The sequence below is a fragment of the Gymnodraco acuticeps genome, unplaced genomic scaffold (assembly GCF_902827175.1).
Source record: "Gymnodraco acuticeps unplaced genomic scaffold, fGymAcu1.1, whole genome shotgun sequence".
Taxonomy (NCBI): domain Eukaryota; kingdom Metazoa; phylum Chordata; class Actinopteri; order Perciformes; family Bathydraconidae; genus Gymnodraco; species Gymnodraco acuticeps.
In genome coordinates, this window is record NW_022989768.1 from 3,553,203 (window position 1) to 3,625,291 (window position 72,089).

Sequence of the window (72,089 nt, forward strand, 5' to 3'; positions counted from 1 at the left end):
ATGTACTATTAATTTGCATGAAGACATATGCAGTTCATGTGTGAACATTAGATTGTCCCTATTCACTTCGATACAAAAAGCGAAGAGACCTACCTTTGAAATGACACTCATGTTTTGCATTCATTATCAGGCTGCTGCAACCTCAAAAAGCACAGAGGATGTCAAGGAACAAAAGAAAGTAGAGACAGAAGTGGATTGTTTCTGTATCTGTAGCCCACATATACATTTTATTTGACACATTTGCCATTTAAATGCTCATAATTGTTAGCAGATTTAGACTTATACCTTTTGTCTCCTGCAGCAGAAAGGTGAATAATCTCAGCAGTTCAAGTTTAGCCATTCATCACGGCTTTATTTATTATAGGCACACATCTCAAGAGGCTTGAGGACAGAGAGAGAAGGGGCGTGACTTCCAACGGTCTTATACCCCAGGTAGTGACATCACAATCATGTGGTACAGCCCTAACCAATGAACAGTTAGTAGTCGCAGCTACTTACATAAACAATATACGGTACACAGTAATACATGGAGTCATACACTATACATGTCTGTATGTTATATCTCAACACTCCCACCTATGAATTATGTGCTTACTGTTTACCTGTTCATATCTAATCAACAAAACAAAAACATGGTACAAATGATTTAAATGTGGGCTTCTTCAACACATTTTAAACACCAAACATGATCCCTTCAAATTTCCTCAGCTTCAGTTTGGATACAGGCTTGGTCATCACATCTGCAACCATTTCGTCTGTAGGACAATAAACCAGTGTCATCTTTCCCTGCCTTATGGTGGACCTTATGAAGTGGTATTTAATATCCACGTGTTTACACCTTTGTCTACACACAGGATTTTTAGCAAGGGCTATTGTCCCCCAATTGTCCTCGTTTACAACTGTTTTCTTATACACATATGTGTCTATCCCTTCCAGTAGCTGCTCCAAGTAAATACACTCCTGTATTGTTAGAGCCATATACTCAGCTTCACATGTGGAAAGCGCTATTGTAGGCTGTTTCTTGGTTCTCCAAGCGATTAGTGAGCTGTCCTTACTCATGCTCACACAATACCCTGTCATACTGCGTCTATCTGTTTTATCTGCAGCCCAATCAGCGTCACTATAAGCCTGTAGGCCTAGTTTCTCGCTGCTCTTTTTGAAACAAAGCTGTTTGTCTGCAGTACCCCCGAGATAATGCAAAACGTGTTTTACTGTAACCCAATGTTCATCTGTCGGTTCAGAAAAATATTGTGATAACTTGCTTACCACGAAACATAGGTCTGGACGTGTACAGGTAGTCAAATAAATTAGGCTGCCAACAGCCTCTCTGTATTTCTTCACATCCACCATTTTAGGTGCATCTTCAGTGAAATCTAACTTGTGGTCACAAGGTGTGTCCCTTACCCTACACTCCTGCATGTCAAAACGTTCCAGTATCTTTTCCACGTTTCTCTTTTGTGATACTTTCACACAGCCGTCAGACTGACTGAAATCCATGCCCAGAAAATGATTTAATCTCCCTAAATCCTTCATTTTAAATGTTGTGGAAAGCATGTTTTTCCCTTTCTCTAAAATCTTGGTGTTGCTGGCTGCGATGATAAGATCATCGACCCAGATAGCAATTATTACTTTCCCCTCTTTAGACTCCTTTGAGTACACGCAGTGGTCTGCCGGGTTCTGTGTAAAATTGTCATCTGTTAAGCATTCATGCAACATCGTATTCCAATTTCGCCCTGACTGCTTCAGGCCGTAAATTGACTTCTCTAGCTTACACACTAGCTTTTCTCCCTCTTTTACATAACCCTCAGGTTGTTCCATGTAAATGTCGTGATCGATGGGTGCATGCAGGTAGGCCGTCTTTACATCCATCTGGTGTAAAATCAAATCCTCTTGTGCTGCCTTCTGCATTAATACACGTACACTTGTCAGGTTGGCTGTAGGTGAGAACGTCTCCCCGTAATCTATCCCCGCCCTCTGACTGTATCCTTTTGCTACGAACCTAGCTTTGTACTTGTCGTGTCCGTCAACGTCTCCCTTAACTGAATAGACCCATTTACCTCCCACTGTTTTCCTGAGTATAATCTCTAAAGTACTCTGGGGGTTTGCGCTCCCTACTGGGATATCTCCCACTGTCTGAGGCATGTGACGCCACCCTAGGGTGCTGTTCGCCATCATCCTCTGGTGCTGACTGTGGAGCGTTAATTTGTACATCTTTGCTCAGTACACTAGGCTGTGGGGCCTTTACTCCCTCTTCAGTCTTCCTCCGAATCCTGTTCTAACTACTGTGTCTGAGTCTCGCCATCACAAGTTGTGCTGGTGATAAACTTTACTAGTCAGTAAAAAGTTAGTGCACCTTCTCTTTGTCGGGGTAGTAAACTAGATAGGCGGGGCTTGTCATGCCCTACAAAACGTCCTTTATCACACCTAGTATCTAATTTCCCCCTGTCCTGCTGGTACGCATAGCACACTGCTCCAAACGTATGCATCCTCATTAAGTTACACTTCTTCCCTGTCAGTGCTGAATATGGCGTAGTGCCCGTGGGCTTATTAAAACACCGGTTTCTGCTATGTGCTGCTTCCTGAATGGCATAGTGCCACAGGTTTTTAGGCAGATCACTGTCAATAAGCATACATCTGGCCATTTCAAAAAGAGTGCACCCTTCTCTTTCAGCTGTCCCGTTTTGATGTGGGGAATAAGGACAAGACGTCTCATGTCTGATCTTGTTCTTTCTCAATAGTGTCTGAAACTCCTTACTAGTGAACTCAGTCCCATTATCTGATCTAATGCATTTCACCATCCCATAGGGAGCTACATCTGCCAGATACTTCTCAGTGGCTTGAACTGCGTCACTCTTCACTTTCAGGAAATAAACAAACACTGCCCCTGTACACACATCTGTAAATGAGTGCATATAGTTGAAGCCATTTATGGACTCGTTATTAACTGGACCAGCTAGATCAGTGTTCACCAACTCAAGTGGTGTGTTTGCTTTATCGGTCGGATTTCTGTTTCTCGTTTGGGTAAACTTTCCCTCTATGCATAGTTACTGTACAATCTTTATCAGGCTTACTCTTTGTACCCTTAATATGCATACCAACAGTTACATCCTTCAGCTTTAACACATCCTTATAATTACAGTGACCCATAATCTCATGCCACGTTTGGATATCATGGCTGACATGACACTTATCTTCAACATCACACTCTGTTTGCAAATAGTACATTTTCTTACATACATAAATGTCAAACTTGGTACCATCCGGTAACATCAGAGCATCTTTACCTTCGTCGAAGAAAACCTTGGCTCCGTTAGCTGTAGCAGACTTCACGGAAAATAGTTCTTGGGGGTACGATGGGATGTATAGCGCTTTCTTCAGAGTCACTTTACACCGTCGTCCCTCGCTGTCTATCAGACACATCTCTGCTTCTCCTCTGCCTTGCGCCACTCCGAAGGTGCGCCTCCCGTCTGCCAATTCCATGCTGTGTCTCTCCGGCTTGAAGGAGCCGTAATGATCTGCTCAGCTCGGATAATGTACTCTGTTACCGTCTCATTATCAGCTTTCTTCAGCGCAGTCATTGTAGCAGAGCCATATAATAGAAGAGTTACGACATCTCCGTTCACTCCAATGGACCATTTTTTACAGCAATGGCGGATCGTGGAGCCTCTCAATAGTTCCCTATTGAGAGGATCTGCGGCTAGCAGTTTATGGTTGCAGCATAATAGACCGTTCGTGATGGACTTTTGAAGGTAAGAAGACGTTTAAAGATTTATATTGCAGATATTATCAGAACATCTGAATCAAATTAACTACACGTGTATTAAAGGATGTTAGTGGATTATCCCTTCAATCAGTATATTTAACGTTTACAGATAACAGATTAGGCTAGAATGCCGGATAAAGTTAGCAACACATGTTAACCACGAACAGCCTATTAATCCGTTCTCCTAATGTTATTTCCGCCAACGTTGTGGAATTAGAGAAAAGGGGCTTCTTAGCGTGCTTTTATCCGGGGTGGAGGGAGTTACATATTAGTTAATTATAACATTGGGGCGTGTGATTGTAGTGGGTGGAGGTGGTGAAATGAGGATATCCATCTTGGAGTTCAAGCTAGTATAATATAGTTAACGTTACACAATAATAAGGAAGAGAGCTATTTTTGTGATACATCGCTATTGATATGGATTTAGAGTGGATATTTGAGACTTCCAAACAGTAAACTAAAACATAACTTATGGGCGAGTGTTTTTAGCAGAGTCATATTATGTCTTTGTGATTCTGTTGATTATTACCTGTCTGTATTATGTTGCAGCTCAGCTGATTTTGGATTGATGGCAAAGGGAGGGGGACTTAAGTGAGAGTGAAAACTCTCATGAACTCAAAGATCTAAAACATTTTCTATATACAAAATAACCATTTCTCTCAAATTGTGTTCACAAATCTGAAAAAAATCTGTGATAGTGAGCACTTCTCCTTTGCCGAGATAATCCATCCCACCTCACAGGTGTGGCATATCAAGATGCTGATTAGACAGCATGATTATTGCACAGGTGTGCCTTAGGCTGGCCACAATAAAAGGCCACTCTGAAACGTGCATTTTTGCTTTAATGGGGGGGGGTCTGGGGGGGTCCGAAAACCAGTCAGTATCTGGTGTGAGGGGTAGGATTAGGGTTAGGGGTAGGGTAATGTTGTGAATCGAGTGGCCTGTGTTCGTCGTCCATAACATACGCCTGCCCATACCATAACCCCACCACCACCATGGGCCACTCAATTCACAACATTACCCTAACCCTACCCCTACCCCTCACACCAGATACTGACTGGTTTTCGGACCCCCCCAATAAAGCAAAAATGCACGTTTCAGAGTGGCCTTTTATTGTGGCCAGCCTAAGGCACACCTGTGCAATAATCATGCTGTCTAATCAGCATCTTGATATGCCACACCTGTGAGGTGGGATGGATTATCTCGGCAAAAGAGAAGTGCTCACTATCACAGATTTTTTCAGATTTGTGAACAATATTTGAGAGAAATGGTTATTTTGCGTATATAGAAAATGTTTTAGATCTTTGAGTTCATCTCATGAAAAATGGGAGCAAAAACAAAAGTGTTGCGTTTATATTTTTGTTCAGTGTAGGTCAGCAATTTCCCATCCTATAGGTTGCTAGATGTATCTAACCCTTTCTCCTGTCTCCCTCTTTCAGCACAAGAACCCCAGGGGGATTCAATGGAGCCTGAAGACCTGCAATGAGACCCTCACCCTGCACCTGAGTCTCAACTCCCAGAGCTTTGCAAGCCTCTCCCTGTTCCTTATTTTTATTAAACAGACGTTAAGCTTCCCAATGGTGTGGTCTTCGTTTTGTGAAAAATATGATTACCTCACATGTTGTTGCTGTTGTTGTCTTTTGTGATAGTTAAATTGCTCCTGCTGACTTGAGCCAGACATTCTTTCCTCCTCTTTGTGTCAGTGGGGAAACCTTACATTTGTACTCCTTTCTCTGAGCGATTGGAGCATCCCCAGGCAGCACAGCAAACCATGGGGGAGACTATATGCCAGGACAACACGGAGGAAAAGGCAGACAAACTGCATGCATGCTATTCAATGTTTATTGAATTCCATGTATTTGCAATGGATGTTCCTAAAACAACACATTTAACATCATCATCATAATCAGGGGTAGACATTAAGGGTAAAAAGCCACTGGCCCTCCGGGCCGGTGGAATTGTATTATCACTGGCCCCACCATTGTAACCACTGGCCCGGAGCATTCGTCCAAAAAAAATCGACTAATAATGAAGAAAATTAACACATTTGTTGCAATAGTAATTTATGCACTAACTACATTACTACTTGTACTAGAACATTTGAACAATCAGTTCTTCCTCATTTTCCTCAATTGTTTATATTTGGTTTATTAAAATAATGATATTGTGGTCATTGTTAAAAAATGTCTGCTATTATTATGAGTATTATTATTTGTATAATGCACTTTCTGCCTTCCTGTCATTAGGAGTTAGAAATGTAATTGATTAGATTAGAACCTTCATTATCCTAAACTGCTTGGACATTTCCATACAGCCAATACCTTTATATTGTCTACTCTTCACTTACTTGTCAGCATAGGTCGGCATTGATGTACAGAGCCGACAGAAGACCTTGTTTAAATTGGCATCATATTGAGAGGTGCAGCCAGTGATGCGTCCTAAAACCAGGAAGTAAGCTGCTGGTTCCCTCGACAGAAAGCAATGGGATTTCTCCACAGGGTTTTGGAAAATAGCTAGAAATAAGGTCTGTGGAAAACGAACCTGTTTGATAAATGCACGTTTTGTTCAGCCGGATAATCTCCACATGTCTACCCTACTTTTATAATTTTCGAATCATAAATCTAATCGATAGATTATAAAAGGGTTTTAGGAAGCGTTACTGCACCACTAGAAGCCAACTCCATCGATCAAGCTCACTCTCCTTTAACTCCTCCGGTGACTTTCTTTTATTTGAAGATTGTTTTTTACACGGCGCTTGGCCGGTTACCGCTGGTATTAAAAACATTTTGGCGAATGGTTAGGTGGCGCGATAGTCTGTAGTGAAGGAGTGCGCTCCCGCTCACGGGAGCCTGCTCGCGCTGCGCTCTGCAGCAAACAGCCGTTTTCTTTTCACCCAACAACGACAAGCGACTCACGAAACGCTAATAAATTATACGAAACAATTTAACAAAATTGCTAGTCAAAATACCAATACCACAGGACCATTTTTTTTTTAAATAATATTTTTAGTGGCCCGAGTGGGCAAGTGGAAAGTACGTTATGCTGGCCCGGGGTGTCTTAATAGTGCTTCCGGGCCAGCGGGCCATTTATAATGTCGAGCCCTGATAATCATGCTGCTGCTGCTAGTCCTTTGATAGTCACCTGTCCTTTCTGAAAGCCATAAAGAGGACATTAGTCATTTAGATAACTTGTGTCCTCAATTACCATGGGATTACTGAAACTACTATGAATTAGTAGAAAAATAGAACATGGTAGAATTGAATCTAATCTGAATTGTAAAGCATTACTTTAGATCCCCTCCCTCTAAATATATCAATAAACATTAGAAAGTGATGCTCCTGACTACCATACAAGTTTAAGAAGATAATATTGGTTTTAAAGAATTCAAAGCTATAAATAAACAGCAACAGGCTCTTTAACCAAGGCACTGTTAGCCTAACATGTAAACTAGTTGTTCACACTAATCCTAATATTATCACTTAATATTAGCTAATTCTATTTTATTTTTAAAAACATATTGATGTAAATACATACACATATCAATTTGTTGTATAAATATTGCAAATCAAAACCTTTATTCACTATTAATTACCAAAAATCGTAGTTCTATCTCCTGTTATCAATGCATTCACATTGCACACCAACTTCCGGGGAACGATCCTTTTCCAATATAGTGCTCCCTTAATATTCTGAGACTTTCTCGGCCCTTGTCCTTCGTGTCTCTGAGGCGTCAAAAGTTGAACATTGCTCAACTTTTGAAGCCAGCAACGCTCCACGTCACTTCCCAAAATGCAGTTTGGCTAAAAGTGACATCACCCCATTCAAAGTGAATGGGCAGAAGCGTTGGAAGCTTCAACGCACGCCGCTGTGTGGACGGGCCGTTACTCACAATAGGCGTCAGCATTGAGCTTGTCGTCTTGAGCCCTCAGTGCTGCGGTCAGCTCTCCAGCGGGTGCTCGAAGGATGGTCTCCTTCAATTCCACTCTGTGCATGCAACACAGCATCCTCTCTTCCCAGAGCTCATACTCTTCTGCTTTCCCGTCAAACGTGGGCCACTTGCTCTTCCTCGTGGTTCCATTCGCCATGGCTTTTGCGTTTGTAGTTTCAGTAGCTTAGCTTAGGTCCTTGTTAGCTTAGCTTTAGCTTCCCTCGGTTCTCCCGATGCTAAACTAGCTTAACACGTGGCTAACTAGCTACTCCTATGCTAACCGTGCTAACAGGCAATCTTCTCGCCTTGTTATCGCACGTGCGCTTCGAACTGTACAATAATTAATCGCATCTGGGCCCATATCCTGTTAGCAGATTTAGACTTATACCTTTTGTCTCCTGCAGCAGAAAGGTGAATAATCTCAGCAGTTCAAGTTTAGCCATTCATCACGCCGTTTTATTATAGGCACACATCTCAAGAGGCTTGAGGACAGAGAGAGAAGGGGCGTGACTTCCAACGGTCTTATACCCCGGGTAGTGACATCACAATCATGTGGTACAGCCCTAACCAATGAACACAGTTAGTAGTCGCAGCTACTTACATAAACAATATACGGTACACAGTAATACATGGAGTCATACACTATACATGTCTGTATGTTATATCTCAACAATCATCCTCTGAAGTTAATGAGTTACATGCAATAATGGTGTCTGTTGGATCAGACTTGAGGCCTGAATCCAGAGGATTAAACTGAACAAGGGCCACTAAATGCAAACAAACAACAACATATGCAGGCTTTCTTATTGGTCACAAGTGTAATTCCCTCGAAGCACAGGCAGACACAAGTGGCTTTCTCATTACGGGTTTATTCCTCCGAATCCACCGTGAAAACTACACAAACAAACAGTATAAATGACAAACATAGTTTCGTGTTAGACACACAATAACATGCACAGCATGTGAGATAACTAGCAAGGTAATAAACATAAAAGTGATACAAGCATAACAACATACCTCGTTGGGCTGCATGCTCTGTAAACAGAGGGAAGTATTCTTCAGTTCTCTTCACAACTTATATGTATAAGAATACAAAACTAACGGAGCTGTAAGTATCCGTGCATCTTACTCTGAGGGTGCTTCTCATTTCTCGCTCTCTAACTCACGCGAGAACAGCATAACGAGACGTGAGCTTGGACTTCAAAATAAAATACTAAATATTGCACGCATGAAACATTACAACAATAATAGTTAGTACACTTAGAAAATACACATTACAGTTAAATTATGAACATGTAAAGGCTGCACTTACACACAAGGCTACAGTATAGCTGGTACTCAGAACCCTAGGTCATGTCCTCTTATTTTGTCTCAAGTGTTGGCGGTCGTAGCAATATAAAAATAATATTAATCATCATCATCATTATTTAAGACACAATTTATTCGAAATTGAAAATATATATTTGGAATATATTTAGATTTTTTGAACTAAGTTCAAATCAGCTGATAATCTTTCATTAACACATTTTTGTGTCATTGGGTCATTTTCTTATTTTTTAGCAACTTAGTGCTGTCCTATAATTGTTGTCTATAATTATGTTCATTTTATGTACCTAAATGTGTATAATTTTCACTTAATTTGTTTGCCTTGGGTTAGGCCCTGTACATTCTATGCGTAAAATGTGCTTAAATGTGTGACACAGCCCCAGGCCAGCAGAGGGGCCACGGCACCCTGCAGATCCTCCTCTCGGTTTCACTTCAGCTCAAACATTTGATTGTAGTTTGGAAGGGGGCGGAGACCTTCCTGTCCCCTTCAACCAATACGCGGAACTTGTCAGTAATGCAAAGTGTGTGGCAGAAGTGTCGGCTGATAAACTGGCTGTCAATTAGCGGGGAACTTTCACCGGTGAGCAGCTACACACAGCACAAGGTGACTAAATTAGCAGTTTGTGTTTATTTTGTGGGTAAATCCAATTGAATGCAGTTTCCTCATGTTTGTTGACATTAATTAAACCTATTTGATACGTTCGGTGGTGGTTCATGGTGTGGTCGCTGCTTAATTAATGAGTTTAGCTAAATGTGACCTTTTGCCTTTTTCAGTTGTTGAGAAGATAAACGATGGAGTGGCGCCAGCAGACCAGTGTCAGCTGTGCAGACGCCTTCAAAGAGGCTCAACGCTGGATTCAGGTACATGCTTCACTTTCATCTGTGTATTCATTTGGTATGTTTGCTCATTCACTTATCCCTATGCAAACAACCATGCAGATTTGTCCTGTCAGCAGTTAAACCCCAACAAGACAGGAAATGTTTTACAAATTTAAATGGCAGACGTTTCCACCTAAACAGATTGTTTGTATCATAAGTAGCCTACTTAAACTCTCTAGGACAGTTGATGGCTGGATTCCTGTTTAAAACTGCATTTACAAACATATCTTTGAGTTCAAATGCAAAATAGGCCATACCTTGATAAGACTCAGGTAAGAGTTTGCCTCCTGACATAGAAAGCCCTATGAGACAATCTTCTAAAAATGTATTTGACTAGACTCTAGTCAAATCAATTTTTATATGTGCAACCACTCTATGAGTCCTCTAGTCACTAGAGGACTCATAGAGCCTCAGGAAAATGCACATGGAAGGCATGCAAATAATTTATTTATCGATTTTTTTATTTTAAAGAAAAGCAATACACTGTGAGGTTTGTTATTCAGTGTGTCCACTGATATGTGGAGTATGCAGGTTTCTTCATGCACACATTTTGAAGGATGTGGTTTGTATAGCAATGCATTTACTTTCTTGCTATATGTTGCTCATGTCCAAACATTGTTCAAGTTGTTATCTTTAAATCATAAACAATACATTCAACTTGTCAACTGTGGGCACTCAATGTTGACCAACTCTAAATGGGACCATTGATGTCAGTTGTGTCTGAGTGGATCATTATGAGAATTCTGTCCAGAGCCATTTTGGCAGTAAGCCCATGCCAATTTTACCCCTTCTATTTGTGTGTGTGTGTGTGTGTTTGGATAGTAAAGCATGCTGTTTTTAGCAAAATGTTCCTGTAAATGGTGTCATATACTCTCCCTTGTGCCAAACCAATTGGTAAGGTGTTCGCAGTAGCACTGATATTCTGAATGCAGGAGAATAAGCTTCCATGTATTCAAGTGTCCATAAATTATAACTGTTATCATTCAACTCTGTAACACAGTCCAATTTATAATCAGTCCAATTTCTCAACCAGACAAATGTATCTCTAACTGCAATCTTCCTTTAAATGACCTCCGACTGCAACATTGAAAATATTTATAGCAAACTATTTGCTAAATTAAACGCTTTGTCTTTAAAAAATATCCTAATAGGGAAAATATTCTGTAATAATAGGAGCCCTACTGTAGGGCCCATCCTCAAATGTATTTTTTATCAGATCAAAAGTCCAATATCCAAATATTCAGTTTACTTTCTTGTAAGACACAGAAGAACGTCTATAGACGTCATGTCAGAACTACAGATCACATTGATTCAGTACTGAAGCCTGTATTTTAATCTCGGTGTTTGACCCTTTTTGGATTTTAGAATTCCCTTTTTCAAAAGATGAATCTTCAATTCACACCAAAACTGAAAACAATTTAAATCTGTGGATTCACAGGGACAGTTGTTTATTGGAATGACCAATTAAAAGTGTTTGTGCCGTAGAACTGACCAAAGCCTGACCACATTATTGTGTTTTTATGGTGTTAACCTGGGACTGCATTGTCTGTTTCCTCTGAGAATCCTGCGCTCCGTGCCGCTGCCCAGTTCTACTGGAAATGAATTGTTATTGTGGATTCCTGGGGGGACTAATTAGTGAGAAGAATAACCTTTTGGGGCCCTCTGTTAGTTATGTAGCCGAACCTTAATAGCCCCATTTTTATGTCCTCATTACAAAGCTCCCTAGGCCTTGTGCCTGCTTCTGCCATGTAAAATCATTTAGGTTTTGTTGTATTATTTGTTTTGATCAAAAAACTGTAGAAATGCTTGTCCACATACATTATTTTAATAGCCTTAATAGCTGTTTTTCTCTGTAGATATTTTGCGATTACTGCGATGACCTGTTTGCTGGATGAATATTCAGCTGAATCTTAACAGTATCTCACTTAATTTACTTATTCTTTCTTTTTCAGAAACTGGGAAATGCCTGCGCTTTGCACTTAATAATTCCTTTCAACCAGGACCTTGTTCTCCTCAATTCAACCAAAGTTGTTTTGTTTTTTTCACAACAAGCCACTAAACAGTGCATTTAAGCAGGAGTTCATAAAAGGCAAACTGTTTCAATTAAAGTACTTATACATTTCAAAACTGCTTTATACTATGTGTACACCTTGTGTTAATACTAACGCAGTTTTGTGAAGCTAAAGGGACATTTATATTCAAAAACAAATGTTGCACAAACCACTATATTATGCTTTAGTAGAACATGTGTTGATGTGAATGGTGTTTCTCATTTGGTTTGCATTAACGGACCATACACTCTAATATTAATGCAAGTTAATGATGAAAGTTAATGCATTTTACTCATGCTGATGTTTTTTAGGAAGTCACTGGAAAATTGTTTGGTTGCAATGACTTCCGTGCTGCCTTAGAGAACGGAGTCCTGCTTTGCGAGTGAGTAATGATGCACAAAACTTTTACAATGTCATATTTAAAAAAATGTAGGATACAATTTGAGTTTCATATTCATAAAAATGTTCTCTGTAGCTTATTTTGTGCAATGGAACCCAGGTGATACAATTTCATCCCAATTATCTTAAAAAAAAGTTAAGTATATGTGAGCTCTTCCTGTTTTTAATTTGAGTTTTTCCTGGCAGCTTGATTAACCGGTTGAAACCCGGCATCATTAAGAGAGTAAACAGGCTTTCTACTCCCATTGCTGGTCTGGTGAGTATTACATCTTACAGTTATGACCATGTCTCTGTGTGTGCGTGTAAAGGTAGCCTGGTGGTGTGGTGAATGCAGCCTTTACTGTGAAAAGAAGACGACACCTTAGCCAGGAAGTTTTGACGCATTGTGGTTTCCTGTTTAATGCAGCGAGAGACACAGTTGCCACAGTGTGAATGATCCTGAAACAGTATATGTAAAGTTTTTGTTTATTCAGCATAAATAAAAATGCAGATTTTATTTTGGCTTCAGGCTGTTTGCAAAGACTTAGTATAATTGCCTAAACTGCTCAAAGCAAGGGCAGGAAAAGATCAATTGCAACCTCCCATCAGGGGCCAATAAACAGACAGAGCCTGGTGGAGGTGAGACGCACAGAGAGCAGGGAGTCTGCAGTTACTTTACTTTGACAATCTAAAGGACCATAATGGGGATTTTGAATGTCTTAGACCAGGAACCATACTTCAAATATATTTTTCATTACAGCAAGTAGCAATTTAAATATGTACTTATTATACTGCTTGCTGAACTTTGAACCCCTTCATTGAGATTTGTCATTGTCAGAGTATGTCCACAGCCACTTTCTGTATGTCACTATGATTAGTTTTGAAACTGATTAAGAGGAAATGTTACAATAAATGTAGGCTCTCTAAATAAGATGAGGAGGCTTAGTTAGATCACATTTTGGCAGATTGGCAGCCTCTAGTGGCAAGTGGACAAACTGCAATTCAAACGTGTATTTTACTGTTATCAATTATTGATAACACTAATAATCTAGCCCTACTGGTAATTAGGGGTGTAACGGTTCACAAACATTTCTGTTCGGTACGTACCTCGGTTTTTTGGTCACGGTTCGGTTCGGTACGTTTTCGGTACAGCAGAATTTTTTTTCACAAAACAAAACATATATATATATATATTTTTTTATTATTATTAAACTGTGAATAATGTATTCACTCAAATAAATACAAAATATAATAAAATAAACATTAAGGTGCAGCATTTCGATGAACTGAAATAATCTGTATTTGAACTTTACTGTAGGCTACTAGTACTCACAAAACATAAACTATTAGTTTTGGGTTTTTTATTTTTTATTAAACTGTGAATCTTCACTCAAAAAAATACAAAATAAAATAACATTAAGGTGCAGCTTTTCGATGAACTGAAATAATCTGTATTTGAACTGTACTGTACTAGTTCCTAAGCAGCCAGCTTGACATTAGGACTTGCTTGTCATTGTATTTTCATGTTTTTTTAAAGAAAGATGAATTTGTCCACATTGCTTGCCGAAAGGGCAGATCTGCTGGCACTAACAATGTCTCCTGCTGTGGAGAATACCCTCTCGCTAGGGACAGTGGCAGCAGATACAGCCAGGTAGCGCTTTGCTAACATGGCAACATTAGGATATTTGGCGTTTGTAATAGCTTTGGCTCGGTCTGAACTCTCTGCGAGTGGTGGAGGCTTAAATGCTAGTGGGAGTTGGGTTTGCACTTCAGTCTTTTTTCTTTTGGTACCGGTGATATTCACGTTCGGGTGATGCCTTTTCAAGAGTGTGCAAGTTTGATGTATTGCCAGCCGCGTAACCAATTTTAGTTGAACAATGCCGACAAACAGCTTTGGTTCGGTCCACCTGTCTTTGTTCTTCATCCTTGTACGTAACTGCGAAACCAAAATGTTCCCAAACCGGAGACTTCAATGATGCTGGAGGATTTTCGAGCTCAACTTTATCTGCGTTCGCCATTAATTTTCGACAGTTCCTCAAATTACTGACTAAATTTGAACGCATCCCTCTGACCAGCTCTCATAGTATGCCTCTCATCCAATGAAATGACTTGCTCGCTCTATGACACGTTGAACCCAATGTGAGCAAATTACTCTGAATGCTGCGACGCAGCACCTGAGATTACTTCCAAAAAGTTGTTCACGTTCTCAATTTTTTACGTCTAACGTTATATTCGTTCGGTACACTTCGGTACACACCTGTACCGAACCGAAGGGCCCGTACCGAATAATTTCGGTACGGGTACGTGTACCGTTACACCCCTACTGGTAATGCATTTTAGAACAGGCGTTGTTTTAAAACTCTTAATTATTTAAGTTGTCAAAACCAATCTTGTAATGTTGCTGGTGTTAGCTTTAAACAAGCCTCTTTTTCTCTTCATGCTCTCATTTGGCTGTCTCTCTGCTGTTAATCTCCAGGATAATGTGAATGTCTTCCTGAAAGCCTGTGGGAAACTTGGACTGAATGTGTCTCAGCTGTTTCATCCCGGAGACCTGCAGGACCTGTCCTCTCGTGCAACACTCAGGTACATTGAGTTCCATGTCATGAGTGCAACTGCTTAAGCTGCAGGTGCTCATGACAGCACAGAGAAGCACACCTTTTACTTCTAAAGGTCAACTCACATGCAAATATTACCATGTTGTCTTGATCTAATGTTTTCTGTACAGGCAGTGTTAGGCACATTTAACACTGTGGTATTATTACTGCAATAACTGTGCTGAAATAAGGGTTTATCGTTTGTCTCACAGCTGCTGCTTTGAATGTCTAAAGGTACAAGCTTTGCCTGATGACAAGCTGCTGCTTTATTCCAGCTGATAGCGTGTATAAATTCTGATAAGTAGCTGATTGGTAGAGCATTGCAAATGAGAAGGCTTGCCATGTCATTGTAATGTTTTCCCCCCCAACAGCTCTCTAGAGTATCTTGTTTCGAGAACAAGTGACACAACTGAATCTTCTGTCATACCAGTAATTGCAGGATCATCATGTATTTTTTTCTATTCATTTTAGGCAGAATGAAACCAATAGAAGACTAAAAAATGTGAGTTTGACCAGGATTACTTTTATTCCTCCGTTTAAATGTTTTTTTATATTATTTATCATCATTCATGTATCCCCCCCACTCCCTCTCTTGACCAATGAGTTTAAAAACCTTAAAAGCAACTCTGTCTTGTTCAATTGTAATTAACCCCTTACATTACTACTGAATATAACTGTATGGGTGATAGTCAGCAGTTCAAATCCATTCTTCCACACAGTTACAGTAGCACCATCCAGCTCCTGACGCTAACACCCATGCAGCATGAAGACTCAGATTAATGATGATCATGGGAACTGTTTTACTAATAGAGTTTGGGGCTGATCACAAACATCTGGCAATAAACCCCCAAAAAGACTGTGCCAAAGTATAGATTTATTTTTTATCTCGGTCTTAATTTGTACAAGTCTCTGTGAACTGCAACAATAGTGAGTTTGTTTTGTGTGTGTGTGAAGAACATGTGAGTACTGTATGTTCACGCTTGTGTGCACTGCTGGTATTTGACATGTTTCAAAGCTTATGAAGTTGTTTGGTTATGTGGGAAGCCTCATTTAAATCGCACAATAGCTGACAACTTGGACCCAGTAATGAGGCTGTTTGTCAGAGCACTCTTTCTCCAAAATAGTTGTAGCATTTTTCTTTGAATGAACTAATTAAGGTCAATTTGCATCCATTGAAGTCCGCACTTTTCATGCAGATCTCCAACCACATACGCATAAATAATTTAAGAGTTATTCGTACAGTACATTTTAAAGTTGCAAAACAGAGCTGTTCCTCACTGTTTTCCCAGGGAGCAGTGATGCAATGTGGAATAATGAGGATACGTACTGCTGCACTCTAAACATTCAAATTGAGTGACAACTGCTTTCTTTATTTGTAGGGATGGTTTATAAACATGTTTATCTTAACGGTGAAGATTTATTACTCTTAATCTCATTATCATGTTCTAGGATAGTGTCTGCAAATGCCATAATGCTCAACATTGATGAGCGTTAGAGCGAACTAACAGGATATGATGAGAGATTTAAGGGTTCATAAATAATTTACGACGAATAGAATCATACGCGGCACATGGCACCATTAGATAAGATTAATATATGTTGACTTGTTGTGTGCAGTGTAATGTTTTCCTTGGCATTGGGTAGGTGGCAAGCTATTAAATAATAATGATCGGGTCCTGTCCATGTGCTTCATACTTGTTTACTCTCAGGTTGTACAGATGAGGATACACTGAAACCAATTTTAGGCTAAAATGGCCAACAGAATAAATATTGGATAAACTGCATATTACAGTTTGTTTCTGTACATAATGTGTGCTTAAAACCTCAACACTTTATTGAGACTTGACAACAATGGCTGGAACTGAAAGATTATGTTTGTATAATGTGGTATCCAAACAAAAAAATCTAATATCACTCTGAATTATCATCTTTTCCATCTGAGCATTGTGCTATGAAATATTTATTCAAACCTCTCAAGTCCCCAGATTTATTCAATCTGCTGACTGCTATATATTATGACTTTGTTGCGATACAGATAGAGAAATGATGTTGCATAGTGTTGTGGATAATCCCTTTGCAGCACTAGCTGCTGCTCTGCCAGTCCGTCAAACAAAATATATCTAGCCTCAAGGCAAATGACAAAATGTGTCGACAACCCTTTGCTTTCTGAAACAATAATAATAATAATAAAACATATTTTGCCAGGCCAGTACGCAATGTATTTTCTAATTGGGTCAGGTAGGACTTCAACAGCATCTTGTTTCAAGAATAAGGTTTTTTAATTTCTCTTGAAGGCAACATGCCTGATCAGTATTTCCTTTGGCTAATGGGGGCACTTGTAGGTGCTTACATTTAGGAGGACAAAAACACAAATTGATTGTACTTTTGGCAGATTAAATTGACAAGTTAACAGTATATTTAGCAATGGATGAAACAAGGCCCTTGAAATGGCATTGCTGATCAGTCGGTCCACCACTTTGGTCCAGAAATATCAAAAACTCTATTTGATGGATTGACAGGACATTTGGAACAGACAAATTTAAAACACTAGTACCGTTTTTGTTTGTTGGCTTAAATGCTTATTGGTCAAAAATGTAAGTCTCCATATACAGTGGGGCAAAAAGGTATTTAGACAGCCACCAATTGTGCAAGTTCTCCCACTTAAAAAGATGAGAGGCCTGGAATTTTCATCCTAGGTACACTTCAACTATGAGAGACAGAATGGGGGGAAAGAATCCTGGAAATCACATAATAGGATTTTTAATGAATGAATTGGTAAATTCCTCGGTAAAATAAGTATTTGGTCACCTACAAACAAACAAGATTTCTGGCTCTCACAGACCTGTAACTTCTTCTTTAAGAGCCTCCTCTGTCCTCCACTCGTTAACTGTATTAATGGCACCTGTTTGAACTCGTTATCAGTATAAAAGACACCTGTCCACAACCTCAAACAGTCACACTCCAAACTCCACTATGGCCAAGACCAAAGAGCTGTCAAAGGACACCAGAAACAAAATTGTAGACCTGCACCAGGCTGGGAAGACTGAATCTGCAATAGGTAAGCAGCTTGGTGTGAAGAAATCAACTGTGGGAGTAATTATTAGAAAATGGAAGACATACAAGACCAATGATAATCTCCCTCGATCTGGAGCTCCACGCAAGATCTCACCCCGTGGAGTCAAAATGATCACAAGAAAGATGAGCAAAAATCCCAGAACCACACGGGGGGACCTAGTCAATGACAGCTGGGACCAAAGTAACAAAGGCTACCATCAGTAACACACTACGCCGCCAGGGACTCAAATCCTGCAGTGCCAGACGTGTCCCCCTGCTTAAGCCAGTACATGTCCAGGCCCGTCTGAAGTTTGCTAGAGCATTTAGATGATCCAGAAGAGGATTGGGAGAATGTCATATGGTCAGATGAAACCAAAATAGAACTTTTTGGTAAAAACTCAACTAGACGTGTTTGGAGGAGAAAGAATGCTGAGTAGCATCCAAAGAACACCATACCTACTGTGAAACATGGGGGTGGAAACATCATGCTTTGGGGCTGTTTTTATGCAAAGGGACCAGGACGACTGATCCGTGTAAAGGAAAGAATGAATGGGGCCATGTATTGTGAGATTTTGAGTGACAACCTCCTTCCATCAGCAAGGGCATTGAAGATGAAACGTGGCGGGGTCTTTCAGCATGACAATGATCCCAAACACACCGCTCGGGCAACGAAGGAGTGGTTTCGTAAGAAGCATTTCAAGGTCCTGGAGTGGCCTAGCCAGTCTCCAGATCTCAACCCCATAGACAATCTTTGGAGGGAGTTGAAAGTCCGTGTTGCCCAGCGACAGCCCCAAAACATCACTGCTCTAGAGGAGATCTGCATGGAGGAATGGGCCAAAATACCCGCAACAGTGTGTGAAAACCTTGTGAAGACTTACAGAAAACGTTTGACCTCTGTCATTGCCAACAAAGGGTATATAACAGTATTGAGATGAACTTTTGTTATTGACCAAATAATTTAATGTGATTTTCTGGATTTTTATTTTAATTTTAATTTTTTTTTCTCATTTTGTCTCTCATAGTTGAGGTATACCTAGGATGAAAATTACAGGCCTCTCATCTTTTTAAGTGGGAGAACTTGCACAATTGGTGGCTGACTAAATACTTTTTTGCCCCACTGTATGTAAAAACCAAAACTTCATATTGGGTCTTAGCCACTACTGGATAGGGTTAAACGAGTCAGGACTTCACGTTCCTTCTTTAAATGTTGGAGAAGATGACTTGGTTTGGTCGCTGGTGTGTCTTTATCCACTCTTTCACATTTCTTTCATTTCTGTCTTTCTCAGGTTCTCGTCACAATCTACTGGTTGGGTCGCAAGGCTCACCAGGACTCCTTCTACAGCGGTCCTCAGCTCAACGTCAAGGCTTTTGAAGGGCTGCTAGGATTAGCCTTGTCCAAGGTGAGCTGCTCATCTAAGCTTTAAACACCGTTCTAGTGTCTTATCTATATTTGTCATTATCAACATTAACACTGCCTTCTAAACCCAGGCTCTAGACGAGGGCAGTCATTCGTTTGTGAAGGAGAGCTGGCACCTGGAGAGGGAGGAGATTCGACGCATGGGACCGCACTATAAGACTCAGATTTCTTTGGACAGCTTCGACTCTCTGGATTCTCGAGTCCTCCACCAAAACAATGAAGGTATGTTTACCAATGATTTCTCGATCAAACCCCCCCCCCACCTCCAACCAGTGACTTGTTTATGCCACACCAACTGAAGTGTGTTGTGGTTTGGGTTGGCTGAAGGGTGCAAAACATTAACTTTTTTTGTCTACTGGCCAAATGCCTACTTGATAACCGTTCTTTTTGTTTTGTTGATGAATGATTTAAAATCTACTAGCCATTTTTATATCACCACCATTCGGCTGTTATATGATGCTAATTGTTTGCACTGCTGGCAGTAAAAGACAATTACTGTGTAGTGTATCTGCTGCAATTTGCTGTAATCACTTGACAATAAAACACTGCAGTCTTTTTGCTTCAAACTTTATTTTGATGGAGTTTTTTGTTCTACTGGCTCTTTTTCTTTGTGTAAGCTTACCCTGCTAAACAAATGGCTGCTGCAACTTTGGCTAGAGGGAAAGACATCAACTTATTTTCATCCACTAAAATGATCTACCTTCTACTGTCAGTCTACAAATGGACATGCCAGAACAGAAATATATCTATCAAGAAATATAAATATTCCCAAATGTAGCTACTTGGATAAACAACATTCTGATCTTCTTACTCAATATCTAATTTGTCTCATGCGCTCTCCTTGGCCGCTCTGTATGCACGTCAGTGATAGATTGTTGCAAGTTCCACACTGTGGTGATAGAAGTGTTTGTGATGGGAGAGGGCAAAAATATTTATGCTGTGCTAAGACTCAGTCACCCACTAAAGGTTCTTCTGTTATGTTCTGATATCCAAACTCACTCTTTCGGCTCAGTGAGTTTTCTTCTTAGATGATTTGAGCTTGAGTTATCGGTTCTCCAGGCTTTGAATTTTATCTGTTGCTCAATTTCCACTTGTTTCAAGGTTGGGGAAGTGACGCAGAAGCTGAGGAGGTGTTCAAGATGGAGACCACACAGCCCTCCACCCAGCAAAACAAAGGTTATATCCCACATCCACTCCTACGGAGAAAACAAGGACGGGAGGAGAGTGGAAGGGGCTGCGCAGGTCCAATTGCCAGGTACTGCAAATGTGTCTGCTTCTATACAGAGAGACTTCATTTAGTGCCACTAACTCACTAATCCAGCTGCAATTATATATTTTTTAACATTCTCTTCCTCATTAGATCTTTAAATGTGTGATTGGTTTTAACACTTGCATATGTCCCTCCTTTACTTGTAATTTCCACTTGAACATATGGTTTAACTTCCAATTCAACAGCAACAAATTACTGAGGAAACTGTTGTCTTTATAATCTCTCAAAATATGCTGTGATAAGATAACTTTCTTCAACACTATCATTGCATCATGATATGGATTGTTCTTGGTTTAAACTCATTTTGGAACAAAAATGTCAAGGTTGTCAAATCAGTTGGGGATTAATCTGCTCTAAAACTATTTGGTGTTTCTTGTGTTTTTCTTTCTTTGCACTAAGCCCTAAAGCACAACCAACACGTATTCATGAACATCTCTAGAAAAAGTCACATTTCACAAAACATACACAAGGTGATCATTATTTTCATTGTATTTAAAGCTTGTATTAATACTTTTCCTGATAAAAACTACTCTGTCAAACTTAAGTTTTTTATTTTACAACTTCCCAGCTTATTGTTTACGTTTTCAAAGTAAAACAAATTTGGCTAGTTACTGACATTTTTATTTGGACTCTTGGGAATATGTTTGAGCTTGTGAATGTTGTCAGTTTAAAAAAAAAGAAGAAAACTATAGGCACTGACAGTCTTCAGAAATTCCGAAATACAGTAGACGACAAAGCAGGCCAAAGCGTTTCCCGTGCCCTGCTTGGCTCAGTAATTACTTTATCAAACTACCTACCCTCCAACGCTTGAAAATCGAAAAGTATTGCGTAACTCTAACCTTGTCCTCAAAAGACTAAGTTTGCCTCAATACAATAATCTTCAACTAAGCTTCTGCTATTACTACTTGTGCGCTGCTTGGAGATTCTCTGATACTTGGTGTTACTATTTTATCCAAAGTGATTATAAACATAGATGTGGGTGTAACACTCTTTGCTGCAGCATTGAAGAAGACCCTCTCTCTCCTCAACCCCACCTCACTACATGTCCTCCAATAAGCGCCATTGATGAAGAGCTTTTCTTGAGCGCTCTGTGTGAGGAAGACTCCGAGGACGATTATGCTGACGCAGATCCTGTCCTGGACGATTTGTATTTCCGGCGAGTGCAGCAGACCCTTCATCAGACATCTAACAACCCCAACTATGACCGCTACTTACCCAAAATTTGGACTCCAGAAGAGGAGACTCGTGTGCGTACAATCTTCCTGGGCTCCCAGAGAAGACCTTGGTACCGTAAAATGCCAGGCTTAAGGTCTGTTGGCTGGTTTTACTGCTCTGTGATGCTGGGCTGTTCTCAGTGTTAAAGCTTTCGAAGGTTCACATTTGATTTACTAATACAAGGCAACGCTGAACCTGCAGTTTTCCGTTGCTGTTGGCTTTTATATTTACGAAATGTGATGCTTTACTTAAGAAGAAAGTATTAATGGTACCTTTTTTTTTAAATAATCAAAAAAAGGTTAATGCCATTGCTCATATATGACTTATTGTACTTCCTTCAGGGAAATCTAACTTAAAACCTTTTCTATAGTGCCAGAATAACCTGCTGGGTGACTTAATGGCATGTGGTGCAATGTTGATTATTGTATTCAGCTATAGGGTTTGATAGCAGTTACTTAATCCAGCTTAACTATACCAGCAAACTAGGTTTTAGTTTGCCGTTGGAATAGCTAGCACTACTGTGCGAGAAACAAAAATGACATAAGCTAAATCTGCAAAATCAAACGCCCTGCAAATTTATATCCAATTTCTTCCTCTTAGAAAACTTTATTTTTTAAGTTTGCTGTAATGTGTTTATATAGGATGTGGTAATTTCATTCATCTTCTATTCCCTTTCTCTGACTAGCTGTAACGCTTTGGGTTCTTTGAGGAAGTGACTTCATTTCCTGGCTTGTGGCATCTGTCACTGTAGAAAACGTCTCTGCCAACTCTCAAGCCTCAAAACCTCCGGGATACTCTCTGCCAGGCCTGAACATTCATCCTGAAGATCCACAGCTAATGCGCACACACACATTCTGCACAACCTATTGACTTTGAGCACTAACACACTATTCTACTTGTTCTCTCAGCATGTACCGAAGTGCACCTGTTACTCTTACATTTGCAAATCTTTAATCCATCAGCACACTACTTAATTTTCATATGCAAATGTAACCCTGTTTATCAAAGATTGTATCAGGGAAAATTAAATGTGTGCTTTGAATTTGAACTGATTGTTTTCCTAACTGCTGCACTGTGTATAGCATGGCATTTACTTTGGCACCTTATTCCTGGAGCTGACAATGTGAGGACGTTTTAACAGCATCATGCTGAGTGACTCATTAGTGCATAATTGTGAAACACATGACTCATGTGTTGTGTCATACTTTGATAGCCATAACAGAATCATGTCATTCAAAACATATTTTGTGCCAGAGCTAATGTTTTCCAGTTTACTTTCAGTGTGAATATGGCTGTGGAACGGATACAAAAGTAGGTCAATAAACTGACTAAAATATGTTTGCATTAAACTCACTCTTTCTGCCAAGATGTTCTGTGTTTAGAAGGTTTGTATTATGTCTCTGGCATTAAAGCCATATGTGTTGTATCTGTCATCAAACATTTGCTTTTTTTGTCTTCAAGTACACTTCTCATGCCTTCTCTCTATATACATGTATTTTATGTTTAGTATGGCCCGCCTGGCCTTCATCGTACTATGTTGTTGTGTTGCCTTTTGTCACACCAGGTGCATTAGATGCAAAATGCCCTTCATCAGTCTTCATGTGTGTTTCTTTGGTTCTGTAGAGCATATCAAATCCAGGTCAGACCTGAGAGACCAGTTCAGGTCAACCCTGGTTGGATTTGGTGAGTCCTAAAGCTTTGGGCAAAGGTTGTCTGAGACTGCTCCCAACATATCTGCCTTTGCTGCTGCTTCATCTGGTTGTTTTTAGTTTCTCTTCAAAAGAATATTGCGCCGCAAAACATTTAGCCTTTTTCATGAAGATGAATCACAAGAAATACCTCATCATTAATTTTCTGGGCCCAGACTTGACATTATTTATGACAAACTAGAGGACTGTGTAATCACAGTCTTGGTTACTTTCATAAAATGATGTCACAGTTCTGATATATTACCTGCTAAATACTGCTTTAAGTTATTTCAGTGTCACATCTGACGTTTCCTTGTGCCTACAGCAGTGGTTGTACTTGTTACAAGTCATGGCTGTTGTTACACAGACGGCAACATCTGCTGCGTTGTTTGACTTGCATCTCTTCGCTGGCACTTGGCTAAGGATTCTGTTGTGTGGATGCAGAATGTGTCGTGTTGCAGCTGTTAATACTGTGGCGTGCAGTATATATGTTTGTTTGTGTAAGCTGACATTAAGCACATGCATAGACTAGTTGTCAATGTAGAATGGCATGTTTGTTTGAACTGCTTTGCATTACTGCTATTCATCATGCTTGTTCTGCTCCATGGCATTGCTGCAGTGTTTGATTAATGCCATCTTTGTTTGCTCTGTATATCTTTTATTTATTTTCCTTTTTGTCTTTCATAACCAGGAGCAAATCCCTCAGTGACATCCCGATGGTTTACCCTGTGCGTAAGCTTCCTGGTGAGCACACCATCTATGATGAAGACCTGGACACGAACATGGCCAATGAGTGGAATCAAGAAGACAAACGGAGGTGTAGTGTTGCTGCCAAGGACAGTGAAGCACAGTGGCAAGATGTAAGACAAGAAGGATATTCACAAAACAATCTCACGGACACATCCATTTTAGAAGCTGTTTGGGAGCATTTGAACTTTCAATCTCAACTTTTTAAATTGAAATAAAAAAAGAAAAGTCCTTTTTAAGTTATCTTAAAGTTTGAACATTTCAATACATCTATTGCAAATACAAATGCTGAGGATTACAATACTAGATCTGAATATGGTAATGCCCAACAAATTAATCTTTTTAAATTTGAGATTGTCATCCACCGTTCCAAGGTCAAAAATAAACATCAGATCTTAGGGTAATCGTGTTTTGCCTTTTGTTTCAGGACTTTTCAAAGTGGAAGAATCGTCGCACGAGCACAACGTCTGAACGCAGGAAGTCTCTAGACAGAGAGCATGTCATTACTCAAATGGCCAATGGGGCTGGGATTACATTTGAGAAGAACAAAGCACAAGGTGGACTGCTAAAAGGTGGGTCCTGCTAAAAAATGTAATGGTAAATATTAAGTTTACACTAAACCCTGTGGTTACCAAGGGTGTATTTAAAGTGTGTATTAAAGTGGCTGACCTCCCTTGATCAACTTTCTGTATGCCACACAGTGAACTCATGTAATATGACACCCCCCCCCCTCTTTCTTTATTACATGGGCTCCTCTTTCCTTACATTTCAATTCCGCAGCGACCAGCAGTCCCCTCACAGGCATTTCCCTGCTCCTCGTCCTTACAGCACCTCTCTCCATTCAAAATCCTTGAGCTCTGATCTCCGGCCACATACTCGGGCTCTGCTGGCCCGCAGTTACGCCACAGAGCCACCTTTCAGCCCCCAGGCTCCACTTAGCTCCCAGAACTCACCCCACACCCAGGTACGTTTACAGATGTGTCATGCTTTGCCTCCCTCATATTAAATGTTTTCTTGAATGTGACATGACAAATATATATATTTTTATTCCCAGGGATCTTCTGTTGGAGCCATGCCTGCCTCTGATGCAAACACCCTGAGAGAGGAGACTCACTTTGCCTCCTTGGCTTCACACGGAGCAGAAGTCACCACTCCTTCTCTGGACGGCCCTTTCAGCTTCCAGGCCCAAGTCAAAGTACAGGAAAGCCCAGCTCCTGTCCAGCCCACTTCTGAAGAGGCCCAATCAGTAAATGTTTTAAAAAAACAAATCTCCACTCTGGTCACAACCATACAGCCAAAGGTGACCACGAAGTCAACGAAAACCAGGGAACCTACAGAATCCATGTCGAGTCACAAGGAGCCATTATGTGGTAATCCAAAAGTCCCTGCTTTTTGCACTGATCAGATGGGAGTTGATGGTCTGGAGGACTTGTCCACAAAAAACCAAAAGTCCCAGGAAGAGAGCCAGAAGATGTCCTGGGAACCAGCTGTGGAACATGGCAGTGGTCAGCAGGCTGCGGCTGGCTACAGCTTTATGTCCAAAACTGGGTCCTGGTCCGGCTCTGCCAGCCTCCCTCGTGGTTACCGGAGGTCCGAGGGCTCGTCTCGTCTCTCCTCTGCAATCACAGCCAGGCCCTTTGGGACCAAGTCCAGGGTGTCCTCTCTGCCGAGACTGTTCAACGTGAGTTAATTTCTATCAATGGTATTGAGCGGTTGTTGTTTTTTCCTACAGTGTTTAGTCCAAATGTTTGTAAAAACATTCGGTGGAAAAACAAATCTTTCATTACAAAAATACATAATTGGAATGTGTGCATCTGTTGGAAAATGTTAGGCAGCTTATAAATGCAAATTTGCACACTAACAAGTATTTACGTCAGTGTTAGAGTAAACTACAGCTCCCTTTGTCTTGATAACAAAAACGCTTAACGTGGTGCAGCGGTGGTTTTGTGTTTGTTGACAACAATATAACTTTATGTTGGAGTTCTCATAGTGGATAATACATTGTTTTTTTAAATATCACCACTACATTACTGCTTTTTTCCTGAAAAATAAATGGATTAGAGGTAATTTATTGGCATAAAGGTATATGGTGTACATAAAACATTAACCAGCTTTAACCATTGATTTTTACTTACCACTCTTTCCCACTTTTGCCTTCAGATAAACCTGTAATACTGTCTAGGGACAGATGTAAACGGTACATGGGTGTATCTCTGCATTCTCTGTGTGAAATTTTTCATTTTTGTTTAACGCTTTTTAAGGATAACGACCTGCCACCTGCTCATTACATTTGAAAGTTTAGACAGTTATATTTCTGTCTTAATGGAAGGCTGCTGCTCAGGAGGCTGCAAAGGAACATGTTTAAGGCAATGTTCCTTTGCAGCTCACGCTAGTTAATGTCCTCTGTACTTGTGTGGGTGTGTGAGGGCATGTATGTGTGTACTATAAGTGAGTGAGCTTGTGTTACCTTTTGTTTTCTTTGGATCGCCCTGCTCATTAATAATAGAAATACTGCTGCACCATTGTGAACAGCGTCAACTCGCTACAGGATTATATATTATATAGAAGTCTTTTTTGTTGGCATTCAGTACAGACAGTCTTAAATTAGCACAGTTGCATACCAATGCTGCAATTAAATGTGTTTGTAATGCTTTCCGAATCACATTCTGTCTTTGTTAAATCTCCAGGTAGACAACAACCAAGGTCTGCTGATGGATAGTGAGAAAGAGGAATCTCTTTCTCCCACCAACAAATCTTCTCTTAAAAGACAGACTGCGACCACCCATTTGAAGGTTCAGGATGTTACAGTCAGACAAAAGAAAGCTAACCAGGCGCAGCAGAGTGGTCCAGAGCAGGTGGAGGAGGAGCTGAAAGGTGCCACTCTCTCCAGTCAGAGCTCCTTCCAGACCATTGGATACCACCATCAACAGAACACACAAACCCAGCTAGTACCGCAGCCTCATTCAAGCCTGCAGACCCAAAACAACACAGGCTCCACTCTCCAATCTAGTGCAAGCATTGACCTCCCAAAGGTGTGTTGACTTTATGTATATTGATGCAACTCGGTTGAACTTGAAATGTTTTGTTACAGGATTTATTTATTTAAAATAGAGATCATCAATTCAATTTTATTCAGGGATGGTGCCTGTCTATGAATAGATAAAGGAAATGAACTCAGGTGAATGGTTAGAAAATATATTTTTCAGGCACTTGTATTAGTTGTGATTTAATAATTGACACATTTTAATATTGTATTATAAAATTAAAGACTTTAAGCCAGTAAATTAATGTCATTGTTACTATTTCACCATATCGTACATAATAAACTGGTGTGGATCTCTTGATATATCTGTGTAGCAGGATTCTGAAGGATCTAGTTTCCGCCAGGAAGCAGAGGACATTGGATCACAGGGTGTCACCTTTACGTGTGTCTGTGTTTCAGGTGGATCACAGTGACATGAGAGTCAGCCTGACTCTCAAACCCAACAGTAGACCAGACTTTGGTTTCCAGACGCATTGGGACTCTAGAGGGGCGAGAGTCAAATGCATTCAGCCTGGTAAGACTTGTGCTATATTTATGTATTAATTGCTGAAATATTGTCTCACTATGGTTAGGTTGATTGTGTTGACAGTCTTTGCTTTGAATGGTAGGCTATTGAGAAACAAGACATTTTAGTGATGGGCTGGCAGTGCTACATTGTGCTCTAAATATTTATCTTTTTTGTTCTAACATCATGCACTTACAAAATAGGACAATAATTTAAGACACTGACAGGTCTCAGCGCACACAGAGGAATTAAAAACTTTTGTAGAGATTAAACAAAGCAAGTTATCATGTGCCTGGGAAAAGAGAAGTCTCTTTTTATTATTGAAACATGAACAGGTAAATTGGGTGTTAATGTTTATTTTGTGTTCATCTACTTAACATAGATAAAACCAGGGACAACTACAAAGTGTGATTTATGTTTTTAAGACCAAAACATAAATATGTAATAGGAAGATAGTATCGTGTCAACTTGCTCTATGTAGTTTTGGCTTTCTGGCCTACTTTTCAATTTGAAATGGCAACCTTGTCCTCAATACCGGAGCTCAGTCTGTGCGGAACAAATCATTTCTGAAGCTGGTACCTTTTTTTTTTTTTTTAAATGTTTTTCCATCCTCATCTTTCTTCATTTCCCTGACGCCTGTCCCTCCCTCCTCAGGCAGTCCGGCGGAGCAGTGCCAGCTGTGTGTGGACGATGAAATTGTGGCTGTTAATGGAGTTGCGGTGGCACACTTGAACTACAACCAGTGGAAGGATAAAATGACATCTTCCCTGCAAAACGGCCGTCTGACCATGGACATAAGGCGCTACGGCAACAAGGGTAAGATGACAACCCAAAAAAAGATGGTTGTACCTTAACCACCTTTTTAATTATTTGTGATAATGTAACCTCTACTGTAACTCCCAAACAGTGGGCACAAACGCAGTGTGGTGTTAGGTTTGATGGCTGGCTGTTTTCATTAGATTGGAGCACCAGTGAGGAGAGTCATCACAAGCAGCCAGGCCGCAGCAGGATGACCCTCAATCTGACTTCTGCAGGGTCCTCTCTGATAGGTTGCCTTGATCGCCATGCCATCAGTGGTACCTCTTCAGAAACCCCAGTCAGGAAATTCAATGAGCAGACAGACGATGTGAGCAATGCTTAAGCCATTAAATCACTTCAAATAAAAAATGGATGCACAAAGCTTTTGATAGTGTCACCTAATAAGAGGTGTTCATCGGGTCAATGTTGGTGTTCTTTCACCATGCCAGGTTTTACAAAGTAAAGTCATTCACGGAGAGCCTGCTGACAGCCACAAGACAGCAGGAAGTAAAGGTAAAACATTACAAAAGTGTACTTTTTTATTAAACGAAAACTCCTTAAATACTGTATTTTCTGAATTGCTCACTATATCTGTCCTTCCCCTTCATGTAGATTATAATATTATTAGTAGGAAAAATCAGAAAAGGAGGGAAGAGTTTTTCAAACAGAAAGGGTAAAATTCTTATTTGTCTTGTTGTGTCGCAGCTTTGGCAGCTGGTGCTTGGCTTGGTTAATTATTGGGTATGTAATGAATGCAAATTATGAAATCAGTTGAATAAGTAAAAAACAAAACTATCAGTAATTACTTTAGGTACTTTAACAGTATTCTTACTATTGTAATTGTAGTATTATTAATTAAAGTAAGGTGTTATTTCTCCATCAAAAATCTATTGATAGTTATATGACCTGGGGGATGAAATTATGCTTTTATTGGCTTTACATGGTAAATTCAGAGTTGGACAGCACTGACTATATACCACTCCTCATGTGATATAGCAACAGATGCTGCTTTTACTGCTCATTGTATGTACATTAATAATGCTTTCCTTTTGTAATTGTTAATGACTCTGATGTGTTTCCTACTACAATGGCTTCTCTCTTCAGGCTCTGCAGGATTCAGCTCATGGGTTTACTTGTGTGGTAAATGTTTGCATTGTGTGCAGTGTTTGTCTTAACTCTACTCTAAGCATCATGCTGTGGAGCATCAGCAAGAGCTGAACAAAGCACATGTGTGTTGTCCTGTGAATACATTTTTTTTGATTTACTGTAGCATGCCTTGCTCCTTGCTGAATTGTTTCTGTACTGCCTTTGTTTTTTTGCATTTTCTTTAGGCTGGGGATATGTTAGCAGACTTGCTAATCCTTGGTCAGGAATAGTTGCAATTTTTAGGTCCACAGAATTAATCTAAACTACTACTACTTGTGAACCATATGTCATTTCATAGTTATGACCAATGATTGAGTGACACAAACTTTTAATCTTATTACATTTTGTCCAACATGTTTGGTATTATTTGTTCTACAGTGAATATTGTTTTTTAGCCACTCAGGAATCAAGCAGGGCAGTACATGTGGCTGGCTAACTTCCAGAAACTGCAAGGTCCATGTTAACACTGTTTCTAGCTAAAGATGTACCCAAAGTGTTTGTGCCACGTACTAATATGCTATAAAACATGTGTTGAGGTCAGCGGATGAACTAAAGTGTGTGTGTGTGTAGCATTGTGTCTGCAATGTACTGTATCTAGTGCAAAGATGCTAAAAAAGGCAAAACACGATGCATATAAACCGTAGTGCTTGCATGGATTTCAAGTCTTCTAATGTTTCCCCTGCCATTGTGTGATGTGTGTATCCTAAACGACATTACACATGACTTGATCTTTCTGCTGACCTGTTTTTATCTCTCGCAGGAGGGTCAGAATCGGCAATATCTGATGTAAGTTACCACAGCACTTGATCAAAGGATGCTTGTATGCGTGTTCAAACAGAAGTTATGCATATGCGTTGAAAGAGTTTGTGCGCTATGATCATGTTTGAGCCTGCAGTCTGTTTGTGCATCACCAGCTCCAGGTGCCATCCCTCAGCCCCTCCTCATCCAGCTGGTCGTGGGACCGTGAGGGGGATCGGAGGCGTCAGGAGAAGTGGCAGGAAGAACAGGAGCTCCTCCTACAGGTGAACACTATCCTCCCAACAAAAAAATCAGCACGACACACTGCTTGTTAGTCTTTATGTAAAGTCTGGGTGCTTGTTTTTTTAGGAGCAATACAGGCGGGATCAGGAGAGGCTTGAGTCAGAGTGGCGGAGGGCACAGCAAGATGCAAAGGGGGAGGTTCGCTGGAAGCCAGGGGTAAGGTTGATTGGTCCTCTAAGCTTTTAACAGCACAACATACTGTTATAGTGATCGAAAAACATATTATATCAAACGTTCATCTAAAGGAAACAAAATACAAATGTTACCCCTGAATTTGCATAAAGGCTGTTTCCCTTGACAGTAATATCTACAAAACCTATTCTTTACTTGTAGAATGTTTTTTAATCAAGATCCTAACACTGTGATCATGTACGACTCGTATAAGTATTTTCTATCTGTAGCTGTGACACATCGGTAGTTACCGTGCTAAATCTCACCTTTACTGCTAATAAGATGCACAGTTTCTTGCTTTCGCTGTATTTCAAATTGTTGTCGGAAACACTCTGATTCAGTTGAGAGTCCCTGTAAATTCGCAGTGGTTTTTCTATCGAATGGAAATAATTTTCTTGTCTCTTTATTCATGCATTAACAGCAAAAAACATTTGAGATGACCAATGGTGGTGAGAGCACTGCCAGCCCCCAACTCCATGTGAATGGATTTACAAAGAAAAACATACAAGCAGAGAAGAGCTCTGACCGAGATGAGCTGAAAGATGAAGGGACCACACCTCAAAGTAATGCACAAGGAGAGCAGCGTGACAAGATATCTGGACCAGCCTGGTAAATCAGCTTTTTCTCCCCTCTTCAACAACGTTGTTAGCTCTTATCCATCCTTGCTGGGTGTAACAGTATACATGTGAATACATGTGGAATCACAATGCTTACTATTGCATGAAATGTTTGAGGGATTTAATTAATGAATACTTGCATAAATAACATGCGCTTTTTTTCTGTCTTGTCATGATCTTTTCTACTTTGCTGACCTGTTGTGCTTCCTCCTGCTTCTGCTGGGTCTTTCCATGCTTCACCTCAGGCCTGAGGACTCATGTGGCTTTCTTAAGCTGTCCCTTGCACACAGGTCAGAACAAGACTGGCTCAAAATGACTTTGCACTTGTTGCCTTATAGTTCTCAATGTAAAGCTTTGGCATACAATATCCTATTGTATTATCAGTGGCGTTTTTATATGTACAAAAGTGGTGGGGCACAAAAAACGTGTCTATATATAAGCTTCTGCAGTGAGGTTCATGGCTGGTGAGGCACTGGCACTGACTCTTCAGGTTTATATTTTGACCCTAAATCAAAATATAATATTATTTTCAAAAGCTTTTTTTTGTCTGATGCTTCAATTAATTTTAAACAGACAGTTCAACAAAAGGATACCCAAAAAATGTAATTGTATCATTTAAATATTGAATTGTTCTCTCTTAGTAAGATCCCATTTTCAATAAAATTGCAGTCTTACCTTGACTTGAAGATTAAGTCCATTTGCCTATCCCTCTGGACAAAAATCTCTATTACTTTTTTGTAAAAGTCCTCCTTATCTTCTTGTAGTTTCAAAAGTCTATCATAAATCTAATCTAATCAATAGATTTATGATTCGAAAATTATAAAAGTAGGGTAGACATGTGGATATTATCCGGCTGAACAAAACGTGCATTTATCTAACAGCTACGTTTCCCACAGATCTTATTTGGAGCTATTTTCTAAAATCCTATGGAGAAATCTCATTGCTTTTTTGTCGAGGGAAGCCATGCGCAGCTTACTTCCGGGTTTTAGGACGCCTCACTGCAGCTCTCTCGTCTCCTCCACACTTTTCGCGGCACACGTACTTACAGCCAATCAGCTCTGAATGATGTGAGATGACGTATGGTGGGGATGGCAGCACTATGCCCCTATGGTCATTATTTTTTTGCCACACACATTAAATAGGAAAATATTCTGAGCAGGTGTAGTTTTTACAGTCACCATTGACTTAGACAGTAAGAGGGAGGGGCAGGATCGGGTTTTGTCCCACATGGCTCTAAACAGCTCATAGGCACACACTGTAGACACTAATTAGAAGAACACAGACTAAACAGCAATGTACAGACAAATCAGATGAGTTAAACATGATCTTAAATATATTTTATATATATTTTTATTTATTTTTTGCATTTTGTTGTAATCATTATTTGTAATACTTTCTGCTGACACTAGGTGGGGCTGTGCCCCTAATGACCAGTCGCCACTGTGTATTATGTCTGCAAGCATAGCATGATTGTTTTTGTTCTAAAATAATTCATAAAACCCAAGATGATGATGATGATGACAAATTGGTGCAAGCCCTTTTTTCCAAAGTAAAACAAATATTTACAGGGTAGTACTATCTGTATGATGCGTTTTTTCATTCCCATAGGGCAAAATCCTTCTCTACCCCGGCATTAGCTAGCACCCACAAACAGACAAGAGGTCAGTATACCTTCTGTTGTAATATTCCCCTCGGTTCATGTGTTGTACTGGGCTAAACCCTCAAACTTTGATAGGTCCAGGTGATGAGAGGAAAAGAACAGGACAGTCTGCGTCTAACGCTGAGAAAGAAAGGCAGCTGATTTTGCAGGAGATGAAGAAAAGGACTCTTCTTCTGACTGACAACAGTTGGATTCGGCAGCGCACCAGCAGCTTTTACAAAGAGCCTATCTATGTTGGGGTTCCCATGAAGAGGTGAGTGTAGTTGGACCTAGTGGGACGCTACTGTCCCTTTTTTGTTTCACAAAACTTGGTAATGGCCTTTCCCCCCCTGTTATTTCATGTTCCCTCTTATTTCTGACATGTGACATCTTCTCTGCAGGTATGAGTCTCTGGACGACCTGGATACTCTCCGTCAGTCCCACCCCTCGGTCGCTACCTTTAGTTACCCTCGTCCACAGTCAGCGGCTGCAGGCTACTGTGTCCCCAGCAGGAACTCCTCCTCTCGCTACAGCACTGGATCAATACTATCCCAGAAAAGTACATTTGATTCCTCCCATCACCCCAGGTATTTAGTTCATAGACGTAAAGAGTATGTCTCTTCTGTTGCATTGTGTTATTATTCTTTTTTGCCTCACACTGTAACATGTGCTGCCCCAGGATGGTCAGTGGCAGGAGGACTTGCTGTGTGTGTGAGCGTGTCCTGGGTAGTGGGGCAGCCATTGTCATAGAGACCCTTAGTCTCTGCTTCCACCACGCCTGTTTCAAGGTGAGGGGTCATGACCGGGTCATGGTGCGGTTACAGTAGCTCCAGTCCCAATTCACAATATTATACTGCCAGACTTAAAGCCTTATGATCTCCTTCCAACTGTTTGGTATTTGAATGCACAAAGTGAAAATGTGCATGAGTGAAAAAGCAAGAAATCTTAAAAACTTCAAATATCACAGAATATTAAAAATGTATTAAGTGAAAGTGGCAGCTGTTGAAAACTAAATATGAACATGATGAAAATAAACAAGTCAATCAAGATGTATTTATAAAGCTTGTTTTAAAATGGCACGTCCATAGCAAAATGCTTTACAGAGAAAAGTCAAATACAGTTATGATGATTTAGAAATAAAATAAATAGAAAAATGACATATGGACATTCAGGATAATAAATTATATCTATTAGCAATTATTTCATCCCATTTCCCACATGGCGATCTTAGTTACTCTAATTCATCTTTCAATTAATTAATAGAAGTCACGAGCAACCTAAAATGTATTCTTCAAATGTATGCTACATTTGGATGGAAACTATACTAAGACCTACATAATTCAAAAATTATTCTACATTGTTTTACTCACGTCAGATATGTGACATGACACCCTTTTTCTGTGCTTATTGTAGTAAAATGTAATTGGACTGAAGACTAATGTGACCGCACCTTTGGCGAGGTCAACAGGAGTATCTCAATCATAACTGTAGTTACAACAGAATAACCCTTAGGCGCCTGCTAGCAGAAGCATTTCAACGCTTCTATCTTTGCTGCCTAGTTTATTTTTTTCTTCTTCGTCTTCATTAGGTATCTGGCCTCGGGTCATGTCTGGTGTTGTAGTCATGTGTGCTATTTCTCTCTCTGTCTCTAGTTGTCTTCATGTGATTGGTTTATTTGAAGAGTTCAGCCCGTTGTCCCGCTTTGCTTTTAGATGCTTATTGTGAAATCTCACCTGCAGAGAACTCGCATATGTAGACAGCCTATTTATCCATTAGCATGTAGACGTTAAAGTTTATTCCTTTTTTTTAAAACTCTGCTCCATATAAGTTACAGACACACACAACACTTGTATAGAATATGTGTGTATATATAAAGTGGGGCAAACAAGTATTTAGTCCAATTGTGCAAGTTCTCCCACTTAAAAAGATGAGAGAGGCCTGTAATTTTCATCCTAGGTAAACCTCAAATATGAGAAACAAAATGAGAAAAAAAAATCCAGAAAATCACATTGTCTGATTTTAAAGAATGTATTTTCAAATTAAGGTGGAAAATAAGTATTTGGTCAATAACAAAAGTTCATCTTAATACTTTGTTATATACCCTTTGTTGGCAATGACAGAGGTCAAACGTTTCTGTAAGTCTTCACAAGGTTTTCACACACTGTTGCTGGTATTTTGGCCCATTCCTCCATGCAGATCTCCTCTAGAGCAGTGATGTTTTGGGGCTGTCGCTGGGCAACACAGACTTTCAACTCCCTCCAAAGATTTTCTATGGGGTTGAGATCTGGAGACTGGCTAGGCCACTCCAGGACCTTGAAATGCTTCTTACAAAGCCACTCCTTCGTTGCCCGGGCGGTGTGTTTGGGATCATTGTCATGCTGAAAGACCCAGCCACGTTTCATCTTCAATGCCCTTGCTGATGGAAGGAGGTTGTCACTCAAAATCTCACGATACATGGCCCCATGCATTCTTTCCTTTACACGGATCAGTCGTCCTGGTCCCTTTGCATAAAAACAGCCCCAAAGCATGATGTTTCCACCCCCATGTTTCACAGTAGGTATGGTGTTTGGATGCTACTCAGCATTCTTTCTCCTCCAAACACGTCTAGTTGAGTTTTTACCAAAAAGTTCTATTTTGGTTTCATCTGACCCAATCCTCTTCTGGATCATCTAAATGCTCTCTAGCAAACTTCAGACGGGCCTGGATATGTACTGGCTTACTGTCGTACTGGTGAGATCTTGCTCGAGGGAGATTATCAGTGGTCTTGTATGTCTTCCATTTTCTAATAATTGCTCCCACAGTTGATTTCTTCACACCAAGCTGCTTACCTATTGCAGATTCAGTCTTCCCAGCCTGGTGCAGGTCTACAATTTTGTTTCTGGTGTCCTTTGACAGCTCTTTGGTCTTGGCCATAGTGGAGTTTGGAGTGTGACTGTTTGAGGCTGTGGACAGGTGTCTTTTATACTGATAACGAGTTCAAACAGGTGCCATTAATACAGTTAACAAGTGGAGGACAGAGGAGGCTCTTAAAGAAGAAGTTACAGGTCTGTGAGAGCCAGAAATCTTGTTTGTTTGTAGGTGACCAAATACTTATTTTACCGAGGAATTTACCAATGAATTCATTAAAAATCCTATTATGTGATTTCCTGGATTCTTTCCCCCAATTCTGTCTCTCATAGTTGAAGTGTACCTAGGATGAGAATTACAGGCCTCATCTTTTTAAGTGGGAGAACTTGCACAATTGGTCGCCGACTAAATACTTTTTTGCCCCACTGTATGTATATATACTGTATGTTTGTTTGTGTGTTTAATGCAGAACAAAAGTTTCCATGCTTTGGTGGCAGAGAATCTGGTGAAATTATTTGGTCACAGCTCCAACTGAAAGGTAGTCCTTTTTTAGGTTTGTCTTCTCACCACTTTGTCCTTTTCCCAGTGTGTGGGCTGCCACCGACATCTCGGAGGAAGTGAGACTGGAGTCCAGGTTCGAATCCGAAACAGGAAGCCCCACTGTGAGCCGTGCTATTTCCAACTCAAGTGTGAGTATTTGGCTTTTCTTAAACAATAAGTCTGATTCTCTCTGAAACTTATCGCACCTCACAGTTTCTGTACCTCATGTCACTAGCTTTCCCACAACAGCTTTGTTCTTTCTTCCTCCATAAAATAGTTTTTGTATTGCCAATTTCATAGCAGTAATCACCCACTTCAACCAAATGTTCTTTGACTGTGCTTAATAACTCTCCAGGAAACATACATTTAATTAACTGTTATTAATAATGCATATTAACATTTTAGCTGCTGGTCCACCCTCCATATGACCAAGACGGCATACTCCAGATCACAGATTAAGCGTCACAATCACTGGGAACTTCTGTTTCATAAAACTGTAAAACACAGAGGAATCATCGTCTACACAGCTGAGTCATGATGCTTCTCCCACATTAATGACCGGTAAAACTGTAACTCTATCCTGTGATACAAAATCATGACAGCCTGTGGATCCACATGTAAAGTAGACTCTCATGGCTGTTTTTTAATCACATGTGGTTTAATAATGTACTTGGTGCACATGACCTGTTAATTTGCTAAATTGTTTCCAAGATGATGTAGATTTAATATATGAAATAAAGTAATAATGGGAATTATAAGTTTGATTTAGGCTTTTATTTGATCGTTGGTGTTGCTTTTCGTCATCCTTGTGTGATATATTTGTGCATTAAAGATAACAGATCTTGGTAATATAACCTTTGTACTGAGGCACATTTTAACTTGTAGCTTACTGAAGCCCTTTCTGTTCTATTGTAAACTCACCAAGTGCACTTTGGGATAAATAAGTTGTTTCTACAATATGTATTTCTCAAGTAAAAATAGGAATGTAACTGATATGTCTTTGTAAATAAAGTACACTAAATATTACAGCATTTGTTATTCCTTTCTCTACCAGAGGGTGGCATCATTGGTCTCCATAGTAAAAAATAATGTGAATCTCATAATGTGCTTACACATGAACTTTATATATGCCCAAATTATGTAAACTGTAACACATGGTTTGAATGTTTAAGATCTGTAATCTACAATATGTTGTTTAATGATGGCAACATTTAAGACATTGAAAGTTTTGAAACTATACAGTTAACTACAAAAACTTGCCACTATCACTAATATATTTTCTAGTTAAACGATGGCATCTAGTAATGGGAATCCAATAATTAACAGCAGCTACAGTACAAGGATGCAGCACATTTTTATATGAGGTGAATAAACAATTATTTAAATATCTAAAAGTATCCTGCAGCATTGCCTCTCATCTCTAGTCGTTAAATGTCAACAATGTTCTGCTTGCTCTGATTTTGTGTATGACCTTTTGCTCATCTTCTAATCTGTTTAATGCAACATTTCAATTCTTTGATTCACTAGCATTTCATTTGTGATTAATGTATAAACACAATTTAGAAATACAATTTGACTATATATGTGCCCGTTTGCTTTTATGCAGTAAGGTTTGTGGGTTAGGAGCTGCAAAATAACCTATTTTAGTCAGTTTATCATGTTTATCAGGTAGGTTTAAAAGAAACCTTGGTATTTATTCTGTTATCTGTGCCACCCACCAAATCCTCAATAAATGTTTTGCTTCAAATACATGAATATTTGTTGTGATTACATACTGTATATACTTTAAAGAAGATGTATCTTTCTTTCTATATCCGACTAGTGATGTTAGATGTTAGTGGTGTTTGGTTAAACAGAGATAAGGACATATCTGTTTCTTGTATGTTACTGTATTTCTTGACAGTCCAACTGCTTTACATTTTTGGCAATACGTACTAATGGAAACCAGAATCTATATTTATAAACAGCTGAGACAGTGCAATTCTTAAAGTATAAAGGACCTCTTTTGCCTTTCAGAATATCTGTAAAACATTTTGAAACGCTTTCACACTGCAGCGAGTAGCATTTGTCCATTAACTTAAACCTTTTAAAACTTGTTTGTGCTTTTTTTATGCCATTGTGTTGCAAGCAGGATGTTTTGTGTAATTTGGGTGAACTGACCTTTTTACAGGAAATTGGTTAAGCAAGAGAACGTTGTCTGTCCTCAGGCCTTTTAATGGAGAAGTGAACTAAAGCATTTAGTTTGGGATGAGTCTGTGGTTGTGTTTTCACTGTGGTAAACAAAGTCATAGTGAGATGTGGATATTTGAGAAGTTTGTTATGAGTTTGAGATCACCAAGGCACATTGCAGTAATGTGACATATATGTGAGTGATCAGTACTGGAGCAGCATAAAGCAGTATTTCTTCCTCAAGAGGAAGTTGTTTGGCAATGGAAATCACACATTTGCAACAGCTCGCACATACCTCACTGACACTCTCCTGTCACAGTTGTCTTTATTTCAGCTTTAAATTCAGATATGAGATGTGTGTGGGTGATGAAAGGCAGCAGCCAGAAAATATTATATTTGTATCTATATTGTCTTGGCAGAAACTACATGGTTCTTGGAGTTCTCTTTGCACCAGAGACATTCAAACTGAGACGTTAAACATCGGTCATCAAGCATGTTTGGCCTGATGGAGGGAAAATGTTTTTCATGGTTAACTCTGACCATGGTTTTTTTGAAGGGGAGAGATCAGTTCCCTAAAGACACACACAGAGACCTCTTTTAGCGCTGACATGCTCCATCTGTTTTAGATGACTCTTGTGACTCCAGCCTGACCCATTTAAATATCACAGGACAGTGAAAAAAAGTAGAGTGTAACAGAACGGGCAGGAGACATTAGTTCCTTCAAATTTAGCTTGAGGACTAAAAGATTTACGGGATTGATTTAAAGCTTCCTTTTTGCAAAAATCAAATCCAGTAAGATTTGAAATGTTTAACTGACAAGTGTAAATCTGAATAGGTTACCATGATGAGACACATGATGGAAGAGATCTGTCTTGATCATCACTGGAACATTTCTTAAGAACTACTGTTGCTGTTTTTCTGGTTTATGATGCACAGTAGCCAAGTGGAAAAGCATGACCCTAATCTTTGGCAAAGAATCTTCCCTATGCTGCCTGTGTGGCTGTTTTTCATGTAAAACTCTCCCCGGAAAGGAACAGTGGGAAGTTTTCTGTTCAGTTGGCCACATGCTTTCTCATGAGCAAAACGTTGCCCGTCTACTGACTCTCTCCTAGTCAATTCTCTGTTGAAGACATATTTTAATAATGTTTATCTTTGCTAACACATGCTTCTTTTCTTAGTTTTTATCCAATACATAAAACAACCTATTCTATGAGGTTTGTCGAGTGAATAAGATTATTTTTGAGCAACTGAAATGGACAAATGTTGATGACGTGCCATGGCCAACACAGCTTGCCCACAATAAGTGTCTTGTGTGGGAGCCCACACTGCCCACAGTAAACCCACACCTACACACAATAAGCTCTCAGATCCACTACGGACAAAAACTGATCCTTTTGAGATTTAATTATGATTGAGACCTATTTCTCTTAACAACACAGGAAACAGTTGAGTGTGTAACACAACTTGACGTTAAAACGCAATCAAACAACTGACACAGGAAACAGTTAAGAGGAAGGGTGCGTGTCTGGGCCCTGTGGATATCTGGACAGTGTCCTCTGCTCTAACATTGTCCAAAGCCCTACCAGACAGGCAGAGTGACATAAAGATGTCCAGCTCAACAGACATACATGCAGGACACCTTGAGTCTGTTTTTACAGTCCTCACTTAAACTACTATTATGACTTAATTTAATAATAATGTGTCATGCATAATAAAGGCAAAACAAAGGTTGACGCTTATTTGAAGAATAACTTTAGCTTTCTTTACCTTGATTAAATATCAGTTAATCACTCTTACAAAGCTAAATACAGGTGCTGGCAATTAACATATTCTAAAATGGAAAACGACTGAATATCTAGCCAATTATGATGCAGCCTTGCTAGCACTTCTGTGAGGCTCTTTGACCTGAATGCTAACTCTGCATGCTAACATGCTCACAATGACCTTAACCTGCTGATGTTTAGCAGGTCTAATGATTACGGTGTTCACTCTCCTGGTGTTAGCATGCAAACACTGATTCATTTGCACTGAACAAAAAGGCTAATGGTGATCTCATCCGTTTGGTTCGTAATCAAATGTCAAATATTGGACACATTTTGACCTGATGATGGCCCTATGTCAAGAGATCATCAAAGTTATGAAAATGTTTTTAGGTGGGGACATTAATTGTGTTACCAAAGGTTGAGGAAATCCATTGAATAGTTGTTGAGATGTTAAAGTGGACCAAAATGAAGGACAGACTCACAGACTTTTCCATTCTCTGTTTTTAAAAAGCCAATTTATTTGGATTCAAATTGCAGGTATTGCTTTGTTGAACCAGTGCACAAAACCAACAATAATGTAGTAACTTTCTATTCATGAGATGGCCTTAAGGCTCAAATTAACACACTTCCCTCCACATCTTGCCCTTTCAGACAGCCCTGGAGGGAGGGGGATGTTGGGCTGCACTTCTTGTGAGAGGAAGCTGGCTGCAGCCACAGCAGGGGAGGAGGATGCTTCCTCTCTTGCTTTCTGTTCCCTGCAGCTGATTGATGCGGGCAGCCTTTTACCTTTTACTTTACCGGCACAGTGCAGGGCTCAGCTTTGTCACTGGGAGCTGTACCAATCTCCGGTCTGCTGCTGGGAGCTGAAAGCAGCTCAGCGGAGGCTGGCGACATTTACACCCTGCCTCTACCCAACAAAACTACAGAGAGCAGACAGGGAGACAGAGCTTTATGCTCAGAATACTGAGGTTGAATATTTGCAGGAGACGGATAACATGGACACTGGAGGATCACAAGTTTTAATCCGTCTGTCTGCAGCTAGACCTGGGTTTTATGGTTGCCCCTCCCCCGACAGTTAAAAAAGTAAAAAAAACCATAACAAATTGACATAGAGAATTCTACAAATATTTTAAGCACCAAAATGTGGCAAATTATTTACTGTAATTTCATGCATTCTTACTGTGAATGGATTCCAGTTTATATATTTAGGTTAAAAAAAACTGGTTTTTATTTTAACGTTGTCTTGCACAAAATGTTCTTTACTTGAAAAAAGTCATTTTAATTTTCAAAGGCTCATGACTGCAGCTTGATTCTTCCACTATAACATGTGTTGAGCCAGTTAGAATTAATAAAATAATATGTAAGCCCATATTTGGAGCAGAATTGCAGACCTTAATGCTCCTGCAAGTAATAAAACAAGGCTGTACTTTATAAAGTTTTTACTTCTGTTTTAAAAACAGGATATGAGCTGATCTAAGTTTTTTTTATAATTGGGAATTGCATTGCTGTGGCTTTAGCTGCAAGATAGCAGAAGATGTGCAGGTGTGTCTTATTTTATTACTCGGATTTTGCAAGTTGAAGCTGGGTTATGTCAGACTGCCCTTAACGGAGTCTGTTAGGGAGAGGCTAAATTAAACCTAGAGTTTATTATCGTTTCTATTTGCCTGCAGCTGACCTTTTCTCCCCTGATGGGAACATCTTCATGCGGTTCTCTCACCTGAACCTGCTCACACAAAGAAAATTATGAATCCTATAATAAACTGCACTGCAAGATTTCACTTCTTGTAACTGAAGAGGAAATTAGGTTATATCAAGACGCGTAATCTCTTATCATAACAAAACTGTCAGATAATAAAACTGAGTTATGTTACAGGATGAACATCGCATTGCTACGGGGAAGGAGTGTCAATATTCAAGAAACAGCCTGTAACATTATAGATTGTGGCTTGTTATCACACTCCAAACAAAGCAACATATCATATTTACTATAGTGAGTAACTAATGCTTGCCTTAAAAACCTGTGTTTTTAGTTGAACACAATTCAGAATCAATGTTAATGATTGAAGTAATGTATGGAGCGTTAATGGTTTAACTGCCTGATAACACAAACACTTTACTGGGATAGTGATCGGTTCAGGTGGCAAACACTACAGAATGAGTCTGCAGTGGTGTAAGCCTACGATATGCTCTGTTACAATATGTTTACTCTACATTAACAGGCAATGGCTGCTAATCCTATTACGGTTTTATCAAACAGGGAAGTGTTTACTCGTATTACTGAAGAGATTAAAGAGCTCTGAAACAAGCTTGAGAACCAGTGAGTAAGTGGACCTTGAGTTGAGATTCTTATGTTGCTGTTTCCAAGATCAATATTGAAATGTCAAGTTCATATTTTAAGTCATACAGTTGCTCAGTATAATGGAAAATGTCAACATTTCCAATGCAACTGAAACAATCATAAAAACTTAAAGAACAGAAAAACACCTTTTAGACAGAGGAAGCTCAGATTTGTCCTTCTTTACTGCATTTAATACGAAACTTTGTCCTTCTTTACTGCATTTAATACGAAACTTTACAGAATGTAAAGGGACAACATTTGATTTTGTATACCACTCTTATGCCTGTACAGTATAAAGCTACAGCCTGTTAGCTAATTGACTAAAAAGTGTAGCTCCTATTGTCATTAGGGATATTTTGGGTTCTGATAGGCAGATGTTATATTGTTTTGTGTTCAGTGAAATCCTTGTTTAGTTGATAAATACTTATTGCCATTTTAAGTAGATTTAAAGGGATTAAAGGATTGTAAAATGTGTTGCTTGCTGGCTTTCTATTACAGTAATTAGCTTTGTTCTGGCTTTGGAACTAATGTTAGGGAGAGCCAAAACCTTTCTGTTAGTTCTTCAGAAAATACTATATAATTAGAAAATAACCCATCCTCACTTCTTTCTGGAAATGTTTAGTCTTGTGTCCTTGTTAAATATATAATCAGAGTGTTTATTAATTTCTCAAGGGGGTAAAAGAAAAAAGATAAAAAACCAAATGTTCTACTCTTTTTCTTCACAACTAAGCCTGTATTTAAGAAATCCTGCAGTAAAGTATTGGTGATTGAACAACCACTGCTGCCATTGGCTTTGAAAGAGCTCTGCTGTAAATAGGACATGTCAGATCAAATGTAAAATGAGGCAGAATGTTCTTATGTTTAGCCAAAGGCCAAACTATTGTATTTTCAGCTCTCACACTTAAACAGAGAGAAACACATCGGATTCATAAATTATTCATGTGTTGTTCTCTTTGTGAACAGTGTAATGTGTCTATATTAGAATACAAAAAAAATAAGATGTAGGTTGCAGTGAGCTGGAGGCAGATACTGTGAGAGAGAAAATGTGAAAGATTTCACACATAGAGGCTGATATGAAGAAAGCTATGTTATCTCCAACTCTGCAAATTGGCTAATTTGGCTCTCTTTATCTGTCTCCATCCTGCACGCTGTGTGTGTGTGTGTGTGGTGTGTGTGTGTGTGTGTGTGGTGTGTGTGTGTGTGTGTGTGTGTGTGTGTGTGTGTGTGTGTGTGTGTGTGTGTGTGTGTGTGTGTGTGTGTGTTGTGTGTGTGTGTGTGTGTGTGTGTGTGTGTGTGTGTGTGTGTGTGTGTGTGTGTGTGTGTGTGTGTGTGTGTGTGTGTGTGTGTGTGTGTGTGTGTGTGTGTGTGTGTGTGTGTGTGTGTGTGTGTGTGTGTGTGTGTGTGTGTGTGTGTGTTACAGCAAATAAATAGCATACATAAAGTGAAATGTGTTTCGGGGGTGTTTTTATCAAGGACACACACACACAATACACACCACACACAAGGTCAGTATTATAATACAACAGTCAGTGATTAACAATCATAAAAATGCATCCTTATCTCAGAGCAACTAACAAAAAATACATTTAAGGAAGTGTTGTATGTGTCTTATCTGTTTTGCGAAACAAGTTGATGAATGTCCATGTGGTTTAATGTAAAAAATAACAGGGATACAATTGATTTATATGGGTTATACCATAGGGTTATACTCAAGCTGCATAAACCGTGTAATATGCAGGTAAAACATGGCCTGTTGTGCTATACGATTTGTTTTCTGCAAATGATGTAGTGAACATTTTACCATAAAGTAAAACATGTGAAATTCATTGCCTTAAGGGTGCTGGTTCACTACAATATTGAGAAACATTGACATATTCACTCTAGTTATATAATCAAAATGTACATGAAGGTAGGTAGTCATTTGGCTCAGACATTGCAGTAGTGATGGCTGCACATGTGATGGGAGGATTATACTGTGCATGCAGAGGGTTGTCATTTTACTGAAATACAATGATGGAAAATAATGTCATGTAATGGAATAGTGAGCTGATAAATGCAGTGCACCATTACAATTCAATAAATGAGGATTCTTTTTACCAAAAGCTGCAACCTAGTATTCCTTTCTTTTGCTAGTACAAATACATTCTTAAAAGCTCTGATTTTGATTCTGATCCTGATTCTGATTATACATTGTAACTGAGTTAAACTTCCCTTGGACCTTAGTTCTGGAAATTGTTGGATTCTTTGCGACCCTACTCTGATAATTTAATCATAACATTTCATAGGGTGTCATTGCCACTCAGCAATTTAAAGCATTCATCCATTATTGTTTTCTCCTAAATCATTCAAAGTAAGACATACAGTTACGGAGCCTACACACGGCGGCGTGCGTTGCCGCTTGGCGGTGGGCGTGTCTTGAGCTTGGGGAGTCAACCCGAGCAACGCGACCAACAACCAATCATACAAAGCCCCGGACATACAAAGCAAAGCATTCATGCTACATCCATGCTGGCTAAATATACTGTCTATGCTTGCTAGCTGTCCATTCAAACGAAGTACACTGGCTATAAACTCCCCAAACAGGCGAAAACCTACCAGTTTCACCCACTGTCTCTGCCACCTCCCCCCATGCCTGGCTCCTCCGGTTTGTATCCCTGTATGTAAAGAGGGACTGGTCATATAGTACCGGGTGATTCCCTACCGCCACGATAATTTTCTCCTCCATTTTTTGACATATGGGAAATAACTGCGGTCTGGCTCTCCCAACATACACGCGGTTTGATTGGCTAGCGCTTGTGCTGTCAGATTTCCATACGCGGGATTTGATTGGCTGACGCCTCCGTCGAGGCGGCAAAAGTAGAACATTGCTCTACTTCTGCAGCGAGCACCGCGAGAGAAGCTACGCTTTGCTTCCACAATGCAGTTCGGCGAATCGTGACTAGTTACTAGTAGCCGTTACGGCCCCTACACACGGCGGCGTGCGTTGCCGCTTCAACGCTTCTGCCCATTCACTTTGAATGGGGTGACGTCACGATTCGTCGAACTGCTTTGTGGGAGCAAAGCGTAGCTTCTCTCGCGATGCTCGCTGCAAAAGTAGAGCAATGTTCTACTTTTGCCGCCTCGACGGAGGCGTCAGCCAATCAAATCCCGCGTATGCAAATCTGACAGTACAAGCGCTAACCAATCAAACCGCGTGTATGTTGGGTGAGCCAGACCGCAGTTATTTCCCATATGTCAAAAAATGGAGGAGAAAATTATCGTGGCGGTAGGGAATCACCCGGTACTATATGACCAGTCCCTCTTTACATACAGGGATACAAACCGGAGGAGCCAGGCATGGGGGGAGGTGGCAGCGACAGTGGGTGAAACTGGTAGGTTTTTGCCTGTTTGGGGAGTTTATATCCAGTGTACTTCGTTTGAATGGACAGCTAGCAAGCATAGACAGTATATTTAGCCAGCATGGATGTATGTCCGGGGCGGACATTCATGTGATTGGTTGTTGGTCGCGTTGCTCGCGTTAACTCCCCAAGCTCAAGACACGCCCACCGCCAAGGGGCAACGCACACCGCCGTGTGTAGGCTCCGTTAAGACCAATGTGTCTGTGGTGTTTTCAAAAACACTTCATATAATTTGTAAGGTTAAAATACTGATTGCAGCACCTTTCAGGTGACTTGTAACGTTTGTTTATTTGACACTGTTCATAAAGTTATTTGAATGTATCACTTCCTGTCAATATTGCATCACTTCCTGTCATGCTGTTAGAAAATGGTAGAAACTCAAGGAAGCCACATGTTTAGGCACTGTTAGGATCCATTTGCATCTGCACGAAAAGACCGATCAATCAATGTCGTAAGTGATTACATTTCATTGTTAACATGTTGTAGTTCTTATATCAATGCTTATTTGATGGAAAGATGTTTAAGAAATTAAGAAAAATTGTTATATTGTATACATTTACAATGCAACTAAGGGTGTTTGAATAGACAACACAAGACTAAGATCGTTTTGCATTCTGTATTTATTGTTGCAGTTTTCACTCCATGTCATGGTGAAGGAGTTACCAGAAAAGTTTCCCAACTACCACGACGACTCTTTTTCTTCATTTTGAGTAGAGTTTAACTTCGTGTTAAGTCTGCGGCTTTTACGTCTGGATAAGAACATTATAGTGAAAAGACAATAGAGATCAGTTTTTACAAAGGATAAAAATGGCTTCCAGAAAGAGTGGAAAATCATCAACCTCTGGAGGAAGATCTTCAACCTCTTCATGAAGCAGTGCACCATGTGCTCGTGCTAAAGCAGAAGCAGCCAAGGTTAGAGCAGCTTATGCATCACAACAACTAAAACTAAAGCTGGAGTCAGCTAGGAGAGATGCTGAAGTACAGTTTGAAAAAACAAGAATAGACGCAGAACTAGAAGTATTAAATCTACAGTGTGAAGCAGAAGCCGCAGTAGCTGAAGCACAGGTTTTGGAAATGGCAGACGGCTTCAAAGTTAAAGATGAATTCCGAGCACCAGAGTCTGAAAATAAAATGGAACGCATAAGTGACTATATCCGTGAACAAAACGCACTGAAACAAAGTGCTCACTCCCAACATTCATGTGAAATGGGCCAGCCACGCATGGAGCTAGAAGAAGGATTCATACCTCAGTTGTCACCTGCTGAAGACATTGTACAACCACCACCATTAAGTAGCCTTAAAACCGAATTTAAAGCAGCCAGTGCTGTACGCTTACCTTTTCCTACCAAAGCTGACGGTTACAACCAACCATACTTATCTCAGTACACGGATGAAATATCACAACCGTACACACCAGAACGAATAACTGTGCATGCTCAGCCCTTTATCCCGAGACAAGCTTCTCCAGCTATCTCAACACCTGTAGCAGAACCCTTGGCTCAGTACTTAGCCAGGCGAGATCTTACAAACGCGAGCTTGTACCAATTTGATGACAAGCCAGAAAACTACCGGGCGTGGTACTCCTCATTCACAGACACAATTAGTGACATACATTTAAGTGCAGCTCAGCAGCTCGACCTGATGACAAAGTGGCTTGGTAAAGAGTCATGTGAATACGTCAAACGCATACGTTGAGTGCATGTGGGCAATCCAATAGAAGCGCTACGAAAAGCTTGGGAACGTCTTCGTGACTGTTACGCTGCCCCAGAGATAATGGAGAAGTCACTCTTTCAGCGGTTAGAGAGTTTCCCAAAACTCAACAAACGAGATCACATCAAACTCCGTGAGCTGGGTGACTTGCTGTCCGAGATCCTCGGTGCCAAAGAAGATGGCTATCTCACAGGTTTGTCATATTTGGACACCTCACAAGGTATCTTGTCGATCACAGAAAAACTGCCCTTTGGTCTCCAAGAGAAATGGTTGTCCAAGGACTCGAGTTTCAAAGAAGATATCAATGGTCGGTTCCCTCCCTTTGAATACTTCTGCAAATTTGTGTGTTACGAATACAAAAAGAGGAACGATCCCAGCTTTATGATCCAAGGGAGTGCTGAAAACTCTGTCAATCCAGAAAGACTTGTCTTAAAGAAATTTGATAAAACGTTATCAGTAAACAAAACAGATGTCGCCACAATAAATCAACAAACAAACAAATGTTGACCCAGCCAATAATTGCCCAGTGCACAACAAACCACACTCACTACAAGATTGTCGAACATTTAGAAACAAACCACTCCACGAAAGAAAGGCCTTCCTCAAGGAAAAAGGAATTTGTTTCAGATGCTGTGCATCCACTTCACACCTTGCTAAGGATTGTAAGTCATCAGTGAAGTGTCAAGAATGTGACCACACTTATCATGTCACAGCCATGCATCCTGGCCCGCCATTGCAATCCCCTAAGGCTCCTTCACCGTCACAACAGGACGGCAGGGAGGGAGAAGCTGAGGCTAGCTACGATGATGTTAACTCAAGCTGCACAGAGGTTTGCGGCAAAGGCCAATGGATTCGCTCCTGTGCTAAGATTTGCCACCAAAGATATATCCTAAGGACGCTAGGCACAAGGCTGTCAATGCCTACGTGATTATGGACGACCAGAGCAATCGCTCACTAGCCAAACCAGAGTTCTTCAACCTCTTCGAAATAGAAGGCAAAAGACCCCTGTATCGGCTAAGAACATGTTCTGGTTTGATAGAAACATCAGGGAGACGTGCTGAAGGATTCCAAGTTGAATCACTAGATGGAAAAGTGGTCATTACACTCCCATCACTCATTGAGTGTAGTGATATGCCAAATAATCATTCGGAGATTCCGACACCAAGTACTGTAATCCAACAACCCCATCTCCAGCATATGGCCAAACACCTCCCAGAGCTAGATCCAAAAGCAGAAATTATACTGCTTCTCGGAAGAGATATTTTGCGGGCTCATAAGGTCAGACAGCAAGTCAACGGTCCACACAACGCTCCATTCGCTCAACGTTTGGACCTTGGCTGGGTGGTAGTAGGCGAAGTGTGCCTGGGAAATGTCCACAAGCCGACGGTCGACAGCTTCAAAACCAACATACTGGAAGACAGCCGTCATTCCATCTTTTCACCCTGCACCGGTTACATGCATGTCAAAGGAACGCACGGCAACATCAACCAAGCAGCAAAGGCTACAGAGGAGACACTGGGAAAAACAGTGTTCAACAGAACAGAACAGGACAACAGACCAGCTCCATCGATCGAGGATACAATTTTCTTGGACATGATGGATGCTAGCGTCTACAGGAGCAGAGATAATAGGTGGGTTGCCCCCCTCCCATTCAGGCAATTCCATCAGCGCCTTCCCAGCAATAGAGAGGAGGTCGCCAGCAGGTTAACATCTCTGCACAGAGTACTGAAAAGGAAACCACACATGGGAGAAAAATACTTTGCATTCATGGGCAAGCTCATCCAAAATGGACACGCTGAAGTGGCACCACAACTGAAGAACGTGGAGGAATGCTGGTATCTTTCTACTTCCGGAGTATATCATCCTGGACAACCCCCAGATCTTCTCTCCATCGATGCTTTTCACCCAAAAGGCCGGTGTTCCTCCACCCCTAGGCGATTTATCCGAGGAATGGTGTAAAAAAAGACAGAAATGGACATCACTTCGCAGAAACCTACAAGTTGGGGATGTGGTCCTGTGCAGAGACAAGCAGGATGTACACAACTCTTGGCCTATGGCTAGAGTCTCCGCAACGTTCCCTGGAAAAGACGGAAACGTCAGGAAGGTCGAGGTCAAAATAGCCGACCGAGATACTGTGAAGACATTGCTCAGACCAATTTCCGAAATGATGTTACTTCTCTCAGAGAACAAGGCCTGACTGGCTTGTATATTGTATTATGTGACCTCACTGAGGTCAAACGGGGAGTGTGGTGTTTTCAAAAACACTTCATATAATTTGTAAGGTTAAAATACTGATTGCAGCACCTTTCAGGTGACTTGTAACGTTTGTTTATTTGACACTGTTCATAAAGTTATTTGAATGTATCACTTCCTGTCAATATTGCATCACTTCCTGTCATGCTGTTAGAAAATGGTAGAAACTCAAGGAAGCCACATGTTTAGGCACTGTTAGGATCCATTTGCATCTGCATGAAAAGACCGATCAATCAATGTCATAAGTGATTACATTTCATTGTTAACATGTTGTAGTTCTTATATCAATGCTTATTTGATGGAAAGATGTTTAAGAAATTAAGAAAAATGTAATGTTATAATATTGTATACATTTACAATGCAACTAAGGGTGTTTGAATAGACAACACAAGACTAAGATCGTTTTGCATTCTGTATTGTTGCAGTTTTCACTCCATGTCATGGTGAAGGAGTTACCAGAAAAGTTTCCCAACTACGACGACGACTCTTTTTCTTCATTTTGAGTAGAGTTTAACTTCGTGTTAAGTCTGTGGCTTTTACGTCCGGATAAGAACATTATAGTGTCTGACTTTATGAGCCCCAGTTGCTGTGTTTTTGTTGAGGACAGCGGAGCAGTATTGTGACCTGTTTCTGGAGATCGCACTAGAGGAAGAGTTGCGTCGATCCTTCCTTTTTCCTGTCCAGATGGCAGCTACAGCTGACGGCAGATATGAGGTCTCTTGTGTTGACATGTCTATCTTTGAAGCTCTTACAAAAGCTCATTGGTGGCAGAAGTGTGTGTGGGAGTGTGTGTATGTGCGAATTTCAGTGGCTGTGGCTGTGTATATTTTTATATGATTTTGTTTGCATATATAATTACGTAAGGAACAAATCAATCAAAACAGGCCATATTTTTAATCTTTCTGAACTTGGCTTATTTTTACACATTTGTTCAAGTACTGCCTTGCACAGCGCACACAAAGTCCTTTTTCATTAGACTTGATCCTTGGATAATTTGGATTTGAGCCCCAGGAACCCATGAGAGAACAGACATTTGATTACTGTACTTGTCAGCCAAAGACAAATCCCCTCTCCTCCTCCTCCTCCTTCCCATCCTGCTCTGGGGAGATAACAGAGCTCTTCTGTGTCGCAGAGAGACGCTATGCTCTGCCAGATCGGCTACCAAGATTTTATTTTGGCTACAATTTGTTGGCTTTTATCTTGGACTGGACATAAGTCATGCTAAAGTATAAGGAGAGGCAATTTAGCTGAAACTGATTTGACAGGAATTTGTAAAAGTTGTATATTAATTTCAACATATGAGGGTAAATACAAGTTCACTCTTCCTACATTTTGTTTAAATAATTTGTAATAAGCAGTAATCAGCACAATTGAGTTTTCATGTAAAAGAGAAAGGTCCATCATTTGTGTATTCTAGTATGACTTCAGTCTTTACTAGGAAACACATGACTTGACAGCAAACTGAGTTTGATCAAATGTACTATCTCTACTGTAACAGTTACAACAAGTTGCGCATTATCAGGACAATATTATGTCATAATGCACTATGTCTCTGTCATAGCATATCTGGATTTCGTGTTCTTCGGTTAAAAAACAAGTTACTTAACATCTTCTCTCTCTCTTCTTAATTCAGTGACCTCTGAATTCATTATGTGTTGTTGACATCTAATGTTAAAAACAATACAATCTGATTTAATTCAGAACAAATTAAATTACTATTTGGTGCCAATACAGTCTGAGGTTGGGGTGGATTTGTGTCACAGTCTGTTTTTTTTATTACCTTATTATTATTTTATTACCTTATTATTGTGTCTTGTCTAGTTTACTTCCTGTCTTTAGTTTCCCTCCTGTGCCTGATTGTCTTATTGTGTTCACCTGCTGCCCCTGTTTCACCTCTCCTACCCAGCTGTGTCTCGTTTTGTGATTACCCTTGTGTGTATTTAGTCTTACTTTCCCTTGTGTTCTTTGTCAGTTCGTCATCGTTTCCCATGGTTTGGCTCTTAACGTCTATTTCTTGTAACTAATTCACCAGCATTTACTATGGTATGATCTTGTTTGAAGTGAATATCTGCACTTTCTTTGTTGTACCGACTTTGAATCTTTATGGTTCTTTTATTGTAAATAGCTTTGGATAAAATATAAATGAAATGTAATGTAATGAATGTTGGAGGGACATCCCATGATCACAATGTCCAAATACAATTGTCTAATCTCATCAACTTCTAAAATGCTTTTCATAGTGAAACCACCAACAAAATTGGTGGGAAAAAAATGTATTCAGACAAATCAAATACACAGTGAATTCAAGGGGATGAATACTTTTACAATGTCACACTTTATTTGCTATAGCTTTATACCTAGAAAGAAAAACAATGACAACAGCTCATAGATGGAACATAACACTGTAGCATCTTGACAACAGTGATACCACAAGTGTGGTTGATAATACAAAAAAAGTAATATAGTATGTTAAGGTAGAATATCAAAGAAGCACATGTTGTTCTTATCCATCAATCCCAACATTAAAGACTCCGGAATTTAGTTAAACATTAGGCTATTTAAAGAACATTCCTAGTGTTCGGTGTTCCAACAGCCTCTCCACTACAACATGACAATGCAAGTAGGTCTATAGTTCACAAAAAAACAGCTTCTTACATTTCTGCCACCTTGAGTATCATTAGATAAGAACAAAGCAGTCTCTGTGAAAGCCAAAAAGGCTAATAGGCCAACTCGACCAGTCAATGACATATAAAAGTAGGTTTGCCTTTTACTCCTCACTTAGCAATGACATTTAGGTTTCATAGTGGAGTGTGCTCCTCTTGCAGAACAGAGGAGAAAATAGCAGACAAGTTTAACTCGGGCTGGTTTAACTCGGGCTGGTTCACAGAGCAGATAGTTACAAAAACACAAGAATGAACGCTGGAAATGCCAATTTGGGATGTTAATGAAACTTTAAAGAAGCAATTATTGTAACTAATATTGCTCCAATTGTTAACTGAGATCGTGAGCAGGAGTGTACCAGACATCAGTCTTCAGTCACTTCATCGGGAGAAAACATACTCAGTGTAACTGGTCCACAGTTTGTCTTCACCCGGGTCGTTGCTGCCGTATGAGCAGGTCCCGGTGGAGTTACAGGCCACCATGTGGAAACCGGCCTCTGCCAGCCGGTCAAACGCCTGCTCCAGAAAGTTATACTTGAGGTAATACCTGGCGGTGTATTTGTCAGCAGGGCGGTCCGGGTCGCGGCTCTCATTCAGGGTTTCTCCAAAAACCTCTTTAGCCAGAGATATCTTGCTGCACACGGTAATTCTGGCAACCCTGCGGAACTTAGCGTCTGCCTGGATGTCCCTCCCGATAGTGTAGCTGCCTCTGTACCCAATGGTGATGTAGCCGGCGCTAGCCCCAGGAGAGCGCAGCGTAGTGCCCGAGGAGGAGGAGGAGGAGGTGACCGGGGAGCTGAGCTCAGCCTCCTCCGGGTCCCCGCTGTCCTCCGTGAACAAGCTGTCTTTGCTGCCCGATGCCAGTCGCTTCGACAGCTCCGGTAACTGGAAGAATTCCGCTTCTTTTTGCAGTCGTCTCCTCTCTTTGAAAAATTCGGGCAAGAAAAGCTCAGAGTCCCGCATGTAGTCCAAAATGTAGCGGAAGAGAAAGCCGTCCCGGTCGAAGAAGAAGCGGCCCTTTCCATCTTTAGGCAGGTCTCCCGGGGAGCTCTGGGTGAACTTGCTCCACAGCAGAGAGTTGGGGACCGCAGTGAGAGTTTCAAGCCGGGTCACATACACCTGCCCACCCACGTTTAACTCCACTATCTCGGGGAAAGTTGAACTTTGGCTGTCGGTTTGAGCCATCTCTCTTTCGTTGTGTCCCTGTAAGAGCCCTAACACGGACGGACAGCCTGAGAGTCACTCACTGTACAGTAATGTGTTTACTGGTGTGGCTGTGTGGCTGTGTGGGAGGAGAAGGAAAAAGGACGGCCACCAGAGACATTAACTGTTCACTGGAAAGCTCTGCAAAAACATAATGGTGCCTTCAAGGGCCCTTTGTAAAACTCAACGTTATACTTGTAAACCTTGACAATATGCATGCATTGGGGTGACAAATAGGTATACATGTTCTTAGAAAACAACATTGTCTTTCCAAGAGTTGGATGAGAAGACTGATACCATGCCCTAGGAAATATATTTTTGTATTAACTAAATGTCCCAACAGCTGGCCTATACAGTATCAAGATGTTTACATGCACATCTTAAAACATGCACTGTTACAGTTTCAACTACCAAACGTTAAAGCAGAGTTTCATGATTGTGTTGTTTAACAGAAGAACACAAAATCCAGTTATGATGCAAACATGCATTATGACTTAATTTGTCCTGATAATGTGAATATTATTCAGTTAACTTATTATTACAACTGTTTATAATGTAGCCTTATGTCACTATAATGGATGGTTAACATCTGTATTGCCTGCTGTAATGCCTTTATGATAAGTCCAGTAAGGATGTGTTTATCTCTGTAACAGGAAACTTGTGTCTTTCTGTAGCAGCGTGCAAAACAGTAAGACATGTCAAAATGTGACTTAAGTTCATGAACATTATTCCTTCAGGCTGCAGAAAGATAAAGACTGTGGTCTGTTTAGAGGCAATTGGTTAATTAATAGACGCAGTGAAGCTGTTACTATATGAAGAAGACTTTATGAGTTAGTGGAGTCATCATAAACACCTTGTGATTCTTCTTTGTTTATTACATGAGGTTTAAAGTTCATTCTTGACCTGGAAAACAACTTTCACCACATAATGCATTTAGTACTTTAGTTGTTCTGCTTTCAATCATGATCCTGAGTAGCAGAAGTCATTCATGGTTAGAGTTATGTTCGGGTCCATGCCTAATAACTGTGCTCAGAGGTCAAAGAGACCTAATGCATGATATGTTTTGTACAGGGTACATTATGTTGTCAATTTTGCCATGGAACATTTGTATTCTGGGCCCCCAGGGATTCAATCCTCGGCCCTCCCACTTTTTTTGAACACTGCATTCTTAGCAAAGGAATGCTCAAGTTATTTATATTGTTATAACCAATGTTGAAAACATGTCCTTGGCTAGGAGTCATTATTTTGTTTCTAAGATAAATTGCAAGAACCCAACACTCCTGTACAACTGAGAGGGGAGATTTGTGTCTGGGGTCTTTGTGTGTACACCCCTAATAACAGGCAAAGGTCAGTGCACACAATGTCTCAAAAACCTAAAGGGTAAAATAAAGCTGGTCTGACGGACCTGTGCTGTCTTCACAATCCCCTTGAAAGAGTCTTCCTCAAATCCACATAAGTCTTAACCCAAGATTGATTTTAGCTTAACACCAAAGAGCTCTTTGATTTACTCTTGAAGTGCAGTGTTGGCTGTATCATATTTCAGAGAGCACATCAGTATTTCTGCTGAGGAGAACCACTGGCACTATTGCTCATCATCTGAGTAATTGGCCTGCTATATAAAATGTATGATTTAGTTTAATGCATAAAAAGCATCAGCTACTTTTGAGAGAAAATGTTGCTAAATATCCATCTGCATTTTTGGTAACAACACAAACACATTTAGAGATACAGCTGCAGTCTCCAGAAATAATACAGTATATGAAAACAACCATAACAATCTTACAGTCAAAATCATGTTGATGCAGTTGTACAATAAATATGATTATGGAATAAATCTTGCAGAGTTTTTGAAGGTCTGAAAGAAAACTGTGTTGATTTAAAGATGTGACACAAAACATGGGAATGAAGGTAAATATGTTTGATGAAGCAAAACTGAGTTAAAACATCTGTGTATTCTGTCAAATCCAGGAATAATGTATGTTAAAATAAACTCTGTGAAAACAAAGAAGCTCAAATTAAGCACAAAAATACTTGTATATGTTTTATGTTGAATCATTTTGGTCCAAATATACAAAAATGACATACAAACAATGATTGTTCCATCGTGTCATGAAATAAATTAAGTCTTCTTTTTATTAGCACATTACAAGCTCCATCAAAGACATTACAATGATTGTTGGCGTTTCTCCTCGAGATATCTCAAACGTAAGATTAGAGCGACATCTAGTGGACAATTAATGAAGAAGCAGGTTGTTTTTGAGTGACGATACTACTTGTGTACAACCTCAAGCCCAACTTCAAGATGACTGGCAATGCAAGCAAATAAATAAATTGATTAAAAAGTTAAAAAAAGTATTGTTCATAAATGTCCCAACAAATGTAAAACTGACCACTGTATATAATAAAGGCACCATGACTGTTTATGGGTGTGTGAAATGTTTTCCATTTTGATTACCAAAAAACAGATCATTTGTTAATATAAAATAAATGATCAAATCTCTTTCTCTGCATATACACCTAACAGTTGTCCTCTGTCCAGACTGGACCTCATATCTGTGCTATGGTCTTAAAGGTTAACATTTCTCTCACTCTGGCTGCAGATAATTGGACAGATGAAGTTGTTAAGTGTAGCTTTTCAGCAATTGCAAGAATATGAAGGTTAAGATATTGCAACTCGTTTAATTATCCTTCTGAGATTCCCTCTATAACAGTCTTAGACATTCATCATTTGGTTTTGGTTATTTAGGTATACATTATGAAATGTTATATCCTGATTGAATGGTTTGTATATAGAATGGTGTGTATGTTGATGTAGGCTAAAGCATAACATCATTTTGAAGGGGGGACACATTTTGGAAGTTATGTTGGATTACAGTGACTTTTCAGCACTTGCAGGCTGTGTGTTTGTATGTTTATGTGTGTTTTTGCCTGTGTGTGTGTGTGTGTGTGTGTGTGTGTGTGTGTGTGTGTGTGTGTGTGTGTGTGTGTGTGTGTGTGTGTGTGTGTGTGTGTGTGTGTGTGTGTATGTGTGTGTGTGTTAAATGCTCTATTACGACTGTGAGCAATCATGTGACCTTCTGCCTGTGACATAACGCTGCGTCCTGATGTGACACCCAGCCAAACACTGTCAGTCTGCAGTGTGCTGTAGCCGGACCCCGTCAACACAGTCTCTGTGCTCTCTAAAGCACCCGGCCCATCATCCATGGTTTGTCTCCCCTTTCTCACCTCCTCTCCAGTGAACCTACTCCTCTCTGACACAACCAAAAACAGAAAACCCTCTAGTTCAGAAGTTATTGAATATTTTCCACAAAACAATCACCAAAAATAGGGAAAGCACATTTCTCCGAACTTAGTAGTGTCTATAACGCAGGAGACTAATGTGCTAGGTGATTTTGGCAGCACTTGAATGTCTAACTGTGGAATTATTCAATATTATAATTATTTAAAAGCATATTTCTTCAAATTAAGTGTTGTAGTTTGACCACTGGTAGTCCATAAATGTGGGAATATATTTTTGCTAGCGTTTTACTGTATGACAGACATAAACAATGTTCAACAAAATTAAGCAAACCAATTGGTGTTGTTGACAAACAGGAGACGGTAAATGTGCTAAGTGGTGTTGGTAGAACTATAGGTTACTTACGTAACCCCAGTTCTCAGAGTAACATGAAGTGAGATGTCTCACTATGGGATGCGCCTCAACGCGTATGCAAACAGAAGCATCAATCTCATTACGCCAATCCTGATTGGCTGGTGATCATCACGTCAACGTCAGGGAATCCACCCACCCTTTAAGTAGCTTGTGCTACGACGCAGCGTCATTCAAAATAAGCACCTCTTCTCGCTTCGCCTTAGCAAGAAGGGCCGTATGGTGAGACATCTCACTTCATGTGACTCTGAGAACTGGGGTTACGTAAGTAACCTATAGTTCTCATTCATAACACTCCGTTCGATGTCTCACTATGGGATATTGAAACTCCCGTATTGCTAGACATGCTTATCTCGAAAATCACCAAAAACAACCAGAACTTAACAGGTAGAACCAGTGGTGTAGTGGGGATTTTTTTACTGGGGGGACGCTATTTTAAATTAGGTCATCCCAAACAATGCCACACAAGTGCGCACGCGTGTGGTGCACTCACAAAACGGGCAGACAGGTCCACAGAAACTACCGGTATGCTTAGTCCTACTTTAGTTACTGTACTGCAAAAAGCAGACGGCGCTGTGCTCAACACACACACAGACTCAAAACCATGGACACACTGGCACATACGTTACATAAACAATGTATAGGCCTAAATTGCATAAGCTACAGTATTGCAACTTGCAGACAGCGCTGCTTTTCTCTCTCTCTCTATCTCCACTTTCAAATTTCAAACTCATAACAAACAAACAAAATTCCCAAAGTTGTCCTGAAATTAACTTATTAAATAAACAAAACGAAAAATATATATAGCCTACATTAATGCAAACATTGAATCTGGACTTGAAATTATTCTGATTAGGCCTAGCCTACATTGCAAATAAGCAGACAGCGCTGCTTTTCACACACACACACACACACACACACACACACACACACACACACACACACACACACACACACACACACACACACACACACACACACACACACACACACACACACACACACACACACACACACACACACACACACACACACACACACACACACACACACACACACACACACACACACACACACACACACACACACACTCTATCCACGGGTAAGCCTCTTGTTTCCTCCGCCACATCTCCTCCGTCCATACCTCTGGGAAAGGTGAGCTTGAGCTATCCAGGGGAACGTTGCTAGCGCAGCTAACGTGCACGTTAGCTAGCATTATCCAGGCGGCTCTTCTGATGATGTACTGTAGTACTAGTAGCAGCTTCAGTTGTAGCTTCGGTGCTGCTAGCCTCTTTCTTCTTGTGAATTATATTCTTTTTAGAAAATAAGTCAAGTAAAAAATGTTTGCCTGCCATTATAGAACTTTTTCATTAGCGTTCTTGAGGGAAAGAGCTGCCGCAAAATCGGCGGGCGGTAAGCTGGCCGTGGGTATGTCACTGACACACCCCCAGCTCGCCGCGGGGTCACGAGCGTGATGACGAATCATAATTCTTTAAGGAAATCGTTTTTATTTTGTATTATAATTACTGTGAAATGTATTATGTTTTTGTCATTATTACAACAAATACACACTTGCAACTGATAAGACTGGCAATGATTGTATATTTATTAGACTATTAAAAAAAAGATCATACTCCAAATAAGTGGGGGTACGGCATACCCCCACGTCCAACGCCCACTACACCACTGGGTAGAACCCTGTCTCAACACGGGGCCCAGCACTGCGTGGGCCACACTTGGAGCAGAGACATCTAGCCTGTAAAAGCGGACAAAAGTGAGCGGCGAGGACCAGCTCGCTGCTGCACAAATGTCTTGGATGTAAACACCCTTGAACAACTCGTATAAGCCAGAGCAATCACTTCCACAATCCAGTGGGAGAGCCGTTGCCTGGTAACGGGTTTGCCCTTCTGAGGGTTAGCCCAGCCAGGATATAAAGAGTTGGTCATTACAACGAAACTCTTTTGACCTGTCCATATAGATGCGTAAAGCACGATCTGGACACAGCAAATTCGGCCGCTGTTCCTCAGAGGAACACAGCGGCGGAGGAAATGCCACAATGTCAATGGGGGTCAGACCCGGCGCCAGAACAAATCTAAAGGGAGGGTATATGATTTGCATGGGAGGGCACACAAAACCGTCACGTGCTGCGGGCCTGCGGCACAATATATATCAAACAGCAAGGCCAACAGCATTGCGCAAAGATGCACACTTATCGCAAATACATATACAAATAAAGGGCAACATAGAAACCACTTTTGAAACATTGTGTGCGTGGCAGCACAGAAATTGTTAAACCACGAGCAAGGCACACTGGTTAAGGATGGCAGCTTCCTCATCGTTGCACTCGGAAAGAAAGAGACGGAGACGATGAGCTGTTTAGCCCGCCTTGGGCATGGTTTATTCTCCTATGCACTGCACTCGGACATGCTGTGGAGTGAATCGAGTCACCTCTGAGAGGGAGTTGGTTGGCAACGCAGGTGGTGATGGTAGGGGCACAAGGAGCTGTGCCTCGGAGGACAGCGTTGGTGGCGGCCGCCTTGATGAGTCAAGGCTTGGGCTCGCTAACTCAGCCCCGGGGTTTGCCGAGGTCAAGCTTGTGACATTAAGGCGTGCTGCTGCAACGGCAGGTGAGGGTCGCCAGCAGCACCATCGGCTGCAATTCTTTCATTGCTATTTCATTTTAATAAATCCTTAGACCTTTTAAGCCAATTTCTGATGTCCATTTTGTAATTCAAACAGAAATGGGAGTCTACAGAATGCACAATAAACAATAAATAAATCCAGAATAGGCGGCAGAGTGTGACGCTGTGATTGGTCTAAATGTGGACGAATCACAAATCACAACAGACACATGAATTTATTTGACGTAGCCTGCCATTTTTTGTTTTAGTTACTATCTGACATCAGATACATCGCAGCATAAAAGTTCACAGTTTATAATTAAAAAAAAAAAAATTTTTTTTTTTTTTTAAATGTTATAAATAATAAAAAAACGTGTATATTGGGGGAGGGCAGGAATGTCAAATGGGAGGGCCTGGCCCTCCCACGGCGCCGGGCATGATGGGGGTACATGAGCCAACCACCTTAGGTATAAAGGCAGGGTTGGGCTTCAGCAACACTCTCGTTTGCCCCGGGGCAAACTGAGTGCATGAAGGATGTACAGAGAGCGCATGAATCTCACTGACTCGCTTGGCAGATGCCAGAGCCAGTAACAGCACTGTCTTCAGTGACAGGTGTTTCATGTCAGCTTCTTCCAGGGGTTCAAATGGAGGTCAAGTGAGGAGGGAGGAGCCTGCGAGCCCCTTTCATAAAACGGCAGACCAAGGGATGTTGGCTAGCCGTCTTTCCCTCAAAGCCCATGCACATGCAGGGTCGGCTCTAGAACAAATCGAATGGAGGGGCAATCATTTACCAAGGGGGGGCACACACTGCCGTCAACAACCAACAAACAAACACCAACGCAACTTCAAAAACATGCTGTAAAGTCTATTGTCTTTCACACACATTGCAGGGGTGTATGTGCTATTTTATAGCGCACCATGACTTGTGCATGCATGCACTGTTGTGGCACAACCACCAACACAGAAACATATGGACATAGGCCACGATATAAAAAGTGTGCAAATGTATTTAGTATCCTATCCATGTGAACATGTTTTAGGTGGGGGTGGACCTAACCTCCTCTAGGAGGGTCCGGGGGCATGCTCCTCCGGGAACATTATTTTTAAAATATTGAAGTTAAATGCATCAATCTGGTGCACTTTGAGAGCAAAATGAAGAGATCTATGGATAGCCTACATCTCTCAGCATCCAAATGAAACAGAGCTGTACACAGATTTACTTTTTCTTTATGGATATTTTACTAATCACTCACCTTTTAAACTGTATTCTTGTGTTACTGTCCTATAGTATTTCATACCCGTTTTTCATTTATTCTCTTATTTTTTAATAACTATAATGATCATATAAAGGTGTTCCTCGCAAATACTTGTTTACATAAATGGTGACCAAACCGTTTGAGACCCACTGAGATAACTTACACTAAAGTGAACTATCTAAACACTGAGAGTCCTTACCTCACTGAGCTGACGTTATACGATCCTCTCAGTCTGACAGGAGAGAACTCTCCTCCACCTTGGTGTAGAAACAGCTCTTTATATCCGTTAGCATAGCTAGCTAACCAGATGCTAACAACAACATTCCACGTTACCGCTCGCGCACTCACAAAATACGCTCGTGCCACACACACACAGAGCCGAGCTTGAATGAAACACAGAGACCCAGAAGTAGGCTACTTGTACTGTACTGTATATCATATTATTTTTGATGGCTTTACTGTATAATCAGTGTAACAGATGAACAGATCGCCACCGGGCTTTCATCTAAACACACAGCCACGTAATGATAACAAAAAAAAAGTCGGGGATCATTGGTCAAGCAACACACCAATCAGAGAGCAGCAGTGAGCACAGCTCAGGCTGTGTTTTATATTTGTATTCTTTATTTCTGACGTATTTCACACAAAAAACATTTAGTGGAAACGTTTTTACTTATATGATTTTTTTTTTTAAAACGGCAAAGTGGCAAGGCTTGCCCACCCTGCGTTGGGGGGGCACAGTGACTCATTTGGGGGGGGCATGGCCCGCGAATGACCCCCCCATGACGCCGACCCTGTGCACATGGCATGCAGCAATAGCAGCCAGGTACACTCTGATCGTAGAGAAAGCTCTGTGTTTATCAATTAAGTCCTGTAGAAATGATAAAATCACCCCGACAGGACATTGAAAAGAGATGTGTCCTTTTTGAAGGCACCACTCCTCAAACACCCTCCACTTACAGTCATAGAGAGACCTGGTGGAGGAAGCTCTTGCACTCTGAATAGTGTTTATCACCTTCTGAGGGAGCCCCACTGTATTCAGATTGTACCACTCATGGGCCAGGCCCATAGTGCCAAGCGCTCTGGGTGTGGGTGAAAGATCGTCCCCCACGCCTGAGACAGTAGCTATGTCCCTGCGTAGTGGGAGCTGCCACGGCTGCCCGCACAGCAGCTGATATATCTCCGCCAGCCAGTACATTGCAGGCCAGTGCAGAGCTATTAGGATCAGTGTGTGGCGTTGTTCTCTCACTCTGGCCAGAGTTGGGGGTATCAGAGCCAGGGGTGGGAACGCATACAGAAGGACCGGAGGCCAAACGTGCGCGAGTGCGTCCACGCCTAACGGAGCGTCCACACAGCAGCGTGCATTGACGCTTGGCGGTGGGCGTGTCTGAAGCTTGGGGATTTTTTGCGAGCAACGCGACCAACAACCAATCACATGAATCTCCCGCCCCCGACATACAAAGCAATAGCAATGTTAAAACGAAGTAAACTGGATATAAAATCCCCAAACAGGCGAAAACCTACCAGTTCCCCCCACTGTCTCTGCCACCTCCCTCCAAGCCTCGCTCCTCCGGTTTGTATCCCGGTAGACAGTGCTTGAATTGGAATGAAAAAGGTGCCAGTACTCTAAAATCAGCAACTTTTTCAAGTCAATTTTATATATACAGCCCACAAACAAGAATTTGGCGACTATAATGCTGGTGGGTTTGTCTCTTTACTACTGTATATTTTAGAAAGGTTCACTGTACTTAACATTTTTTATGATAGGCAGCGGATATGGCTAAAGCTCAGTAAGGTCAATATTAACTGAAAATATAGCAATCAAAGTCTAGATCTTCTGCTGAAGACACATGAAGCAGAGACCTTTCAGGTGAGAGCCCCTCTGGTGGTGTTCAACATTAATGACAAGGAAACAAAGCTCTGGTCAGAAGCATTTTTTATAAAAAGCTTTAACAAAATTAAGTATTTCTGTACATTTTGAATGCAATCTAACTTTCCAACTCAGAAAACGAAAAACGAAAAAGTGCCAAAAGTCTTCTCACATGGCTGAGCTGCTTTGCAATATACTTCACCACTGAAGAATACAAATATGTATAAAGTAAACTATGATGCAATCTAACTTTCCAACTCAGAAAAATGATAAAGAGCATGAACAAAGAACATGTAAAAACAAATGCAAAATTTGCACAATCTAAAATGAGAAACTGTAACTGCAAGTAACAAAGTCTGAGCCATGGTAAAGAGTTCCATTGAACACCAAGCTGATCAGATAACTCCCTGGTTGGTCTGAAGTCCTTCTATCTCCAGGATCTGTACAAATCGGCACATTATGCCAAAAGTCTTCTCACTGGGTGAGCTGCTTTGCAATATACTTCACATTGTTAGAAAAGGCTCCAGAAGGCCTTGGGGACATCAGTATCAGGGGCTGGAGCTGGACAGGCTCTTTCATCAGCACTTCTCCTTCCCTTTGCCAGCCAGGACCTCACATACTGTTCCGGATTGAACTGTCCTAGTGATGGTCCATTACATTTAATGAAAACCAGGCTGGACAGTCGGCTGACAGAGAGAGCATTCCTTTTTGCAGTAAGGATATCGTTCATGCAGCTGAATGCCCGCTCACACTCACTAGTGGAGACAGCGATGGTTCGGACTGCTTTCAGTAGAGGCTCCATGGCAGCAGGTGTACGGGATGCCCTGGTTTCCTTGTATTCGCGAAAGCCCTGAACAGTCTCTCTTCTGTCCACTTTCAGCACTTCGCACAAACGTAGCACCTCTACGTCCCCATACTGTACGTCTAACTCCTCTTCAGGCCAACTTCCAGGATGGATAACTTTCATGTCCTGGATTAGCTGATTGTCCCGGGCCTCCCGGCCATGTAATGGGATTTCTCTTGTGCTGACATGAGAGGAGGTTGTGGAAGTCATTCTGTGTCTCAGATTCTCTACCATACTGCGGAAAAACTGACCTGCATGAATCTGTACAAGCCTGCCATTCTCACGCAGGGCAACACCCTTGAAGGACTTCTCAGCTAGAGCTGTATGAACTGTAGTCATGTGTGGGCCAGGCATGGTGACCATGGATTCAAAAACTCGTATTTCTCGAGTTAAGAGCCTATCTGCTGTAGGCAGTGTCATCTCTCTTTTTTGGAGTTGCCGAGAGAGGTCGCTGAGCTCTGTGAGCGCATCGTACGTCAGTCCCAGATTGCTGACAAACGTTGCAGATGTGAGCACATCATCCAGGCCCTTGTACTTTGCTCTGTCTCTGGAATCCCTGCTCGTGTCGTTTGCAGCATTTGTGAAGTGATCATGAAGCACTCGGTAGTTTTCCCAGACTGCTCTGACGCTCCTTTCACTTGAAGCCACCCAGCGGATGGACAAAACACGCCCTATCACCAGGAGACGCTGTCCGACTGCTTGCGCACACTGCGCTAACTGCCTCTGATTTTTGGGGGAGGCATGGAACAAGGAATAGAGTTTGTCAAAAAAGATCTGGAAATGATTGAGCCCTGAGACCTCCTTGACCACATCCCCAACTGCCAGCTCTAGACGATGATTGGAGCAGTGCCACACAAACAGGCTTGGGAATTTACTACACAACTGGGTAGCAACGCCTGTTCTCTTCCCTAGCATGACTGAAGCCCCATCACATGCAAAAGAAACGAAACACTGACCTAAAAAGTCCTCGTTAAAATCTCTTCCAAGACACTCCATTAACGCCTTTGTGATGTCATCAGCCGTTGTTCCATCCAACTCGATCAGCTCCCAAAAAAACGTTTCGGGCTCAGCATCAGCTAATGCTGAGCGTAGACACACAACAAGCACCGTTTTACCACTAATAGTGGTAGATTCATCGACCAAAACACAGAGTTTTCTTTGGTTTTCTGTAATGTCTTTTGCCATTTTTTTCTTCAGCTCATGAGCTATGTGGTCGATGATTTCGCCACAGGTTTTATTGGAGTGCAAAACCCTGCCCACGTTCAGCCCATTCAGTTTCTGTACATTCAAATCAATTGGCATGTCTGTGAATGGCCGGCTATGTTTGCCAATTTTATATGCCGTTCGAAAAACTCTGATAGTGGTGTCTAATTCAGATTTATGCATAGACTGCACTTGATGTTGAATAGTTTCACGTGAAGCAGATGTAAGGATGTCAGCAGCTTTTACATGGGCTTGTGATTCTTTATGTTCTTTGATTTTTTTTCTCAGGCTAGCTTGTTGTTTGCCCTTGTCAACACCGAAATGAGACACTGCACACTCACCCCATTCAGTTGACAGTTTCAGTCCTTGTCCAGTGTGTATTCCCAAAGATTTGACATCTCTGCATATCCGACATCCTAGCTTCTTATCTTTAAGAAGGAGCCATGCATTGGTCTTGCAAAAATATTGCACCTGGTCCGTTGTCCAGCAGTCAGGTGCATCGCTTTGCCCGGTGTTGGTGGTGGCAGTTGCGCCAGCAGCAGCTAACGTTAGAGGCTCTGGAGGAGGCGGCGGAGCTAGTGCTAATGCTAATGCACTAGAACTTGAAGCAGGAGGATCAACCAAAGAAAGCTCCCTATCAGACACAATTTCCAACACAGGCACAGCATTCTCTGTATTTGAAGTTTCTTCCGGCGACAACCGCTGTCTTTTTGCACTTTTATTAATCCACGCTAACATTTTAGAAATGCTAATTTGTGACGTGACTTGCTTTCCTTCTCTCGGGGGCGTGCCTGCTCTGTTCTATCACTCTACATAGCCACCCACTGGGTGGGAGTTGCACTGCATAAACACAACACACGTGCATCTAGGTATGTAAATTGTAAAGCATTAAAACATGGTTTTACTAACAGTTTTCAGTATGTTGTTACTTCGGCATTATTATTATTATTATTATTTTGAAACGTGTATTACTATTAAATCACGGTCAAATAGGTTAATTTTGACATAGTCGTTTCCACCACAGTATTTACATGGAGAAGATAAGCCCCGCCCCCTCTCCAGCACGTTCTGTTTGAATGACAGGAGTAAACAGCTGACAGCCGCTGTGAAACTCCAGCGGTTAGAGCGATGAGAATGTCCGTTCGGCACCTCATGACGCATCTACTGAGTACCGGGCGGCTGTATATATATATATATATATGGATGTATAATAAGAACGGCGGGAGAGTGTTGAGTACTGGCACGGTGCATGAGTACCGGAGTACCGCCAGCATGCCGGTACTGAGCAAGAAGTGCCGGTACTCCATGGGTCAGAACCAGAAGTGCCGGTACTGCGTACCGGTGAGTACCGGCCCAATTCCAGCACTGCCGGTAGATGAACAGAGACTGATCATACAGCAGCGGGTGATTCACTACTGCTATAATGAATTTTCCATCCATTTTTTGGAATATGAGGAAATGACCTGCGTAGTCTCTCCCAGCATACAAGCGGTTTGATTGGCTAGCGCTTGTACTGGCAGATTTGCATAAACGGGATTTCTTTGGCTGACGCTTCTGCCGAGGCGTCAAAAGTTGAACATTGCTCAACTTTTGAAGCGAGCAACGCCAGCAACGCTCCACGTCATTTCCCAAAATGCAGTTCGGCTAAAAGTGACGTCACCCCATTCAAATGAATGGGAAGGAGCGTTGGAAGCTTCAACCCACGCCGCTGTGTGGACGGGCCGTTACGGTGCGTTTAAATCGCGCATTGAAAAGAACAACACATCCTCACTCCCAGGTCGGCCTATGTTGACGTTATGTCAAGTTCCCTGTCGGCTTTTTCCAACGCAAGGGGGGGGGCCTTAGCGTCCATTTTCAACGCAAGGGGGGGGGGCCCTTAGCGTCCATTGTCAGCTTTCCGGGATGTCCATATGCTTCTATAGACGCTCATGGAAGCACGGCATTCGTTTGTGTCGGCTGCCCTTAAAGGCAATGTGAGCGTCCATTCTCATTGGATAACGGAGAATTGTACACCCGGAAGTAAGTATTCCCCTTACTGTCGATTGATTTTACAGTGATATCTGCACTACTCATCGACTAAAAAACACCAGATTATCCTTGTTAATTACACAACATTGATTGGTTTAAATTGTGTGCAATGCTTTTGTATTTTTCCCCTTCGATTCGGAGAAACAAATGTTTTTTCTGAGTAAAGGATGGCAGAAGACACTACACTACCCAGAATCCCCAGCTATCGTTTGGACTACACCATGTGCTCTGTTTGACAAACCCCGTGATAGTCCTCAAGCTCTGTGATTGGAGAGTGTGCTCCGAGGGTTACGCCGAGCCTCGAACAGCACTTGAAATGGGATGGAACCACGCAGACTGTCCAAAACTGGATTTGAACGGGTCCACCGCGTCCCCCCTCCCCCACCCTGTCCCCAGAACTACAAAAGCTGGCTATTCTGTTTCGGAACATGTTCTGTATCTATGGCACGTCTCTACTGGGAGTTGTAGTTTTAAAAGACGTTTTCGTATTTCCCATAATAAGAAGTTGCCAGTATTAAACTGTGTACATCCCTGGAGGTTTAGGGGATAGGAAACACTCACATTTAAAACATATAATTAATAAATGGGTGAAAATTGCTTGTGCCCATAATGGGCAGCATTAATATATATATACACACATGCCAGCTAAGGTCAGAAGAGCTTTATTTAACAGCTGGTCTTATGTTTGTGACCCCTGTTGTTAATTGATAACATTACATTACATTACATTAATTGATAAGCCTGAAACATGCACTTGTTAAGGTTCAGAGGCACATTTTGCAAATATGGCAGTATAGCCATCGATCAGCTTAAGATAAGATATACTTTATTGATCTCAAGTTGGAACATTTGCGTTACATCAGCATGTGTAACAGTTAAATATGCAGTGGTGTTTATTTGTAAATAATTTAGTATAATCACACAAATTCTGTGTTTTATATTCAACAATTCTGTGTTCTTTATTTATTGATTGTTCAATACCTGACAAGGTCGGAGATGAAATATCTACATACATCTTATAAGAGTATAATACATTATGTATAATATCAGTTAAAATAAGTGCTTCAACATAGTTAACATTGCTCGAGGTACGCACAAATATTGATAGATGTCTTGTAATGCACTATTGAGGAACCTGCGACCCAAGTTTTTTATTCAATGCATAACTACACCATAGTTGTGTAGGCCTATATGATATGTCAATAAACCTTAGAAAATCTTGAAATCTTGAAAGGGATGTGCAAAATAGTCATTATATACAGTCTTTAATGGACTATTAGTAGAGAATAACGAGTAATTAATATACTTTATAGGGATCCTATTAATATCTAATGATAAAAATAATGAAATTCAATAACATGCTTTAACCACTAGGTGTCCCTTTATATCAGCTGTGCACCTTTATGGTGTAAATACAGCCTATCTACCAATTGGATCAAATATAAAAGTCAGCCGAATTAGTGTTGATACTGCAAGGAGACGTATTGTGTGAAAATAAATGTAAGATGTTGTTTAATGGCTGATATATTTATGATCCACGTCACGTTTTCAGTTCCTCATGTTTGTCTAGAAGTCTTCTCATCAGGGCTCTATAAATACAGAACTACGGCAGATATGTAATATTTAATGCAGCCGAACCGTGTATTACAATGCCGTTATGTGATGACTTCCAAAGAGAAAAGCAAGCACACTCGGAATAAAGTATTATTGTATTTTTTTTCAATGTTTTCGGTCTGTTTCCGTTATTTGTTCATGACGATGTGCTGTGAGATGTGAGACTGGAATTGCACAGGGGAAAATAACGTAAGCTATCTTTAGATGCGGATTTTGTTAAACTAATATGTTTTCGCTGTGGACCAACACTATACATTGACGGGGAAGGGGGTAGCAATAAAGATAACACCATTAAATAGTTAAACAACATAACAGAAATAATATCGATAGCAGCGTCCCTAGCAACCACCTTGGTAACAATGAAAACATTATGGACGCAATTTCCTGAAGTAATCTTCGTAATAACTAGCAAACTAAAGATCATGTACATCCACTGCACACATAATCTGAAATAACAACTCATATTTCTCGCATCAAATGACATCAAAACGCATTTTAATGGCCAAACTAACTTTAAAATAGGCATTTTCCATCGAGAATAAAACGAAGTTCGGCCATGTTTTTTTTTTCTTCAGGGAGAAATTTGAAGATCACGTGACGTCAAACAGAGCACATGGTGTAGTCCAAACGATAGCTGGGGATTCTGGGTAGTGTAGTGTCTTCTGCCATCCTTTACTCCGAAAACATATTTGTTTCTCCGAATCGAAGGGGAAAAATACAAAAGCATTGCACACAATTTAAACCAATCAATGTTGTGTAATTAACAAGGATAATCTGGTGTTTTTTAGTCGATGAGTAGTGCAGATATCACTGTAAAATCAATCGACAGTAAGGGGAATACTTACTTCCGGGTGTACAATTCTCCGTTATTCAATGAGAATGGACGCTCACATTGCCTTTAAGGGCAGCCGACACAAACGAATGCCGTGCTTCCATGAGCGTCTATAGAAGCATATGGACATCCCGGAAAGCTGAAAATGGACGCTAAGGGGCCCCCCCTTGCGTTGAAAATGGACGCTAAGGCCCCCCCCCTTGCGTTGGAAAAAGCCGACAGGGGACTTGACATAACGTCAACATAGGCCGACCTGGGAGTGAGGATGTGTTGAAAAGAACAGCTGACATTGAGCATTTTCTTTTGATGCGAACAGATCTACCGCGGCTCGGCCGTAACGCACCCACAGCTGACTCACAATTATTGGATGTAGAGTCCAGTCTGGATATAGTGGTGCACCTCTGGACAGCAGATCTGCCCCGAGGTTCATCACTCCTGGTACGTGCGTCGCTCTCAGAGAGAGGAGACGTCCGCAGCTCCATAAGATCAGTTTGCGTGCCAGCATGTGTAACTGGAGAGAACGCAAACCCCCTTGGCGGTTTATATACGATATTGTGGTCGTGTTGTCTTGATGATGTCCTCTGAGAAAAGGCAGAAAGCGTTTTAGGGTGAGGAACACCGCTAAAAGCTCCAGATAATTTATGTGTGACCGTTGGAGGTCTCTGCTCCAGAGACCCCTCACAGGTCGACCTTCGTATATACCCCCCCAGCCCGTCAGACATACGTCTGTGGTGACCACCTTCCGCGATAGGACAGCACCCATAGTGTCGGAGTTTTGAGGTTTTTACAACCCAACTCGTCTCCGCATGTCGTTTTGGCGAGTCCTGCTTAAAATCATAACAGGAAGGAAATCAGAGAACACCAGGATACCAGTTTAAACAATAATCTGTTTTAATTATAAAAGGTAATAATGCAATGCAATATAATACATTACAATACAATATAATACAATACAATTATACTGTAATGTAAGGAGTACTCCTGCCCTTGTTCGCGTGCTGCGTAGATCCTTTGGTCCTGGCAGCCCGAGAAGAGAGAGTGAACGCCAGGACTCAACAGGAGATATACAAGAATAAACAGGAGGGGTTAGGTCAGCTGGTCATCTTTTCAGGTCATCTCATTGGGAGATGCAAAAGATGCTGTGTCACAGTGAATCAGCGCGTGCCAGCAGAGAACAAAACAGGCTCACTTTGCAACAAAACACATCTTATCATATAGCTTATCACACAAGTCATATGTGTTTCTTTATGAAAGCCATACTTGTTGGAAATGTAACAGTCATCATCTCATGACCTCCTCAAGACCAGCTATCCAACAAAGCTTAACTGTCTTCATACCTCCAGGCCATCTCTGAACTTCCATCCACCCGAAGTCAGCTTACCCAGAATCAGAAGGACCATTGTCTCTCTTAACTGTGTGACTCAATTCTCCTGCTCTTTTAGGAGTCTTGAAATGAACGCACATACATTTCTCTCACAAACTAACACTTAACATCCCATAGCCTATATCAGGTGACATAAAAATGAATACACCAGAATTACGCTGTATCAAACTTTTTGCCATAATACTTTACATCAATTTCCACAATTCCCCCTTTTTATCTCTTTCTCCAGAGATAAACTTAAACAAGGCATTTTGAAACATACCCACTGTCATTATTTTCTACTGTGTCCGTCCCCCAAACATTGTATAAATCCATCCGAAGCTGAGACCCAAAGTACTTGAAATCTTTGGGAAAAGAACACCACTTTCCATGGCAGTGAAGGAACCATGCCCTCTAGCAGCTGAGTGCTAGAATCATCAGCCCCCCCCCCCCCCTCGGAGGAATAGCCCACAAGGACAGCTGATAGGGAGGGGGAGATGCGGCTTTCCCTTCACAGGTGGAACTGATCAGAGAGAAGTAGACTCCTCTGCTGCCTCGACAAGTCCCCTGTGCCGTCCTGGCTTGCCGTGTATTTGTCCCCCCGATCCGCTGACGGCAGCTTCTGGGCTGCCTGCTAGAGAGATGTCTTCCTCCTCCT

General features: G+C 40.9%; 2 protein-coding genes across 9 annotated transcripts; one reads left to right on the top strand and one right to left on the bottom strand.

The window, feature by feature from the left end:
* The first annotated feature begins 9,486 nt into the window (after positions 1 to 9,486).
* On the top strand, positions 9,487 to 37,683 carry LOC117547470 (LIM domain only protein 7-like). Of its 8 annotated transcripts, XM_034218296.1 has the most exons (30): positions 9,487 to 9,621; positions 9,792 to 9,878; positions 12,259 to 12,329; positions 12,533 to 12,602; positions 14,802 to 14,908; positions 15,391 to 15,421; positions 19,260 to 19,373; positions 19,462 to 19,612; positions 20,492 to 20,645; positions 23,499 to 23,558; positions 24,255 to 24,423; positions 24,738 to 24,881; positions 25,089 to 25,274; positions 25,365 to 25,991; positions 26,998 to 27,342; positions 27,753 to 27,867; positions 28,513 to 28,674; positions 28,818 to 28,984; positions 29,106 to 29,169; positions 29,269 to 29,329; positions 30,564 to 30,588; positions 30,717 to 30,824; positions 30,910 to 30,999; positions 31,436 to 31,623; positions 31,877 to 31,921; positions 33,240 to 33,292; positions 33,367 to 33,544; positions 33,672 to 33,857; positions 36,704 to 36,806; positions 37,063 to 37,683. In XM_034218296.1, exons 2-30 carry the CDS (start codon positions 9,810 to 9,812, stop codon positions 37,114 to 37,116), a joined length of 3,897 nt encoding a protein of 1,298 aa, XP_034074187.1. In that variant the 5' UTR covers positions 9,487 to 9,621; positions 9,792 to 9,809; the 3' UTR covers positions 37,117 to 37,683. The 8 variants fall into 8 exon arrangements, with proteins under 8 accessions (XP_034074187.1, XP_034074136.1, XP_034074159.1 ...); XM_034218245.1 differs by lacking the exon at positions 15,391 to 15,421; XM_034218254.1 differs by lacking the exon at positions 15,391 to 15,421 and having other exon boundaries at positions 9,554 to 9,597.
* A 14,907-nt stretch (positions 37,684 to 52,590) lies between these two features.
* LOC117547457 (BTB/POZ domain-containing protein KCTD12-like) lies at positions 52,591 to 54,242 on the bottom strand. Its single transcript, XM_034218219.1, has one exon. The coding sequence runs from the start codon at positions 54,131 to 54,133 to the stop codon at positions 53,330 to 53,332; it is 804 nt and encodes a 267-aa protein (XP_034074110.1). The 5' UTR covers positions 54,134 to 54,242; the 3' UTR covers positions 52,591 to 53,329.
* Between the last annotated feature and the right edge of the window lie 17,847 nt (positions 54,243 to 72,089).

What these genes read in the sequence shown, in the direction of transcription:
- LOC117547470 (XM_034218296.1), top strand. Translation starts at nt 9,810, where the DNA reads ATGGAGTGGCGCCAGCAGACCAGTGTCAGCTGTGCAGACGCCTTCAAA. An exon ending in AACGGAGTCCTGCTTTGCGA is followed by an intron (nt 12,330 to 12,532) that starts GTGAGTAATGAT and finishes TTTTCCTGGCAG; the next exon opens with CTTGATTAACCGGTTGAAAC. An exon ending in AGTCAAATGCATTCAGCCTG is followed by an intron (nt 27,868 to 28,512) that starts GTAAGACTTGTG and finishes CTCCCTCCTCAG; the next exon opens with GCAGTCCGGCGGAGCAGTGC.
- LOC117547457 (XM_034218219.1), bottom strand. Translation starts at nt 54,133, where the DNA reads ATGGCTCAAACCGACAGCCAAAGTTCAACTTTCCCCGAGATAGTGGAG.